The sequence below is a fragment of the Aquarana catesbeiana genome, linkage group LG05, assembly GCF_042186555.1.
Source record: "Aquarana catesbeiana isolate 2022-GZ linkage group LG05, ASM4218655v1, whole genome shotgun sequence".
Lineage (NCBI taxonomy): Eukaryota > Metazoa > Chordata > Amphibia > Anura > Ranidae > Aquarana > Aquarana catesbeiana.
The window spans coordinates 581,667,540-581,739,628 of record NC_133328.1 but is presented as its reverse complement, the minus strand read 5'-3'; the positions used below and the strand labels follow the sequence as shown (position 1 = coordinate 581,739,628).

The 72,089-nt window shown below is 43.9% G+C and overlaps 1 long non-coding RNA gene across 1 annotated transcript; it reads left to right on the top strand.

The window, feature by feature from the left end:
* The first annotated feature begins 28,978 nt into the window (after positions 1-28,978).
* On the top strand, positions 28,979-54,700 carry LOC141146157 (uncharacterized). Its single transcript, XR_012244738.1, has 4 exons — positions 28,979-29,490; positions 38,563-38,703; positions 40,427-40,552; positions 54,441-54,700. It is a non-coding gene; the product is annotated as an uncharacterized lncRNA (long non-coding RNA).
* Positions 54,701-72,089: the final 17,389 nt, after the last annotated feature.

Sequence of the window (72,089 nt, the reverse complement as noted above, 5' to 3'; positions counted from 1 at the left end):
TGAGTCTGGAGTCAACGAGGATGGCAAACGTGATCAACCTCTCCAGCTCAGTGGGTATATCTCAGGCTGCTATCTTATCCTTAATGGAATCCGAGAGACCATGAGAAAAAGCAGCCACGAGGGCCTCATTGTTCCAAGCAACCTCTGCTACCAGTGTACGGAATTCAATGGCGTAGTCGGCAACAGTTCTCGTACCAGACATACCTCTTATAGAGGTAATACTCGAGGCGGGTGCCTGCACAGAGACTGGCGCAGCAGCAGGAACGGCCTGCAACTCAGGTTGTACCAGAGCAGCCACAGTGGGAGACTCCATGTGAGCCGTGCGACTCAGGAGCATTTGTAACGCTATGACAAACTGATCCATGCAGAGATCTTGCTCATCCAATCTGGAAAAAATATTACCAACAAGTGGATTGACTGAATTCATGGCCTTCGCCTACTATCAGGGACCATGAATCAAACCGAGACAGAAGTATAGTAAAATCACACTAATAATAATAAAAATAAGATAAACAGAGTAAGTGTAGTCAAAACAAGCCAGAGTTCAGTAGCTGGATCAGATAGTCAGCCAAGCAAATGTCAGAAAGCCAGAGATAAACGTAGTAGTACAGCAAGCAGGATCAGGAGCCTTTAACAGGAACACAGGAGAAAGTCTCTGTGATGTTGACAAAGGCGAAGGCAGAGATCAAGTGAGCTGGACGACTTTAAGTAGCCAGGACTGACGAGTAGAATCAACAACAGCTGGGTAACTGTGGAGAGAGATGGGAGCTGGCAATTAGCCAGCAGCTGAGCGTCCAGCTCAGAGAAGGAACAGCTGAGCCCAGCCCTGACAGGAGGCCAGAAACAGGGCAAAAGGGGCCCCCACAAGGGTACATAACAACCCTTCTTCCCTTGCTTCCCTTGCTAAAGCTGTCGTTTTTTGATGTATGTAACACAACCTACACGCATCGCTCAGAGAAGGTCACATCCTTCGACAGGACGCTTCCCGCCGAGGACGTGGATTTGGAAACCAATTCGCCTATGCGAAAAGCACCAAAGAATGCCCAAGAGAAGGCCACTTGAAAAAGTAGGGTCTCGAACGTAGAGGAGCACACGGACGGCAACATGGAAAGGATACCGGAAAGGATATGAAGGGAAACGGGGCGCCGGGAATCGGGAGAATGGGTAGTGCATCTCCAACCCCGCAGGACCCGTCGGACAGGAAATGCTTTCGTGATGTTTCCCACCCAAGGAGCTGAAACCAAAAGGACAATGCAGACATAGACGACGAAACCGCGCAACCCGAAGAACCTTTCTGAAGTAAAATAAAGGAGGTAAGAAAACAAAGCCATGTGTCTGTCATGTTGAAACGAGATTAAAAACTCACCGCCCGACACTTCCCCCATTCGTCCCATACTTGACAGTACGATGCCCACATGCGCGGGGACAGCGATGCCCGGAGAAGGTCTAGTAAACAACGGAAACGAGGTTCCACAAGTAGGCCGGATAGGGGAGGCCCTCCAGGGAAGCCAGGAAGCAAAAGCGATCGAGCTGTAAACGAGAGAGAGCATCAGAGATATCGCTAGCAGTCCCAAGAACATGCCTAGCTCTAAAACATATGTTAAACTGCAGGCATTTTAGAACTAAAAAACACAGTAGCGATACGAGGGGATCTAGCAGACTGTTGGTTAACCACCTGCACCACCCTCATGTTATCGGACCAGAAAACCACCTGGCGATTGCGCAACCGCTCGCCCCACAGCTCAATGGCGACAATGATTACAAAGAGCTCCAGCAGGGTGAGATTGCGCAACAAATCCATGCGGGCCCATGAGGCCGGCCAACACTCGGCAGACCACCCTTTAAAAAAGGCCCGGAACCACAGGAGCCTGCCGCATCAGTTTCTTGCTCCAGCTGTGAGTTCGGTACCTCCTCCAGCAGCCAACATGACTGGACATAGTAGAATTGGAGAAAGGATAGCCATATCCCCAAGTCATCGTGCATGGGCTTGGTGATACGGACAAAATGGTGGGGGGCAGCCATCCCCTTCATGGCCCACGCCAAGCTTCTACAGAAAGTTCCCCCCATGCGGATGTCTCTACAGGCAAAGACCAAATGACCCACCAAGGACTGAAGCTGTTTTAACTGCAGTTTTTTGGCCCCTTTTGCCAAACGGACCAGGGAGAGGAGCCTGGCCAACTTGTCACTGGGCAGCCGAAAAACCATAGCCACTGTGTCTATTTCTATGCCCAAAAAGGCTAAAACTGTCACGGGGCCCTCGGTCTTGTCAGCTGACAGTGGAATGGCGAACCGCTCGCAGGTGTCCTGAAAAACAGAAAGGAGCCACTGATACTGAACGCTGTCAGCTGGGCCTATGAAGAGGAAGTCATCTATGTAATACGGAATGGAAACCAGTCGCCTGGACCACTACCCATTCAAGGAAGCTACTGAAGAGCTCAAAGAAATAGCACGAAATTGCACAGCCCATGGGAAGGCACAGGTCAAAAAAGTAGCTTCCTTGAAAGTAGCAGCCCAGGAGATGGAAACATTCCGGTTGGACCGGGAGGAGGCAGAAGGCGGACTCAATGTCTGCCTTAGCCAGCAAAGCTGACTGACCAGCAGTCCTGAGCAAGTGAAGCGCCTTGTCAAAAGAGGCTTAGTGGATCCTGGATTCCTCCTTATCGATGCCATCATTAACCAAGGAGCCAGAAGGATAGGACAGATGGTGGATAAGGTGGAATTTTCCCTCTGCCTTTTTTGGGACCACACCAAGGGGGGACACCCTCAAGTTGTGGAAAGGGGGAAGATCAAACAGGCCTGCCATACACCCCAAATCCAGCTCCTTCTGACGCTTCTCGGCCACGATGGACTCAAATTGAACAGAGGATTTTAAATCAGATGCCATGGTAGGCACGTCGAAAGGAGTGAAGGGTATCCAAAAACCACAGACCAAACCGTCCCTCAAGATCAAGGCCTCCCTATAAAGGGAGTATCGGTTGAGCCAGGGAAGACGTTCACTGGCGTCTGGTTTAGAAAGGTCAGGCTTAGTTCCCAGCCTGGAAAGTGGTTGTTTTCCCTTCCGGAAATACCGGCTGGCAGGGTGAGCACCCCCACAAAGTGAGCATTCATGTTTAAAAGGGCACTTGGTGTACCAATTGCAGTGGCTCTCGTTGAACAGCCAGCATAGACCTATTTTGGGGGCACCAGATCTTGTCGTTGACCTCCTCCAACAGGTGCGTGCCAGTCAGCAAAACTGCCCACAAAGTGCCACCTGCAAAGACGCTCGAACTAACCGCTGGACCTGATACCCCCATGCGGAACAGGACCGATTTTACAACCGTAACTATGCATTTATCTGGCGGGCCCGATACGGCAGCGTCACTGGACCTACCCCAAGTTAAATCACAGTCATACTCACTGATGTGCGGAGGCAGAGCTGAAGAAGGGCGAACAGCAGCAGATCCAGGCTGAACATCCGGTGCAGGATCGTCCATGGGAGGGGCTGGCAGAGGCCCGTGACGTCCATCTCCGAGAGGAATGGTAGCGCCTGGCGAGGCAGGATGGTGATGACGGAACGAGGGGTCCAGGGGCGGAGGTCTGACCACTGACCTTGATGAGCCCGGGTGGCCGAGGGCAGCAGCCAAGCAGCAACGAGAGCAACTGTAGCTTCCAGACAGTTGACATCCTGGAAATGGAGTGGGAATCTCCCGCCCTGCCGGGCACAGGGAGACGAGGCCGTGCAGCAGAGGCTGGGCTGTGGTGGATCATGAATCTCCAGCCCAGCCGGGCGCAGGGAGATGCTGGTAGGCAGGAGTCAGCTGGAAGGGGTGGGCGGCAGGTGTGGAGTGGCCATCTCCTGTCCAGCGGAGCGCAAGGAGACCCGGGCAGTCAGGAGACAGAGGCAAGGGGTGTGCAACATGTGAGGCTTGGTGATCTCCTACCCTGCCTGGTGCAGGGAGATGCAGAGAAGACAGCACAGGTGATGCAGAGTGCACTGGCACATTCAAATCTCCCACCCTGCTGGGTGCATGGAGAGAAGGACTCGCCAGGGACAGCAGTGCAGGTGCAGAGAGAGCAGAGGAATCTCCTGCAGGGAATTGTGAACGAGCGTCCAGAGGGGACCCTGTATAGATTCCTGGTCAGAGTGCTAGGGGACGGGTAGGCATGGATGAGGGCGCTCGGCAGAATCTTCGTGGGACCCCCCCGCACGCCGGGGAGCAGGGGCGGACCCAGGCACAGCAGCGCTCGGCACCCGCGAGCATGGGACAGAGGTGGGAAGCGCTGCAGCTCCTGCCCAGCCGGGCACAGGGAGACACACAGGAGAAGAGGCAGCAGGAGGAGCCCTAGCGGACCATCTCATGGCTCTAGGGCCCTGGGAGCGGGCATGGCATGCAGAAACCCAGACCACGATGTTCACTGGCGGGGGGGAAGCCTGCTGGGTGGAACCCTGGCGGCGTCCGGCAAGCACTCTGGGCTTTCTAGGGGGGGTGGAGAGCTGGCACCCGGCTCACCAGTGGCTCCGGGAGAGCAGGGAGGGCATGCTAGAGTGTAAGTGGCCCTAGAAGGACTGGGGCTAAAATGGGACAGAGGGCAGGCCCGCCTCCGGGCCCTGGGTGTGGGGGACCCCGCAGCAGAGTCCACAGGTGGCTGGGGGGGAGAGGAAGCCACCTCAGGGGAGAAGAGGGCAAACAGCCAGTCTGCCTGACCATGCAGTGCTAGTTTGTGGACCCTGGCCAACAGGAGCTCGGTGTTCATGGTAGAAGGACAGGGTCGTCAGTTCTTCCCAGCTCTTCCAGTCACGTTCCTCAAAAGACCCCAGAATTCCCTGGGGCAATACTTTCTGAGCTCAAGCCCAGCCCATCTCCCATAGTTCCACCAATCCTTGGTGACCACACAACTACCTTGTCTGGCACCTGGCAATGCCCCCATCAGTCAAGGCTCTCTTTCCCTATAGGGGCTCAAGAGGCTTTCATTTTGCAGCTACTCCTGTGCAATGCACTCCTCCCTATAGGTTAGTGAGGCTATCTGCATTGTATTTTGGGATTTGATAAAGGGTCTAGTTGCTCACTGACTTTCAAGTTGAAAACAGCCATTTGGAGAGTCTTAAGCCTTGTACACATGGGCTGAATGTTGGGCGACATCGGCCGACATTCGGCCTGTGTTTATGGCAGCCGGTCTGCTGACCGGCTCCCAATCACCTGGAGCGTTCTGGCGGGGCACCCCCTGTCAGAACACAATATCTCAGCAGGGGAAATTGCTGTATTAACATTGGATTATTAGTACAGCGGCCCACGACCTGAGCTGTGAGTTTACAGTAGTAGTGTGTACTGGGCTTTAAGGTACCCAGAATTATATGAATTTACATAAATGCACTTTTTTTTTTTACTTTTTATGTCAGCTTGAATAGTTTTGGTAGATATACCGTAACTATGAAATTTGGTTCCATCCTTGCTTTATCCTAGGTTCACACTGAATGCGGGTTAGAAATCGTGCAACTTCAGCTGAACTCGCACGATTTCAAACCGGCAATGCAGTCCGTTTTCAGGGGACGATGTGACAGACATCTGTGCGGGTTCATGCACAGGTGTCTATTCAAATCGCCCCTGAAGTTGGCAAAAGTAGTACAGGAACTACTTTTGGGAATCGGTGCAGAGGCCGCACCGATTCGGGCGGTGCCATTGCCGACAATAGCTGCCAATTTGGCATGCGATTTGACATGTCAAATCGCATGCCAAATCAGCCCAATGTGAACATGGGCTAAAGATCACTTGAAGTTTTACTCCTTTTTAAACTCTTAATTGTCCTGTATTATGTATGGTATGATTTATAACTGCTTTTCATTTGGAAATGCCTTAAACCACAATTCATCCAGGAATTACAGAAAACGACCATTGCAGTGCCCCCTCCAGCATTGCAAGGGTTAAATGCTCATTAATTCCAGGGAGTGAGACATAAGATGCAATACTTACCTCGCTCTTTTGCTCTCCTCCATTCCGACTTGTGAGTGGTCCCTTGTGGTCCTTACATACAATGCAGGGCTATTGGCACTATATTGTGCTTGATTAGGTCATTGTGCAACTGTGGCAACTGATATGAGAGCTTCAGGGGACCAGTTGCACGGATTGAGAGAGTTTTCCAGAGCGAGGGGTAAGGTTTGTAGTACACCTTATTTCTCATCCCCTAGAGTTGTTTTTACAGTTTTTGGCCCATGGTGCCCACAACCTTTGACTTCCACAAAGCAGAGATGCCACTGTCACCGCCACCCACCCCTGACATGCATGTGCACAAGTGAACAATGTAAAGTGCATCTGGGCATATACCCAAGACTTGGAAACTTTCATGTTTAATTTCAGTGTGGCTTCCATAAAACAGTGGAGAAAAATGAGGTAGTCAGCAGCAGCTAATCAGATCATTACTTCCATTTTCTATTTTACACTAGATAAATGACAACTAAAATCTGTTTGTTTGTTCATGGTGACACGCCCCCTCTCCACAAGCCTCAGTATAATCTCTACGCAGTTGTTTTATTGAAGACTTCTCTCATGTTCGTCTTAAGTGTGCATCTGCTTACTTATAGTATTGAAAAGTCACCTGCAGGCAGTTCAGTTGGCTGGATGCCTTATTGCACGCCATTTTACATCAGTACTTCCATCTCCTTATGTAACAAAGGTCTTACATAATAAAATAAGCCTTTTAATCCTGTATTGTCATAATCTTCCTAAAATAATACACACTATTAAAGATTATGTATGTAGCCAACAAAAAAGATTATGTAACAAGAAGACAAAAATAACTAGAAACATTTTAGGACTCATTGTGAAAGGTGATTGCATGTTAGCCGCCGACCAGGGTAAAAATATATGTAGAGTGGGGACAGAAAGTATTCAGACCCCCTTAAATTTTTCACTCTTTGTTATATTGCAGCCATTTGCTAAAATCATTTAAGTTCATTTTTTTCCTCATTAATGTACATACAGCACCCCATATTGACAGAAAAAACACAGAATTGTTGACATTTTTGCAGATTTATTCAAAAAGAAAAACTGAAATATCACATGGTCCTAAGTATTCAGACCCTTTGCTGTGACACTCATATATTTAACTCAGGTGCTGTCCATTTCTTCTGATCATCCTTGAGATGGTTCTACACCTTCATTTGAGTCCAGCTGTGTTTGGTTATAATGATTGGACTTGATTAGGAAAGCCACGCACCTGTCTATATAAGACCTTACAGCTCACAGTGCATGTCAGAGCAAATGAGAATCATGAGGTCAAAGGAACTGCCTGAAGAACTCAGAGACAGAATTGTGGCAAGGCACAGATCTGGCCAAGGTTACAAAAAAATTTCTGCTGCATTTAAGGTTCCTAATTGCACAGTGGCCTCCATAATCCTTAAATGGAAGACGTTTGGGACGACCAGAACCCTTCCTAGAGCTGGCCTTGTGGCCAAACTAAGCTATCGGGGGAGAAGAGCCTTGGTGAGAGAGGTAGAGAAGAACCCAAAGATCACTGTGGCTGAGCTCCAGAGATGCAGTCGGGAGATGGGAGAAAGTTGTAGAAAGTCAACCATCACTGCAGCCCTCCACCAGTCAAGGCTTTATGGCAGAGTGGCCCGACGGAAGCCTCTCCTAAGTGTAAGACACATGAAAGCCCGCATGGAGTTTGCTAAAAAAACACCTGAAGGACTCCAAGATGGTGAGATATAAGATTCTGATGAGACCAAGATAGAACTTTTTGGCCTTAATTCTAAGAAAACCAGGCACTGCTCATCAAATTTTCTTCTCCTGCTCATCACCTGTCCAATACAGTCCCAACAGTGAAGCATCGTGGTGGCAGCATCATGCTGTGGGGGTGTTTTTCAGCTGCAGGGACAGGATGACTGGTTGCAATCGAGGGAAAGATGAATGCGGCCAAGTACAGGGATATCCTGGACGAAAACCTTCTCCAGAGTGCTCAGGACCTCAGACTGGGCCGAAGGTTTACCTTCCAACAAGACAATGACCCTAAGCACACAGCTAAAATAACAAAGGAGTGGCTTCACAACAACTCCGTGACTATTCTTGAATGGCCCAGCCAGAGCCCTGACTTAAACCCAATTGAGCATCTCTGGAGAGACCTAAAAATGGCTGTCCACCAACGTTTATCATCCAACCTGACAGAACTGGAGAGGTTCTGCAAGGAGGAATGGCAGAGGATCCCCAAATCCAGGTGTGAAAAACTTGTCGCATCTTTACCAAAAAGACTCATAGCTGTATTAGATCAAAAGGGGCTTCTACTAAATACTGAGCAAAGGGTCTTAATACTTAGGACCATGTGATATTTCAGTTTTTCTTTTGTAATAAATCTGCAAAAATGTCAACAATTCTGTGTTTTTCTGTCAATATGGGGTGCTGTGTGTACATTAATGAGGAAAAAAATGAACTTAAATGATTTTAGCAAATGGCTGCAATATAGCAAAGAGTGAAAAATTTAAGGGGGTCTGAATACTTTCCGTCCCCACCGTATATATACTATATATAATATACACTATACAGTAGGTAACGGGGAATAAAAAAAAAACTCCTGTCTAATTGAAAAGCAAGGTATCGTATAAATTAGATGCTGTTAACATCACTCAACACAAAGAGCAAATATAATATATTTGAAGTTGCAGAGTTCACAATATACACCACCTCCTTTAAACAAATTCAAAAATTACCAAAACACAATTGGAGTTTAAAGGTACAAACAATCAATAGAAATTGATGTTACAAAAATAAATAAATTGTATTCAACAATTTGAGAGAAAACATTTTATATACCGTATTTATTGGCGTATAACACGCACCGGCGTATAACACGCACCCCAATTTAGGAGGGAATTTTAAGGAAAAAAAAACTTTTAGGAGGGAAGTTGAAGGGAAAAAAACTTACATTTAAATGCCCATCATCGCAGCCTTCTCAGTGCAGCCTTGCCCCAGTGCAGCCTTGTCAGTGCAGCCTTGTCAGTGCAGCCTTCCCCAGTGCAGCCTTGTCAGTGCAGCCATGTCAGTGCAGCCTTCTCAGTGCAGCCATGTCAGTGCAGCCTTGTCAGTGCAGCCTTGTCAGTGCAGCCTTCCCCAGTGCAGCCTTCCCCAGTGCAGCCTTAGATCCCTTGTCCCTGCCATCCTGGGCTTCAAAATCGCCGACCGCGATTTGAAAATGGCGCCGCCGGTGCCGAAATACACAGAGCCGGTCCTCGGCTCTTTCCGGCGGCTCTCGTTCACTTTCGGCTCCACTCGTAGTCCCGAACTGAGCTATCCGAACCTAGCCGAGTAGGTTCGGATAGCTCCGCTCGGGACTACGAGTGGAGCCGAAAGTGAACGAGAGCCGCCGGAAAGAGCCGAGGACCGGCTCTGTGTATTTCGGCGCCGGCGGCGCCATTTTCAAATCGCGGTCGGCGATTTTGAAGTTGTGACAGCTCGGGATCGCAGGGGATCGGCGTATAACACGCACCTGCGACTTTTCCCTGATTTTAAGGGGAAAAAAGTGCGTGTCATACGCCGATAAATACGGTATATATAAAAGAGCATAATACAGCTCAGTGGTCACAATGTAAAAGAATGGTTGCCTCTACATGTTTCACCACTATTGTGGCTTCTTCTGGAGCTTTTGTAGGACCTTAATACATTATCACCCTTTAAAAAACCATGGTTCCAAGGGATCCTCAGGGCACATCAAGAGCTCCAATGAGGTGTCTGTGTGCCGAAAGTGAAGGGGGAATAATAACCCTGTAGTAACACCCTGTTATAATATGAGGTTGGTAAATTGATGGACTGATACTAATATCTTCCCAAAGACGCAAACTTCATATACTAGCAGCAAACTTCAAAGGAACTGTGCCATCTAGGCAATTCCTTCTTTGAGAACAATGCCCTGTACACACGATCGCACATTCCGACAACAAAATCCATGTTTTTTTTTGACGGATGTTGGCTCTTGCATACACACAAAGTTGGTCGGAAAGTCCGAACGTCAAGAATGCGGTGACGTACAACATGTACGACGAGCTGAGAAAAATTAAGTTCAATAGCCAGTGCGGCTCTTCTGCTTGTTTCCGAGCATGCGTGGAACTTTGTGCGTCGGAATTGTGTACACACGATCTGAATTTCCGACAACGGATTTTGTTGTCGGAAAATTTGAGATCCAGATCTCAAATTTTGTGTGACGGAAATTCCTATGGAAAATGTGTGATGGAGCCTACACACGGTCGGAATTTTCCACAATAAAGTCCCATCGAACATTTTCCGTAGGAAAATTCGACCGTGTGTACGGGGCATAACAATGTTTATTAATTTGGTTAACTATGATACCTTTAAACCCAGGGAGATCAAAAACAATTGATATTTTTTTACCGCAATTTTTTACCGCGACTTGAAGAAATGCCTGTGTATTCTTGAGGTCCATAGACCTCAAGTCGCATCAAAGTGGGACCAAAGTAGTGCAGGGACTACTTTGAAGTCGCAGCAACTTGAAGTCGCACAGATATGAATGGTAATCATTGGAAATCATGGGGTACGACTTGTCATGCAACTTTTCAGTCCCAAATAGCATGAAGAGTCGCACTAGTGGAAACCTAGCCTAAGAGCTATAATTGCAGCTCTCTGCCCCCTCCTCTCTGCTCCTGACAGATGCAGAAGAATTTTAAATCTGCACTTTTGAAGGGTTGTAGACAAGAGAAAAACTGCAGATAAACAAGTAAAATGTATGTACAGTCGGTGGATTTGTTTAATCCCTTTGTATTATCTGAGGCTATTCACTCCACTGGGTATATGTAAGGGTTTATAAGCACTTTAAGTTTGTTTAGTTTTTTTTCTTTACTGCTGTTCTCGGTGTAGCTGAAATTAGTAAAATACCACTCCATTTGCTATGTAGGCCTTGTCTTGTAGCAGAAGCCCTGCCCCATAGCTATAAACCACTCCCATAGCTCCTTGAGAGGCTCCAACAAGTATACCATGCCAGTGGGTTAATAGGTTTATGTGCAAACTGGAGAACGTGAAGGCCCCAGTAGCACACTTGTAGGTGGCGTGCAGCGTGGTGTGGCAGCATTAACACACACAGTCCCAGTGTTATGAAATAACTATTGAAATAATGCAAAGACAGTTCATAAACACCTGGTGGGAAGCCAGCCTAGCAGGTTTCAGCCCGAACTGACAGCGTCACTGACCCAGAAGAAGAATTGATCAGGCCTCACTGAAGTTGAAGACAGCCATGCCACTAGAATTGTCAGCTGGAGATCAGCAATGACAGACCTCTATTTCTTCCATGACTCTCCCTGAAAGGTTACTAAAAAATTGCTACGTGGCCTATGTGATTGGAAATGCCCTGCCATTGGTGGTCAGTGGGAGAAATAAATACCCTAGTGTCAGTCAATGAAAAAATGCCCCAGCATTGGTGGTCAGTTGAAGTTTAAAATACCCCAGTGTCAGTGCTGAGAAAAACTCACCGGGTAGGTGGGGAGAGAAATGTGTCAGTTAAAGGAAAGATATACTCCAGTGACAGTGCTTGGAAAAGTGCCCCAGTGTTGATGGTCAAAAAAATGCCCAGGTGTTTGTACCATTTGGGAGGAAAAATTCCCTTCTGTCCATGGATTGTGGAATAAATGCACCCATGTCTGTGGGAGGCCATGCAACTGCAAGAACCACCAGACAACTTGGTCATTCACTGCTAAGGTGGGTAGCCCATGCATTTCTATGTTCTGGAGATGTGGGACCATGGGATTCTGTTAAGATATGGTATCGGCCAAGAGCTGGTAACAAGTGTGATGCAAACAGACTGTTTGCTTTTAGAAAATCAACCCCAATGAATAGTAAGCAATCAAAGTACTTAGACTATTCACAGTACAGCAGTAAATGATTCAGCAGTAGCTGTGGAGAGCAGAGCTGAGTGCACCAACAGCTGGGTGCAAGTGGTGAGTATGAAATTCCTATGTAACATTTCATATTCGCCTGTTGAAAGAGAATCCAAATATGTTTTTAGCCGAACAAATGTAAAAATTATATTGAAAAAACATTATACTTCTATTTAACAGAGGGAGCAGAATGGCAAAGATAGACCTTGTGAAAATAAGCATATTCATAGCCTTTTATTGCTGCTGTCAATGAAGCAGCCATGTAACAAAGTTCACTATAATTTTTCTGCAGAAAAAACTATTGCAGCACTCCTGAGGTCTCCATAATTCCCTGTTATTGTATATATGAAGCTATTATGGCATTGCCATAACCCACTAAACTGGAATTTTAGAGCAAGCCACCCCTTCTTTGGGCCCATTGGTTTCCTAGGGTAATAATGGCCTTCTCTTAAGTTTCCATAATTAGACAATTCTCTGAAAGGACCACCTTCCTTGTTTTCCTTGTCACCACCTAGAACTTGATTATTTGTAATTTGTGTTATCTACTGTCACCCAACAAATAGATAATGTCCAGACAGTGCAATGGGTGACCCTTGACCATAGAGTTTCCTTTAGCTACACAAAGGTCACTCTGTATAATGAAAAATGGGTGTAGAATCCCATAAATTCACCAAAGCTGTTCTCTAGATAATCGGTAATCAGTACACATATACGTAAGCTGAACATTATTCAGAAGTTAAAGGAAAGGTCCCACCTAGAGATTACTAGGGCAAAGACAACTGGCGTCACTGAGCACAGCAGACTTTTATAGAATGGCGTTGGCCTGAAACTGACAGAAGGTTATCATTTGTTCTAAGGTTATTATTCTGAGGCTTAGCAGAAAATATTGTTTCCTAAAAGTGAAACCTTACCCCAGAAAATGAAAGAAAAAAAACACAGATCCTTCTTATTTCCACATACATTTTATTAAGATGTGCAGCTTTTTTCAAATTACTTTTTACCGTTTACATTCTTAAAGCGGTATTAAATCCAAAAGCAAACATTTATTATTTTGTAGCTTACCGATTCTTGAATGTAATGGCTGTATTTGTTTCATTTCTTAAGCGCTCTTTCTTTTTTTTTTCATCTGGTGATCCAGGCAGCAAGTCTGTTGTTTTTCAAAAGCACAAGCTGTCCAGTAGATATGATCAATTTACATGGATGAGATAAACCACTTAACACTGACAGGATGATTAAAATGACCAGCTTTAATTTATTCGTGCAAAACCTTTATTCCAAAAGAAAAAAATCTTTGATGTAACTGATTATAAAGTGTGAGCTGGAGTGTGGCTTCAATTTTCTAGTGGTCCTAAATCGGTCTGTTGTGCCTCCTGTGCTCATTCATCCAGAGCTGCATCTCACTATTACAGGAGGTGTGTTATTGGGCAGATCACCAAGAGAAACAGAGGGAAAAAAATCGAAAGAAAAGAAAACTGATGTAGCCACCACATCTAATGATTGGTAAGCTGCAATATACCGTAATATATTTTTGGTTCTGGGTTTAATACCACTTTAATATTTTTGATATTGCTATCAGGATATAAACAAAGACCAATGCTCAGATTTCATTGGGCTGATGTGATCAGCAGTATACATGACTAGGAGCAGTGACCATTAGGAGAGGAGAAGGAAATAATGATAATTGAACATTCTAAAGAATACAAAATGTAGGGACCCTGTGATAGGCAGGAGTGTCTCTAGCCTAAACCTCATACTGATAAGTTGTAGTCAGTATAAGCCTGAACTGATAGTTCTGCTTTCTGTAAGTTTTACCATAAGTTCCAGTTATTTTTGATATATCTAAAAAAAGGAAAATATCTGCGCTCAGTGCAAAACTAAATACGTAAATCAGTGGACAGCTGCACTCACGATATTGTACACACCAATATTAAACAGTTAAAAAGAAAAGGAAAAGCGATGCGCTGTCAATAATCATATCATAAAGTGCATATACTGTAGTGAAAAATTCGACCATGCCACATAATAGATCAACAAACAATTAATATACCAATTCATATCAACAGTGCCTTCATGAATGGAAAAAATAAAGTGCAAAAAATAAAAAAATTAAAAAGACAAAAAACAGTCCTAGTCTTTAGGGTGATATTCAAAGCGTGCACTTTAAACTCTTTAATGCTGCAAGTGATCACTGCTAAGTGCTCCCCTTTGAGACAAGCATAATCAGCTTGTCTTGTACGCTCAACGCACGTTTCGTCGTAACAGGCGTCATCAATGGGACAATGGGCCATTGATGACGTCTGTTACGACGAAATGTGCGTCGGGCAGAGGAAAGAGCGTAGACGTCAACACGCCCACTGGGGTGCAGGATGAGTGTATATACTGAATGCCTCTATATTTCCTTGAATTTGTAAGTAGAATTTAAAAAAAATAAGTTTTTAACATTGAGAGGACATTGCGCAATGAGCATTTTCTTCTTTCTTTTGCTATGCTTCATAGCATCCTGTCCGAGCATCCATAATGAAGAGTGTGAATAATTACTTCTAATTAATATCATCTGATGGTCGGCTGTGAACGATAGCGCTATATACCCAGAGTGAGGGGTGAGCTCACGAAAATGATCACAGGCCTGGATAAGGTCTGGTCATCTGGTAAGAAGCTGATTAAGCTTGTCTCGGAGGGGAGCAGTTAGTGGTAATCACTTGCAGCATTAAAGGGTTTGAAGTGTACACTCTGAATATCACCCTAAAGAATATACACTGGGACTGTTTTTCGTCTTTTTTTTTTGCACTTTATTTTTTCCATGCATGATGGCACTGATGATATGAATTGTTTGATATAGCCTGCTGTTGGGGAGTGTACATGGTAATAGTATAATAAGATCCAATAGCCTGAATTATAAATATTTATACCTCCCTCTCTAATCACTAGGAGATTCAATGCTGGTGTTGCATGCTGAGGAATGCTATAAATATATGGGGGAAACTTATGAAAACTCTCTTGTCTCCCAGGCTTTAACTGGTAAGAACTGTGTGTAGCTGTTCTCTGACCCTCCAGGCTTGCTTCCTCAGAAGGACATGTGTTTGAAGATGGAATGCCTTAGTTTTAGGCCTGAAAGCTTACACCTGGCTGGAGGATTTACCTCGGAGGAGTGAAGCTAGATAGGAGCAGCAGGGGTGAACATCATGGAGAAAGAGTGTCCAGAGAAGATGGGTACAAGCTTGGACATCTCAGGAAGTCTGGTGGCTTATCCAAGGAGTTCATGTGCTTCTACTGGGTACCCTGCTGCTATAAGATTTTTTGCTTTCTCTTGATCAACTGTGGGTTTAGGGTTCTGTTTATGAAGGTTTCCTATTATCATTTGAACTGGTGGACTTGTGTCTTTTTTCAGCCTGATTAACTATGTTACTGTTAAATGCTAATGCTTTACAGTCAGAAGAATACAGAGTATCAGACTGGCTTGAAGGTCCTTTTTCTTTTACTTTCAATCTGTTTTCTTAGGAAGTTTGAACTTTCAAACCAACATGCAATACAGTAGCCAGATCACTGGCGAATCAAGATAAAAATGCGCAACAGAAATATCATAACAATGGAAAGCTAGATGTAATCAAGGTTCCACAACAGCAGAGGCCAACCCAATGCAGGACTAAATATGAATCCAGCTCTATAAATGGCTCTAAAGAGTCGCCAGTGTTATCTGCAGAAATAATATAACAACATCAAAGTATAGCTCCAATTGTCACACAGGGTGCGAGTTATAGGGCAATGCCCAAAAAGTGAAACAGAGATTAAAGTAGAACAAGGCCAGTAAAAAGGAGGAAGAGGGCAAGAAGCAGAAAAAATAAAGAGAAAGAAAGAATGGGGCAAACAATCAAACTTTGAGGGTCGTAGCTCGGCAACCTGGGGTCACAGAGACCCCAAATTTGGGGGGGGGGGTAGGTAGCTGAAGTCCTACCCCACCGCTGGCATAGCTCCCAACTGTCCCTGATTTCGAGGGACTGTCCCTGATTTGGAACAAAGTCCCTCTGTCCCTGATTTTGGTCTGATGTATATACCTTTATAGAAAATTCACTATTATTTTATCAAAAAGTGTTTTTATCATGTTGAACCTTTCATCCAGTTTCTAGATTGTTGCATTTCTACATTTAACAAGCCAATATAAAAGAACTGAAGTGGTAAAAAAAAAGCACTAATGAGTTTAACTGATTTCTTTTTTTGTGTAATTCTTCTTTAAGGGGGTGTGGCAGGGGGCGTGTCCTATGCCTACATACTTTTGCTAATAGGTGTCCCTCATTCCCATCTCAAGAAGTTGGGAGACATGCCACTGGTCAAAAATGGGGCTCCTACGATCTATGGTTCCCGGAGATATGGGACTCCTTGTGCAGCCAGTCAGAAGCTACATACAGAGCGGCCAGTTTAACCACCTCAATACTGGGCACTTATACCCCCTTCCTGCCCAGGCCATTTTTAAGCTTTCAGTGCTGTCACACTTTGAATGACAATCATGCTACACTATAACCATGTGAAATTGTTATCATTTTCTTTACACAAATAGAGCTTTCTTTTGGTGGTATTTAATCACTCCTGGGTTTTTTATTTTTTCCCTAAAGAAAAAAAAAATAAGACCAAAAATTTTGAAAAAAAAAAGGTTGTCTTCTCTTGCTCCTGACAATTGCAGCAATATCACATATGTGTATGTATGTATGTGTATGTGTTGTTGTTTGTACCCGTAGTACCCGTAGTACAGCCCAGAATCAACAGTGCACATTTTACTTGTTTGTTTTATCCTACCGAAAACACACCAATACTGACACCAACTGACACTGATACTGAATTAGAAAAAAAAAAATACTGTCCAAAAATGACTGACCTTTGACCCTGACCTTGACCGAGATACTAAATCTGATCTAGGTATTTAAAAAAAATTTTTTTTTACTTTTTACATTTTTGTTTTTTTTCTACACACTGCAAGGACAGAGAAAGATACAATGTACCATTCACAGAGACAGAAAACAGGGGGCGGGCTTCACATTGACTGATCAGGAGGCTATCACAGCAATCAGATGACCCAGAATCAGATGTTCTGGGTGCCGATCTTTAGAATGGGGCCCGGGGCTCTCAGTGGGACTCCGGCCTCTGTGCTGGGAGATACGCAAATATGCGGCCCCGCGAAAGAAAGCCCACTTCCTCGAGGCTGCATATTTGTGTTACGTTGGCGCCAAGGGGTTAAACCATTTTGCTGCTCGGTCACCAACTATACACTTCAGGTTGCCAGATGGCTTTTGCTAAGTTTTTTACTCCCTTCCCATATATTTTCTCAAAGAGTAAGACCTATAGAATTTAAAGATGGTATTTAGCATTTTATAAGTTATACAATGGCTGTACAAATGTTTATCATTTTATGCGTTCAATAAAAATATACTAAAATATACTTTTTTCAAGCACACGAATACAATATAATGTCCAAAACTTCTACTATATAATGCATCTGCTTACTAAAATGATATGGCATTCTAAGTTTGTGGGAGTGTGTGTCATGAGGGTGGGGGTATGTTGTATCTGTGTACCCATCATACCCCAGCATCCAGCCCCCACACTGAGAATGAACATGGAAGTGCTCAGGACTGAGCACTTCTAGGTTCATTCATATTTGACAGGAGATCAGGGAACATGTGTCCTAAGCAGAGAAGAGGGCAGTGAGTGGTGCTCAGTCTGTGTTCTCATAGCATTGGCTAATAATAAAGGGTGCCATTATCATGTATGGCATTCTTTCTTGGCAATTGAGGTGTAAAGGGGCATGACTGGACAAATAATGCCTGCCAGAATCAAACAATGAAAGAAAAAAGCTGACATTCCTTGAAGGTAAAGTAGCTCTTTAGTTATTGGCACTGCATAAGGATGCTTTGCCACTAGCTTAAAAGATTTGTAAAGGCAGAAGGTTTTTTTTTATCTTAATGCATTCTATGCATTGAGATAAAAAGCCTTCTGTGTGCAGCAGCCTCCCTAACACTTACCCGAGGTCCCTTTCTGTACAGCGATGTGTCTTAGCCTTCCGAGATTCTTCCTCCCTGATTGGCTGAGACACAGCAGTGACCCCTTTGGCTCCTGCTGCTGTCAATCAAAGTCAGCTAGCCTATCAGGGAAGAGAGGGGGCGGGGCTGGGACAGGGCTATGTGTCTGAATGGACATTATGGGGAGCTGTGACTCGGCTTGGGTGCCCCCATAACAAGCTGCTTGCTGTGGGGGCACTGTGGGGGCACTGAACAGAAGGGAGGGGCCAGGATCACAGAAGAGGGACCCGAGAGGAGGAGAATTCAGGCTGCTCTGTGCAAATCCCATGCAACAGAGCAAGTAAGTATAACAAGAGCTACTGCACCTGACAAATGTCAACATCATAATTTCCATAGTTTTTCTATTGAGTCCAAATCTGTACAGCTTTTAAGCCCCGATGAATCGGGGACAAAAGAGCAGCTGAAATGCATTGGCAGCTTTACTTTACCCTAGCCTAGCCGTTTTTAGGGCTAATGGGCAAATATTGGTATACAAGGATTAGGGAGCTTGCCACTGCCATAGGGGACATGTATCAATACTACAATGAAAAAAACAAATATCAGTGAACTTCTCTTATTTACTATCTTTTGGTATGTTAACAACACCATGAGTGCAGAGAAGAATAAAAAAACATTTGATCTCACCAGAAATCCAGTGCTGTCCTGTACAATCTGCAGCATTATGTCAAGCCATGTTATTAGCCCTGCCCAGTTCTCCTTTGTGAACTACAGAACACCCCTCATGTTATAGAGAAGAGGATAGGGGGAAAGCGGGAGTCCACCTAAAAAAAAAATATATTAAAAGCCAGCAACTACAAATACTGCAGCTGCTGACTTTTAATAAATGGACACTTACCTGTCCCGGGTTCCAGCAATGTCGGCAGTCGAAGCCGATCAATCGCATGGGTCTCGGCAGCTGCCGCCGCCATCCTCGGTGAGGGAATCAGGAAGTGAAGTGTTGCGGCTTCACTTCCCGGTTCCCTACTGCGCATACGCGAGTCGTGTTGCGCATCCTAACTGGTCCCCTCTATCTCCTGTGACCTGTGTGTTTCCCAGGAGAAAGCGGGGGGGGGGGATGTGCGGGAAGGGGCGTGACACGGCAGTCTATTCCTGGAAGTGGGTGCAGATACCTGTATTAGACAGGTATCTGCACCCCCCTCCTCCCTGAAAGGTGCCAATTGTGGCATCGGTGGTGGGAGGGGGGAATCGGATGAGCGGAAGTTCCACTTTTGGGTGGAACTCCGCTTTAACACTTCCTTTGCGAGCGTGACAAGGTTGTTCTTTGATACAGTATAGTGAGTAAACGTTGTCACCCCAGGAAGTGTGTTTTTAGCAGGATCACCAAGTGAAAATAAATGAAAAACAGCCTGAAAAGAAAACTAAAGCAGCAACTACTGTATATCTGAGGACTGGTAAGCTGCAATATATTACATTTGGGTTTAGGAATAAAAAGGGTACAGCAATTTTAAGTTGTCCAGCGGCAGAACAGTTTAAATCAAGGCAAATGGGCCTAATCAGTGTACGCCTAACTTTTAATCTTACTATAGGATAGTGGGGTATAGTGAATGTGATGTAATTTGAGATGTCACTCCCACACATGGCAGCGGGAGCCCTTGTTTACGGTACAAGCTCTAAAAGTCCGGTACGGTATGCCAGACCTCAGAGTGCATGCGCCGCTGACGTCACTGGCTGCATGCAGTGTGAATATCTCCTAAACATGGCAAGTTTAGGAGATATTCACTGTACATACAGGTAAGCCTTATTATAGGCTTTCCTGAAGGTGCAAGTCAAAAAACGAAGTTTACTACCACTTTAACTGACCCTAATCTCTCCCTATGCAGGTAGTTAGCTTTCCATATCCTTTCCCTACAGCAGCTTCCAATGCTCTGTTCTGTACCCCCTCCTTTTATTGTGAGGGGGCTGGCTTATCCAAAAGCCTCCTTATTGGACATTCCCAGGCAGCTGGCCATAGTTCAAAGGCCATGCCGTTCACTATGGTTTAAAAATAGCTGCCTTGGCAAATTCAGACATAGATTTGAGCCACAAATCTGGAACTGACAGGATTTACTGCCAACCCCTTCCTACCCCTTAATAATAATATGTTTTTAAAAAAGGTATTGGAATTCTGTAATGAAATTGCTGCAAAACAACAGCAATGGAAACTCATAAATATAGTGCATTGCTCTATGGACACATCATGTGTTTCATGAAAAATAAATTTCTGAAGCCTAACATGCAATGGAATGTAACATACATTATAATACAGGGCAAACACAATGATTCATTCCATATAAACTGAAACCCCATGCTGTTTGCGCAATAATGTATTGATATAAACAGTAAATGGTGTTTCAATGCCATCTCAAAAAGACAAAAGGTAGGCATTATCTAGAACAAATAAAGGAAGGAAAATATAGTAGCAAACAATCACATCGTGATCAATGAGTAGGAGTTGTGCCTTGGCAGGAAATGTCTAGGTGGTGACCTGGAGCCGGTTGACCTCTCCCTCACTCTTGAAGTCTTGGTGTCAGCAATGTTCTCTATTCTTGTCTCATATCTACATCTCATGTTTCATTTTTGGACAGAAAGCACACTGTACAAATTTCAGTCACCTAGATGATAAAAACGCATTACAGTTCTGCAGTATATATACTCAGTGGCCACTTTATTTGATACACCCAATCAAATAGCCAAACAGTAAATATTGTGGCTGAAACTCAATTCATAAAAGCTTGGTCAAGCAGTTCAGCTCCATTTTTCACATCTTTAGCTGCACAAATACATACCTCCCAACTTTTTGAGATGGGAATAAGGGACACCTATCAGCAAAAGTATGTAGGCATAGGACACACCCCTTGCCACGCCCCTTAAAGAAGAATTGTACAAAAAAACAAAATTGGTTAAACCCACAAGTACTTTTTTTTACCACTACTATTCTTTTATATTGGCTTTTGGAATTTTACAAATGCAGCCATTTAGAAATCAGATCAAAGGTTTAGCACTGGGAAACACTTTTTGATAGATAAAAAGTGCATTTTATATACAGCTTTATATATCAGACCAAAATAAGGGACAAATGAGGAGGAATGAGGGACAGAGGGACATTGCTCCAAATCAGGGACAGTCTCTTGAAATCAGGGACAGTTGGAAGCTATGCAAATAGAAGGATGAACACTTATGAAGCCTTCCTGACACCAAGGATGGGATTATGTAACTAGAACAGGGTGGTTCCACAACTTGCACACCACCCATCCTGTTCTTGGACAGTTGCATTTGCCTTTCCATGGTAATTGGATCAAGGTGTCAAGTGCTCCCTGTGTGAATATAAACGCTCGGGTATTTTCCGAAAACACATTAAAACTGAAGAAGTGACTTGGATAAGCTACAAAACTTCTTCAAAATTACAGAACAAGTCTGGTTTAATGTGACTGAACTTACTAGATATTTAAGATTTAACCACTTGACCTCCAGAAGATTTACCCCCTTTCATGATCAGGTCCTTTTTTTTTACATACAGCACTGTGTTACTTTAACTGACAATTGTGTGGTTATACAACGCTGTACACAAATACAATTTTTGTCCTTTATTTCCCACAAATATAGCTTTTTTTGTTGGAATGTGATCATCTTTTTTACTTTCTGTTATAAAACATATCCAATAAAAAAAATATAATAAATCAAATTTCTTCATTAATTTATGTATTCTGCTACATATTTTTGGTAAAAAATTCCAACAAGAGTATATTGATTGGTTTATGTTATAGCGTCTACAAACTATGGGATATTTTAATTTTTTAATTTTTTTACTAGTAATGGTGGCGATCAACGACTTATAGCAGGACTACAATATTGTCGCGGACATTCTGACACTAACTGACACTTTTTGGGAACCAGTGACACTAATACAGTGATCAGTGCTAAAATGATGCAGTGTCACTGTACTAATGACACTGGCTGGGAAGGGGTTTACATCAGGATTGATCAAAGGGTTAACTGTGTGCCTAGCCAGTGTGTTACTATACTATGTGAGGCGATTTTACTAGGGGAAGAGATGGAATTAATTCCCTGTCAGAACAGCAATCCGTCTTGTTTACATAGGCAGATCGCAGTTCTGTCTCTATGCCCGATGATAGGCAGGTGCCAGAGGACATTGAGTACCCTGCACCAGCCAATCAGCTTCTGCTGTAATCACAGCGGAAGCGAGCCGCCTGCAGCATGCATGTGGACCCCCTTACCTGGAAGGGTCAGATAATGTATATACAGGCATGTACTGTCCTTTGGGACTACTGGGAGTTTCCCGGTGGGCCGATGGCTCAGTGGGCCGGTTTGAGTTACAGCCTGTCAATGTAATGGCTGCGCTTCTCGCGCAGCCATTCATTTGAGCACCGCAGTACTGCCCAGGGGCAGACTGACCATTTGGGCACTCGGGCGCTGCCCGAGGGGCCCGTGGCCAGTAGGGGGCCCCATGAGATGCTCCTGGCAGAGAGAAGACCGGGCTGGCTGTCAAGACTGGGATCTGAGTCGGGCAGACAGCGCAGCCCCCTCTCACTTTCTAAACAAATGAAAGAGGAAGGAGGATGAATCTGCTCCACCCCCCGCCCATATCCCTCTGTGTCCGCTCACGCTGCAACCCACGGCATGCAGCCAGTGCGTGTGAAGAGGATTGTGAAACCAATAGCAGCAATCCTTGTGCAGCCTTGTGAGTGAGAACTCTCAGAACAGCAGCCTTGTTAGAACTGTGACTGGGTGTGAGCTGTGAATGCCGCTGAGTTTGGGACCACCTTCTGTCTATAGAAAAGGTATCAGGGGCATAGAGGGGTCACAGTGAGGGGGATATGGGTGGGGGGAATATTGGGTGATGTCAGGGCTGGGCTCAACCCTTCCTTCTCAAAGCTGACGGCTCAGCTGTCTGCTAATTGCCAGCTCCTTTCTCTCCACAGTGACTCACCTGTTGATGATATCCTGCTCGTCAGTCCTGACTACTTAAGCTGTCCAGCCCAGATTATCCCTGCTTCTCCTTGGTCACATATCTAGAGATGCTCTCCTGTGTTCCTGTTAAAGACTTGCTTGGCTGACATTCCTTCTGGCTCCAGAGCCTCCATGCTGTTCTACTACGCTCATCTCTGGCTCCCTGACGTTTTGGCTTGTCTGACTATCCGTTCCGGTTCCTGAACTCTGGCTATGTTTTGACTACGTTTACTCTGTTTACCTTTTTATTATTATTAAACAAGTGTGATTCAACTGTACTTCTGTGTCAGGTCACCTGGGACCAGGTGACAGATGCACTCTGTAGGAGACAGAAGTGCACCGCTAAGGTAGTGGACCCTAGGACTGACTGCTGCGGATTGAACCCTGGAAGGTTCAGGAAGCTGGTTTACAGGATAACTAACATGGATCCCAGTGGGAGCTAGAGCATAGATTCCCCAGGGCGCGGAGTCTAAGAGCCAGCGGGTGTTCACCAGAGCCTCTAGTGGTGAGGATGGACTGCTCTGCAGTCTTGCTCCAGGTCGCGGCCCCCAGGGTCTCACAGCTCACGCTCACCGTAGACTACAGGAGAAGAGGAAGGAGGCAGCAGGCTGGAACAACAAGGAAAGTAAGGGACAAGCCAAGGTCGTGGCCACAAGCAGACAAGGACAACAGAGTTCACGCCAAGGTTCAGGGTCACAGGCAAACAGGGATGGTCGGGGACACGCCAAAGGTCAGGGTCACGAGCTGACAGGAACAGTTAAGAACAGGCCAAAGTCAGTAACTGGAATCAGACGTAGGAAACACAGCAAGTACACACGGATGCTAACACACAATGGTTGATCAGCACTGCTGGCTTGCAGTGCACAGGTTAATATAGGGTTCCCTGATAGGGCCTGGGGTGGGGCCATGCTTAGAGGAGAGGTTATAAAACCAGTCAGGTGAGAGGCAGCTGGTCTTTAGAGATCACAGAGAACACATGGAGACAGGTAAGCTGACAGAGAAACTCTATTGCATAACCATGATATTCTGTCTCAGTCTGATTCATGGTTTCTGACAGTAGGCGAAAGCCATGAATTCAGAACATGCAGTTAATCCACTTGTTGGTAATATTTTTTCCAGATTGGATGAGCAGGATCACCGCATGGATCAGTTTGCCATGGCGTTACAAACGCTCCTGAGTCGCACGGCTCACCTGGAACCTCCCACTGTGTTGCAGGCCTTCCCTGCTGCTGCTCTAGTCTCTTTGCAGGCACCTGCCTCGAGTATTACCTCTATAAGAGGTATGTCTGGTTCCGCTTCCCCAGCCATTTGGGGGCGATCCAGTCCAATGCAGAGGGTTTCTCAACCAGGTTGAGATATACTTTGAGATGCTGCCCCAGGCGTTTCCCACGGACAGAAGTAAAGTAGGTTTTGTGATATCTTTGCTTTCTGAGAGAGCCTTGGCCTGGGCAAACCCTCTATGGGAGATGCAAAAACCTGTTGTCTTGAGTTACCCAGAGTTTGTGGCTTTTTTAAAAGGGTATTTGACATTCCCGCACGCTCCGCTTCTGCTGCCAAGTGCCTCATGTCCATCAAACAGAGTAAGAGGACTGTTGCTGATTACGCCCTTGAATTCCGTACTCTGGCAGCAGAGGTTGCTTGGAACAATGAGCCCTTGTGGCTGCTTTTTCTCATGGTCTCTCTGATACCATCAAGGATGAGATAGCAGCCCGAGATATACCCACTGAGCTGGAGAGCTTGATCACGTTTGCCATCCTCATTAACTCCAGACTCAGAGAAAGACTTCCTTTTAAGGAGCGCTTGCAGAAGCCTCCTGTACATTTGTCTCCGAACTTTGCAGTCCCACCCTTGCCTCCCTCACCTCCCATGCCTCCTGGTACCAAGTCGGTCTGTGAAGATGAACCCATGCACTCGGGCTTTACTCGTCTTTCTGCGGATGAGAGAACCCTTAGGAGGAGGGAGAGATTGTGCCTTTATTGTTGCCAGGCAGGTCACTTTTTGAAGTCTTGTCCTACCCATTCAGGGAACGCCCGAACCTTGAGGTCCTGTCACGAACAGACCTTAGGTGGCGTTGTTTCGTCCCCAGTTATCCAGAAGGATAAGCCCCTGGTTTTGGTTACCCTTTCTTGGGCTGAGTCATCTCTCAAGATACAGGCTCTAATCGACTCTGAGGCTGCAGGCCTGTTCATTGATTCTGCCTTTGTATCGAAGCACTCGATTCCACTGCAGCTGCGTGACACTCCACTTGCCATTGAGGCTCTTGACGGGAGACCTCTACAGCCTGCCCATGTGACTCATCAGACTGTTCCGTTGTCCATGGCTCTTCACCATGAGATATTCTAATTCAAATTTATTTCCTCACCTAAGTTTCCGCTGGTTATTGGTTATCCTTGGTTACAGAGGCACAACCCCTCTTTTGATTGGCTCCATGCTGAGGTTTTCTCCTGGTCACCACAATGCAGTAAGTCATGCTTCCAGAAGGTAGCCAAGGTCCTTTCACAAAGCTTGATTTGAGAGGGGCATACAATCTCGTGGGGATTAAGGAGGGCAACGAGTGGAAAACTGCATTTAAAGCGGAGTTCCACACAAAAATGGAACTTCCACTTTTCGGAACCCTCCCCCCTCCAGTGTCACATTTGGCACCTTTCAGGGGGGTGCAGATACCTGTCTAAGACAGGTATTTGCACCCACTTCCGGCATAGACTCCCATTGGAGTCTATGCCTCTTCCTGTCCCTCCGCGCTGTCTCCTGGGAAACACACAGCTCCCAGGAGATAGCGGGGACCAGTTACGATGCGCAGCGCGACTCGCGCATGCGCAGTAGGGAACCGGGAAGTGAAGCCGCAACGCTTCACTTCCTGATTCCCTCACCTAGGATGGCGGCGGCAGCTGCCGAGAACCGAGCGGGTTCTCGGCGTCACCTGCCGACATCGCTGGACCCTGGGACAGGTAAGTGGCCATGTATTAAAAGTCAGCAGCTGTAGTATTTGTAGCTGCTGGCTTTTAATATTTTTTTTTTTTTTTTGCGGTTTAGGTGGACCCCCGCTTTAATACCAGAACAGGCTATTATGAGTACCTTGTAATGCCTTTTGGACTTTGTAACGCCTCGGCAGTTTTCCAGGAATTTATTAACGATGTTCTCCGAGATTTGTTGCAGTTATGTTTGGTGGTTTATCTCAACGGTATCCTCATATTTTCCAAGTCCCTGGAGCGCCACCACACAGATGTCTGTCGTGTGCTTCAGAAACGAAGAGAGAACAATCTCCATTGTAAATTGGAGAAGTGCAAATTCCATCGTGAACAGGTTAAATTCCTGGGCTGACATTCCTTCTGGCTCCAGATCCTGATTGCTGTTCTACTACGCTCATCTCTGGCTCCATGACGTTTTGGCTTGTCTGACTATCCATCCTGGTTCCTGAACTCTGGCTATGTTTTGACTACATTTACTCTGTTTATCTTTTTATTATTATTATTATTATTATTATTATTATTATTAATAAACAAGTGTGATTTAAATGTACTTCTGTCTCAGTCTGATTCATGGTTGTGGGGGATATGGGTGGGGGGGGATATTGGGTGGAGGGGTCACATGGTGGGGGGGATATTGGGTGGAGGGGTCATATGTTGGGGGGGGTTTTGGGTGGCGGGGTCACATTGTGGGGGGTATGGGTGGGGGGGAATAATGGGTGGAAGGGTCACATTGTGGGGGTTATGGGTGGGGGGGGATATTGGGTGGAGGGGTCACATTGCTGGGGATATCCTTGAGGTAGAGAGGTGATAGTGCAGGGGGTATCGGGGGGAGAATGGGACGAGGGGTCACATTGCGTAGGAGTATCTTTGGGGGTTGGGGATAAAGGGTAGAGGGGGTCACAGTGCTGGGGATGTCTGAGGTAGAGAGGTGACAGTGCAGAGGGTATCTGGGGTGTAGAGGGGTCACATTTTTTTGCGCAACTGCGTATAGTTTATATACTGTTTTTGTGCGTGTTTGCAAAATTAAAGTGAGCCAGTCTGGATGAAGTCCAGGGCCAAATTTTTGTCCCAGTCCAGCCCTGTGTATACAGTATCTCACAAAAGTGAGTACATCCATCACATTTTTGTAAATATTTTATTACAGTGGAACCTCGGATTACGAGCATAATCCGTTCCAGGAGTATGCTTGTAATCCAAAGTACTCGCATATCAAAGCGAGTTTTCCCATTGAAGTCAATGGAAACTAAAATAATTTGTTCCACATTGACTTCAATACCGCATGCGGCCAGAGGCGGGGGGGCGCTGGAGAGCCTCGGAAACAGCCGAAAAGGCCCGAGGACACTTCGGCTGACCTTGGCAAACCTCGGAAAGACTTCCTACCCAAGATTTGCCGAGGTCAGCCGTGCTGTACTTGGGCCTTTCCGTGCATTTCCGAACGTGACGTTTGGCTCTGCTCAGCTCCGGCGCCCCCCCTACCTCAGGCCAAAAGTGGTACTGCACACTGCTTCGGCCTGAATCGTGCTCATTTTGCGAGACAACACTCAGAAAAACGAGTTACGATTTTTAAAAATACAGTACTCGTATTGCGAAACGCTCGTTAACCGCGTTACTCGCAAGGTTCCACTGTATATCATTTCATGTGACAACACTGAAGAAATGACACTTTGCTACAATGTAAAGTAGTGAGTGTACAGCTTGTAAAATAGTGTAAATTTGCTGTCCCCTCAAAATAACTCAACACACAGCCATTAATGTCTAAACCGCTGGCAACAAAAGTGAGTATACCCCTAAGCGAAAATGTCCAAATTGGGCCCAATGAGCCATTTCCCCTCCCCGGTGCCATGTGACTTGTTAGGGTTACAAGGTCTCAGGTGTGAATGGGGAGCAGGTGTGTTAAATTTGGTGTTATTGCTCTCACTCTCTCATACTGGTCACTGGAAGTTCAACATGGCACCTCATGGCAAAGAACTTTCTGAGGATCTGAAAAAAATAATTATTGCTCTACATAAAGATGGCCTAGGCTATCATAAGATTTCTAAGACCCTGAAACTGAGCTGCAGCACAGTGGCCAAGACCATACAGCGGTTTAACAGGACAGGTTCAGTTTACTCAGGTTCACTCAGAACAGGTCTTGCCATGGTCAACCAAAGAAGTTGAGTGCACGTGCTCAGTGTCATATCCAGAGGTTGTCTTTGGGAAATAGATGTATGAGTGCTGCCAGCATTGCTGCAGAGGTTGAAGGGGTGGGGGGTCAGCCTGTCAGTGCTCAGACCTTACGCATCACATTGGTCTGCATGGCTGTCATCCCAGAAGGAAGCCTCTTCTAAAGATGATGCACAAGAAAGCCCTCAAACAGTTTGCTGAAGACAAGCAAACTAAGGGCATGGATTACTGGAACCATATCCTGTGGTCTGATGAGACCAAGATAAACTTTTTTGGTTCAGATGGTGTCAAGCATGTGTGGCGGCAACCAGGTGAGGAGTGTGCCTTGCCTACAGTCAAGCATGGTGGTGTTATGGTCTGGGACTGCATGAGTGCTGCCAGCACTGGGGAGTTACAGTTTATTGATGGAACCATGAATGACAACATGCACTGTGATATATTGAAGCAGAGCATGAACCCCTCCCTTCGGAGACTGGGCCGCAGGGCAGTATTCCAACATGATAACGACCCCAAACACACTTTCAAGACAACCACTGCCTTGCTAAAGAAGCTCAAGGTAAAGGTGATGGACTGGCCAAGAATGTCTCTCGACCTAAACCCTATTGAGCATCTGTGGGGCATCCTCAAATGCAAGGTGGAGGAGCACAAGGTCTCTAACATCCACTAGCTCTGTGATGTCATTATGGAGGAGCGGAAGAGGACTCCCGTGGCAACCTGTGAAGCTCTGGTGAACTCCATGCTCAAGAGGCTTAAGGCAGTGCTGGAAAACAATGGTGGCCACACAAAATATTGACACTTTGGGCCCAATTTGGACATTTTCACTTAGGGGTGTACTCACTTTTGTTGCTAGCGGTTTAGACATTAATGGCTGTGTGTTGAGTTATTTTGAAGGTAAAGCAAATTTACACTGTTATACAAGCTGTACACTCACTACTTTACATTGTAACAAAGTGTCATTTCTTCAGTGTGGTCACATTAAAAGATATAATAAAATATTTACAAAAATGTGGGGGTGTACTCACTTTTGTGAGATACTGTATATATGCGATCCGGTAGACAGGTGCCACCCTGTAGCAGTAAAACTGCTATAGGGTGGATCTAAAGTGGTTAAACAAAGGTTCTATGGCTGATGCTGGGTCCATGCTGACAATGTCTCAAACATAGAAGAATCCTCCTTCTTATTTTCAAAAAATAGGAGTTTTTCCTGTTCTTCAGTCCCCATAGCAAGTGTGTGCACACAGCTCTGAAGGCTGATATGAAATCATCTTACATTTTTACATCTTTTGTTTTTGCTTTCAGTTACTGTTTTTCCAATTCCTGGTTGAGCGAGGCACTGGTGATGTAACCTTGGACTCACAGCTGCATCCTGGGATGTTCCTGTCACATTTTCCAGGAAGCAGATCCTGAATTTAAGGTAGAGCTCCAAGAAGGCAGATGCATTCACTTTCCTTAGTGAAAATGGCCACCATGAGAGGAATGGAAAAGAAAAAAGAAGGTATGCAACAAATAAAAAGCCTTCAATTATCTATTATTATACAGGATTTTTGAGTAATATTTCTGGCAATTTTTATGGTAAAGGTGAAATTCCTCTTTAAAATATCATTAAGTGCAATTAATTGCAGGTGGTTTTCATTAACTTCATGAATTCCCTGGGATTACTGAAATCAGAAGATATAAAGTACTGTGCGTCAGTTTTTCTAAAATTATAATTGGGGTTACACCGATACCAATTTTTTAAGACCAAGTACAAGTACAGACACTTTTACAGATACTTTTTTTTAATGTCATGTGACAGTGCCACTAATATGCAGCACTGATAGGTGGCACTGATGAGGCGTAGACTGTGTCAGTAGTTTTTTATTTTTAATTTACAATTTTATTTTAAATATATATATATATATATATATATATATATATATATTTTTTTTTTTTTTTACAATGCCTTCTTTTTTTGAGGGGGGAGTGGTCAGTGTCAGTGTTTTTTTTTATTATTATTTTTACAATTTAACTTTTAAATATTTATTTATCACAATGTTTCCTTTTTTAAATTTTTTTTTTTAATCAACCCTTTTGGAGGGGAGGGGGGCGGCTTTGGTGAGATGTCAGGGGTCTAAACAGACCCCTGACATCTCCCCTTTGAGACAGCGAAAGGGACTGAGGGCAGAGATTCCCAAGTCCCTTTCTCAGCAGCCTCAGCTGCACTTAAGATGAATGTACAGGAGACAGCAGCTCCTCTCCATTCATAAACTGAAGAATGTCAGTGACTCTGTCCATCCAGAAAAGGAAGGAGTCTTCCTCTGCTCTCCATTCAGAAAGATCTGGGACGAGGGGGCTGAGGAGCACAGAGGGGGACCTGAGGAGGACACGGAGGAGCACATAGATGGGCACACAGATGAGGACATAGAGGGGGACCAGAGGAGGACACAGAGGAGGACCATAGGGGGACGGAAGAAGGACACAGGGGGACCAGAGGAGCACACAGAAGACACAGAGGAGGACACAGTGGGGGACCAGAGGGGGACCGGAGGAGGACACAGGGGACAGTCAGGAACGATTGGTGTGGCGGTGGTGGGGATTTACAATCACCGATCTCCCTGCGTGGCTTTCAATAAAGCAGCTGAAAGTCATGGGGGGACTGGAGGAGAAGCGGCTGTCAGATGCTTTATTGAAAGCCACACAGGGAGATCGGTGATTGTAACTCCCACCACCGTTGCACCGATTTTCCCTGACTGTCCAGGTATCAGGTCAAGCATCAGATTATTTGCACGAGTACAAGTACTCGTGCAAATGCTCGGTATCGGCACCGATACTAGTATTGGTGCAACCCTAATTATAATCCTTAATACCACTGTGCAGTCACATGACCTCCCTCTCAGCTGACCTCAGAGGGGAACCTCAGCCCCTCTCACTGCTCTCCTTAGATCGGGAAAGGAGAGCGGAGGGAAGTGACGTGACCACACAGCAGAGCTGTGCAAAAAGATATTTAGGATTATAATTTTAGAAGAACTGACACACAGTACTTTATATCTTCATACAACAGAGGAGACGCCAGTTATTTGTAAATCTGATTTTACAACCCCTTTAACCACTTGCTGACCACCACGCGCCGATTTACGTAGGCAGAATGGCACAAGCAGGCAAACGGGCGTACCCGTACATCCCTTTTGAATTTGCTGCCTAGCGGGCACACGCGTGCCGCAGGATCGTGCCCGCAGGTCCAGCTATTGCGGCGAGGAGAGGCAGAAGGGGGAGATGCCTATGTAAACAAGGCATTTCCCTGTTCTGCCTAGCAACATGACAGGGATCTACTGCTCCCTGTCATCGGGAGCAGTGATCTCTGTCATGTTGTAGTGAGCCCATCCCCCCTACAGTTAGAACACATCCAAGGAACACACTTAACCCCTTGATCGCCCCCTAGTGTCTAATCCCTTACCTGCCAATGTCATTTATACAGTAATCAGTGGCTATTTGTAGCTCTGATCGCTGTATAAATGTCAATGGTTCCAAAATAGTATCAAAAGTGTCCGATCTGTCCACCATAATATTGCAGTCCCGATAAATATCGCAGATCGCCGCCATTACTAGTAAAAAAAATAAATAAATAAAAATGCCATAAATCTATCCCCTATTTTGTAGACACTATAACTTTTGTGCAAACCAATCAATATACAGTTATTGCGATTTTTACCAAAAATACGTAAATACGTAAAAGAATACATATCGGCCTAAACTGTGGAAGCAATGATTTTTTTTTATATATTTTTTGGGGATATTTATTATAGCAATTAGTAAAAAATATTGCTTTTTTTTTCAAAATTGTCGGTCTTTTTTTGTTTATAGCGCAAAAAATAAACACCGCAGAGGTGATCACATACCACCAAAAGAAAGCTCTATTTGTGGGAAAAAAAGGATGTCAATTTTGTTTGGGTACAACGTCGCACGACCGCGCAATTGTCAGCTAAAGCAATGCATTGCTGAAAATCTGGTCAAGAAGGGGGTAAATCCTTCCGGGGCTGAAGTGGTTAAAGGCTAAAAACAAGCTCCAAACTTACAGCCACATGTCCTGTCCATACTACTAACACGAGATGAGAAGAGACGATTAGACTTAGAAGAGACTAATAATAACTAACTATTAAATTATAGGTATGCCGCATCTAAACGAATCGAACGTAACAAATTAATAATAATAAATAATGATAATAATACAAAGTTTTTTATTATTATTTATTACTATTAATTTGTTACATTCCATTCGTTTAGATGAAGATTCGTTATTTCGGATAATTCGTAACTTCGGATAAATTGGTATTCGTTACGTTCACTAATAGCCAAATTTGAAAGGAAATTCCAATACCTATAATTTAATAGTTAGCAAAAGTTATTATTATTAGATAGTTAGTTATTATTTCGGATTTTTGAATTTTCGGTTTTAGAATTTTTGGATTTTCATTCTTATTTTTCGATTTTCAAATTTTCGGATTTTTAGTTTGTTGTAATCACACAAACGAGGTGGATGGAGAAATTCCCCATTATCCTAATGTGCATGGACACATAGAATAACATTGAGCTGCTTCTACAGTCAAAACATAAAACTCCTTTAGAAGCAGCGATTTTTTTAAGCCAGTGTGCATGGAACCTATGCATTTTTAAATATCACCTGCGATTCCTTGTACATTATCATTTAGGCTAGCTGAACTATTTTTTTTGATGACTTAGAAAGTTCAGACATTTGCATTTAATTGTATGACTATACTTATAATTTAAATTTGTGTTTTTAGCAGATAATTGTTGCCTAGGTTATGTGTAAATGTGCATACACCTCAATCATTGTAGTAGTATATACATATTCACATCTAGATCTGAGAGATCTTACAAAAAGGAGGTAGTTCCATCCGCAATATACATTATTATTTAAGGTACTTATATAGCGCCGTCAATTTACGCATTACATTGTACATTAACACCAGCTCCTACCCTCAAGGAGCTTACAATCTAAGGTTTCCAACTCACATTCATATACTAGGGCCAATTTTAGCCAATTAACCTACTAACATGTCTTTTGAGTGTGGGAGGAAACCCACGCAGGCACAGGGAGAACATGCAAACTCCAGGCAGGTAGTCTTCGTGGTTGGGATTCAAACCAGCGACCCTTTAAACTGCTAGGCAAGAGTGCTATCCACTACACCACTGTGCTTGATAGGGTAACGTAATATATACAAATTACACACTAGACAGTATTCACAACACAATGTACAGTATAAGTCCCCTGACTTATATGATATTTATAAATTACCCACAGCAACCATATTTACAATACAATGTACAAGTATGGAGTTAGTTTACCTTTCCACTTCAGGTTGGGGCATGGTAACTGCTGTGTGTCCTCACACAAAAAGACTCATAGCTTGGTGCCAAAGCATTATATCCCCCCTCCTTTCTGTATTGTGGCTAATATAATTCTCCCTAATTGGTCACTGTACTTAGCAAATGTATATTGGGCACAGCCTGATTGGATGATTCAAAGAAGGCTGCTGTTTACGACCCATGTGAGGTGTGATCAGGGTAAACAAAAGGCCCATCAAATCATAAAAACCAGGCAGGGGATCAATGGCAGTGAGTGCTGTTTCAACAGTTAATGCACCGATTTACCTAATAATAGAGGTGGGTCCTATACCAGTATTGAATCAGTTAAAGTAAAAACAAACCGATGGTCAGGAGCGACCACTCTAAGAAAATGTATCAAAGAACCATCTGCTGTATTGTGAAGATACAAAAAACTTTATTAATTGAATATAATGCACAACAATATTGATGGTCTGCGGACCATTGACCAGCAACCCTCCAGAGTTCCAGCATAAAATGGCACAATGTTGTCACAAATGAAAATACACTCAGCTGAGCTCAGAGCCGCATCACACTCATCAGCATATATGCACACAGCAAGAGTAAAGATCAACAGGTACGTCCAGGTACGCCCAAGTCAAAATAATGTTATCACTTCAGTGAGCATATCACGCTATCCCATTCCATGGATGAGTTTCTATCCACTTTACTTGCGTGTTCGCTAAAACATAAAGAGAGGAGCTTGATACACTTGTTGACCTCCCCCAAGATGATCGTGGTGGAAACAATAATAGTCATGTGTTGAATAGGAATTTCTACTGAGTTCCCATAACCAGTGGATTGGCAATTGGTAGAGATAAGACAGTTTTCCTGTTAGATCAGGGTGCGAACCTTGAGACCGGAGCTGTCTGTCAGAAACAGAGCAGTGGAGTATGGAGACAGTTTCAAACTACGGGCTGAGTTGAACAGTCCCACAATGATCCATTATTTGACAAGCCACCATGAATGACATTAGTAATATATGAAAACTGCCCGAAGGCTCTCACCACTCCTTTATGCTATTATCCACTGTGCTCCGCTAGTCCGATACTGATGTAGTCAGCACTGATGTTGGTGTCTTTGGATCTCAGCCACAGAACTCACTGGGGAGTCATCATGTGTTACATCCCACCTCGGTCGACCTGGGTCTTCCTGAACTTTCCTCTTAACCACCTCTTTTTTACACTTGTTGTTTACAAGTTAAAATTATTTTTTTTTGCTAGAAAATTACTTAGAACCCCCAAACATTATATATTTTTTTCTAACACTCTAGAGAATAAAATGGAGGTCGTTGCAATACTTTCTGTCACACCGTATTTGCGCAGAGGTCTTACAAGCGCAATTTTTTTGGAAAAAACGCTTTTTTGAAAATAAAAAATAAGACAACAGTAAAGTTAGCCCATTTTTTTTTTATGTTGTGAAAGATGTTACGCCGAGTAAATTGATATCCAACATGTCACGCTTCAAAATTGCGCCCGCTAGTGGAATGGCGACAAACATTTACCCTTAAAAATCTCCATAGGCGATGTTTAAAAATTTCAACCGGTTACCAGTTTCAAGTTACAGAAGAGGTCTAGGGCTAGAATTATTGCTCTCGCTCTAACGATTGCGGCGATACCTCACATGTGTGCTTTGAACACTGTTTTCATATGCAGGCGTTACCCACGTATGTGTTCACTTCTGCCGCAAGCTCGTTGTGACAGGGCGCTTTAAAAAAATTTATTTTTTTCTTATTTATTTTACTTTTAGTATTTTATTTTGACACAGTTTTAAAAAAAATTGGGTCACTTTTATTCCTATTACAAGGAATGTAAACATCCCTTGTAATAGAAAAAAAGTATGACAGGGCCTCTTAACTATGAGATCTGGGGTCAAAAAGACCCCAGATCTCATATTTACACTAAAATGCAATAATAAAAAAAAATAATAATTGAAAAAAATAAATAAATAAAAATCTCCTTTAAGAGCTATGAGCGGAAGTGACGTTTGAGGTCGCTTCCGCCCTCCCATCTCATGGAGCCGAGCAGGGGCCATCTTGCCCTGAGTCGGCAGCCAGGCATCCACGGGAGAGGACGTGATCCCCTCCGCCACTAGCGGCGGGTCTGGTAAGCAGTGGAGACGACCAGAGCGCGGCGGGAGGGGGGTGGGCACCTCTCCTGCCGCCGATAAAAGTGATCTTGCGGCGAATCTGGTGCGGAGGCCACTTTTATCCTAAAGAAAAATGCACGGCATTACTGAAAATACCGGGGTTGTGGCAGCTAGCTGCTGCCATAATCCTGGTATTTAGCGTCAAAATACCGATGGGAGCCAAAGCGAAGGACATCGGAAATCCCTGAGGGAGGGCAAACATAAATGGGAGCACAAAAGTCTCTCAAATGACAAGATGGGGCAGTCCCACTCAGTCCAACAGACCACAGGGTGCAAACCGTCTTCTCAAGAGGTAGGTAAAGGTTGTTGGGAGGGGTCCTGATAACTACGCTGAATCTCAACTCATGTGGATGATTCCAACCAGGAGAAGGGAAAAAGCAAAAGGATGCCCTTACCAGATCAGGTGGACTCACAGGCCGTGGCGGTGAGTCAAACGAGCATGTACCGTCAGACGGTATGGAGTGAAGATTTGTGGGAAGACTTGTGGAACATCTTGTCAGCAGTCCTCAATTGAAGAACCAACTTGGAGTCTGGGGTCCCCAGGGTACGGTTTCGATCGCCGAATGACCGTTTCCTCAGAGGTCCGTCAAATGTGCAAATAAGCAAGAAAAAAAGAAAAAAACTTCCACATAGTGTGAATCCGTGATTTGTAAAAAAGCATAAGAGCACTTTATTTGAGGAGTGTACTCCCAAAAAAAATATTTTTACAAACGGGGGGCAGTAAAAACTAGGCTCAATATAAAAACCGGCATAGAGAAGTATAAAAATAGCGCAGTGGGTAGTGGTGGGGTATAATCATATGAACCCGACGCGTTTCGCCTCCAAAGGCTTCTGCTGGGGTATGAAGCCTTTGGAGGCGAAACGCGTCGGGTTCATATGATTATACCCCACCACTACCCACTGCGCTATTTTTATACTTCTCTATGCCGGTTTTTATATTGAGCCTAGTTTTTACTGCCCCCCGTTTGTAAAAATATTTTTTTTGGGAGTACACTCCTCAAATAAAGTGCTCTTATGCTTTTTTACAAATCACGGATTCACACTATGTGGAAGTTTTTTTCTTTTTTTCTTGCTTATTTGCACATTTGACGGACCTCTGAGGAAACGGTCATTCGGCGATCGAAACCGTACCCTGGGGACCCCAGACTCCAAGTTGGTTCTTCAATTGAGGACTGCTGACAAGATGTTCCACAAGTCTTCCCACAAATCTTCACTCCATACCGTCTGACGGTACATGCTCGTTTGACTCACCGCCACGGCCTGTGAGTCCACCTGATCTGGTAAGGGCATCCTTTTGCTTTTTCCCTTCTCCTGGTTGGAATCATCCACATGAGTTGAGATTCAGCGTAGTTATCAGGACCCCTCCCAACAACCTTTACCTACCTCTTGAGAAGACGGTTTGCACCCTGTGGTCTGTTGGACTGAGTGGGACTGCCCCATCTTGTCATTTGAGAGACTTTTGTGCTCCCATTTATGTTTGCCCTCCCTCAGGGATTTCCGATGTCCTTCGCTTTGGCTCCCATTTCTATTGTATTTCAGTTTTGTTAAACAACACACTCAGTCCATCGAGATACCTTGCATTGATATGTACTTGCTTTGTTTTTCCTTTGGAATATGGTTTCATATGCAGAATTGTTTCCTATTCAACCTATAGGTTATCACTGAGTACCCTATTTCTCTACACATATAAATAGCTTTGGATGTTTCACAAAACAACTTTTCTTCACTTCACCTATTTACACTGAAAGTGTTTTTCATTCCTCCTCAAATAACTATATCTACCTGTTTAGCAACAGGAGCCTCATTTTGCACTAGCGCCACACTTTTTTATTTTTAATTCTCATTTGCAACGGTCATATTGCTGTGTTGGCTGCTTTCTTCACATTTAGGAGTTGGCGCAATTTCTACACCTTTCTTTCAAAATACCGATGTACGGGTATGGCGATTAGCGTGAAGTGGTTAATGCTGTGTGCCGTCTCCTATATCCCACATGGGCATCATGGAGATGGTGCATGGCGTATCACCGTAGCTGATGGTGTCAGCGGACACTGAGCTCACTGGTGCGTCTTACATCGCACGTCATCGCATGCTTCGTCAGGACACGGCAAAGTTTTAAGTTCTATTCAACACATGACTATTATTGTTTCCACCACGATCATCTTGGGGGAGGTCAACAAGTGTATCAAGCTCCTGTCTTTATGTTATAGCGAACATGAAATGGGATAGTGTGATATGCTTACTGAAGTGATAACATTATTTTGACTTGGGTGTACCTGTTGATTTTTGCTCTTGCTGAGTGCATGTATGCTGATAAGTGTGATCTCAGCTCGGCTGTGTGTATTTTAATTTGTGACAACATTGTCCCATTGTATCCTGGTGCTCTGGAGGGTTGCTGGCCAATGGTCGGTAGACCAGCAATATTGTTGTGCATTATATTCAATTAATAAAGGTTTTTGTATTTTCACAATACCGCAGCTGTTTTTTTGATACCTTCTATTCGAGTGATCGCTCCTGACCCTCGGTTTGTTTTTACTTTAACTAAACAAAAAGCCCACCTTTGAAGTGGAACCAATTACAGCATCACTAACACAACACTCAATACTTTAAACACACTTTCCTCCAATTGAAATACACTTCTAATTTAAATATATTCATAATTACAATATTTTACAGCTGTTAATGGAGATTTCACATAAACTCATAAGGCAACATAAGTCTATACATTTAAGAACATTTAATGTACTGATTTGAATTTGTGAAAGATTACTAGTTTGGCTGCTTTTTATTATTGTAAATAAGGGGAATTAAACCAAGGCTAAGGCAAGAGCGTTGTATTTGACACAACTTTACGCATTTAAAAGAGCTTGCGCCAGACCATAAAATTTAACAAGACTATTCTTAAGATTATATGTGCATGTAAAGGCTAAGTTGCCACTTGAAGAAAATAGGAGCCAAGGGATAGATAGATATAGATAGATATTAAAAAAACTGTGCAAATTTTGAAAAATGTTTATTAATTTTATTGTCATACCTGTAGGTCATTTGGGCTCCCTGAGAAGCCTTGCCAGAAAACTCCCAGTTAGAAACCTCCACATTCTTGTTGCTTAGAAGGGAAAAACGGTTGGATGCTCACTGCCAACATTACCGGAGCCTCTGAGAGAGCACAAATAGCCCACAGGTACGACAATAAAATGAATGAACATTTTATAAACATCTACTAGGGCCCCTTAACAAATAAACTACAGTGGAACCTTGAATTGCGAGTAACGCGGTTAACGAGCGTTTCGCAAACCAAGCACTGTATTTCTAAAATTCCTAACTCGGTTTGCGAGTGTTGTCTCGCAAAACAAGCAGGATTCAGGCCAAAAGTGGTGTGCAGTACCGCTTTTGGCCTGAGGTGGGGGGCGCCGGAGCTGAGCAGAGCCGAAAGTCGCGAACGGTGTCGTTCGGAAATGCACGGTGAGGCCGGAGGACAGCTCAGCTGACCTCGGCAAACCTTGGAAAGACTTGTGAATGGAGTCTTTCCAAGGTTTGCTGAGGTCCGCCGAGGTGTCCCTCGGGCCTGTTCGGCCATTTCCGAGGCTCTCCGGCGCCCCCCGCCTCTGGCCGCATGCGGTATTGCATCCCACTGAAGTCAATGCGGAACTAATTATTTTCGTTTCCATTGACTTCAATGGGAAAACTCGCTTTGATATGCGAGTACATTGGATTACGAGCATAGTCCTGGAACGGATTATGCTCGTAATCCGAGGTTCCACTGTATTTTCAAGAAAAGGTGAACTAGCCTTTCACATATGTTTTATGCAAGTTATTAACCTGTAAAGCCTCCCTTGTATAGACTGACAAAAGTCCAGCTGTTGGACACCACCATCTTGGATGTGATGTCAGCAGACTCAGAGATGTCACTCAAGTGACAGTCTAGTTTTCACCCTTGCTCCTCTTCTGGAAGTTTCAGAGAAGGTTATGTAGGGAGATGAGGGGTGGAGGATCTAGCCCAGCATAGACAGCCATTAGACACTCCCAGAAGAAGAGTGGATTATGGCGTGCTATGAAGGAGGAAGCTGTGCTAAGGAATTGACCCTTCATGGAGTAGTAATACTTTCTAGCAAGTTTAAAGGCAAATTGCAAGTGGATGGGAAATAGTTTATGAAATTAATAACACTGCAGGTAAGCATGTAAAATATTAGACTTTTCTGTGTGTTTATCTGCGATTTTTTTAAGTTGGTGACAGGTTCCCTTTGTTATTTGGGTTTTTAGAATGTAATCTCTAAATTAGAAAAAAAAATGCAACTAATTCAATATTCATGTGAAAGTTTGATGGTTTGTATGCTTTTTTTTTGTTATAAATAGAGGAAATATGACCATGGCTATGGAAAGAACACATTTTTTTTGTTCTTTAAGGTGTTCCAAATTTCTCAACTCAGAACAAGGTGTATGCATTAAGCAACCATATGTGCATACCTTCCATTATTTTGAGATGGGAATGAGGGACACCTACTAGCAAATGTATATAGGCATAGGACATGCCCCCTGCCACACCCCTTTAAAGGAGAATTAACCAAAAAAAAAAAGGTTAATTAAACCCGCAAGGGCTTTTTTTACCACTACTATTCCTTTATATTGACTTTTAAAATTTACAAATGCAACAATTTAGAATATAGATGAAAGGTTTAGCACCGTAAAACACCTTTTGAAAGATATAAAGTGCATTCTATATACAGCTTTATAGATCAAACCAAAATGAGGAACAAATGAGGGGGAAAGAGGGACTTGGCGATCAGAATTCCTCCGTTTTATGCACTCATTCATTGAAACAGAGTTGTTAAATTAACAATGCCAAGTGTCAAGGACAATTCATACAAATGTGTCAGGTTAAGTTTCTGCATTGTTGACTCTTCCAGTGGGATCTTTGGTGCTTGTCCTTGAAGTTGTCGATGGTGCCAACTGCCGTGAATTATATTGTAGAGTTGTGTAGCTGACCGCAGTGGTTATAATAGATTGGAACAAGAGTAAACAAACTGATCTGAGTGAGTATTTAAAGACCTTGCTAAAATTTCCAGACACACTGCCAGCTTTAATACCATGTAAGTACCAGTATAATTTACTGGTTCTGCTTATTGTCATCTCCCGGCAAAGCGTTCCATTTAGATTCCCTTTGTTACTATTTTTGCAAAAGAGATATTTTCTGTATACACACAATGCTCTCAGAAGCAGTAGTTGTCTAAATCTGAACTCCAGGATGACATAAACATCTCATTTAGTCTAGTTAGGTATTTACTATAATTGTGTTTTTAAAAGAACTGATATAAGTACCTCATCATATCTTAAAAGATAGGTTCTCCCTTAGGAGCATGTTACAAATTACACCTTTATGGTGTAACATATACAGTATCTCACAAAAGTACACCCCTCACATTTTTGTAAATATTTTATTATATCTTTTCATGTGACAACACTGTAGAAATGACACTTTGCTACAATGTAAAGTAGTTGAGTGTACAGCTTGTATAACAGTGTAAATTTGCTGTCCCCTCAAAATAACTCAACACACGGTCATTAATGTCTAAACCGCTTGCAACAAAAGTGAGTAAACCCTTAAGTGAAAATGTCCAAATTGGGCCCAATTAGCCATTTTTCCTCCCTGGTGTCATGTGACTTGTTAGTGTTACAAGGTCTCAGGTGTTAATGGGTTAAATTTGGTATTATCGTTCTCACGCTCTCATACTGGTCACTGGAAGATCAACATGGCACCTCATGGCAAAGAATGCTCTGAGGATCTGAAAAAAAGAATTGTTGCTCTACATAAAGATGGCCCAGGCTATAAGAAGATTGCCAAGACCCTGAAACTGAGCTGCAGCACGGTGGCTAAGACCATACATCGGTTTAACAGGACAGGTTCCACTCAGAACAGGCCTCGCCATGGTCGACCAAAGAAGATGAGTGCACGTGCTCAATGTTATATACAGAGGGTGTTTTTAGTAAATAGATGTATGAGTGCTGCCAGCATTGCTGCAGAGGTTGAAGAGGTGGGGCGGTCAGCCTGTCAGTGCTCAGACCATATGCCGCACATTGCTACAAATTGGTCTACATGGCTGCCATCCCAGAAGGAAGCTTCTCCTAAAGATGATGCACAAGAAAGTCTGCAAACAGTTTGCTGAAGACAAACAGACTAAGGACATGGATTACTGGAACCGTGTCCTGTGGTCTGATGAGACCAAGATAAACTTATTTGGTTCAGATGGTGTCAAGAGTGTGTGGCGGCAACCAGATGAGAAGTACAAAGACAAAAGTGTCTTGACTACAGTCAAGCATGGTGGTGGGAGTGCCATGGTCTGAGGCTGCACCAGTGCTGCCGGCACTGGGGAACTACAGTTCATTGAGGGAATCATGAATGCCAACATGTACTGTGACATACTAAGGCAAAGCATGATCCCCTCTCTTCGGAGACTGGCCCGCAGGGCAGTATTCCAACATGGTAACGACCCCAAATGCACCTCCAAGATGACCACTGCCTTGCTAAAGAAGCTGAGGGTAAAGGTGATGGACTGGCCAAGCATGTCTCCAGACCTAAACCCTATTGAGCATCTGTGGGGCATCCTCAAATGGAAGGTGGAGGAGTGCAAGGTCTCTAACATCCACCAGCTCAGTGATGTTGTCATGGAGGAGTGGAAGAGGACTCCAGTGGCAACCTGTGAAGCTCTGGTGAACTCCATGTCCAAGAGGGCATGCTGGAAAAATAATGGTGGCCGCACAAAATATTGACCTTTGGGCCCAATTTGGACATTTTCACTTAGGGGTGTACTCCCTTTTGTTGCCAGAGGTTTAGACATTAATGGCTGTGTGTTGAGTTATTTTGAGGGGACAGCAAATTTACACTGTTATACAAGCTGTACACTCACTACTTTACATTGTAGCAAAGTATAATTTCTTCAGTGTCGTCACATTGAAAGATATAATAAAATATTTACAAAAATGTGAGGGGTGTACTCACTTTTGTGAGATACTTTAGCATGCGCCTTTTCACATGGTTCCTGCTGCCAGAGCCCCCCTTCCTGTGCGTTCCTCTTCCCGCACCCACTGTCACACTTCAAAATTGGCACGGCTGTCCATACGGCTGCATCATTCATTCAGAGGAATCTCTGAATGAGAAAACTACAAGTCCCGTCTGGCACTTCAGAAGATGACATGTAGTTTTCAATGAACTGCGAGAGCTGTTATGAGCACCCTGATTGTTCTTTCACAAGCCGTGCAGCTTTCAAACTGACAGCCATACAGAGATACGAGCAGAAAGCTGTAGGGCTTGTCTACAGAAGTGTCAATGCACAATGTGATCCAACGATCACAGGTGTAATGCACTGCAGGCTCCTGTGAAAAAAATAATAAATGGACTTTTTTTTCTGCAAAAATATTTGCATTTATTATTTTTTTCACAAAGTGAACTTATCCTTTAATATCAGTTTCCAGTAACCCACCACATGGCAGCAGTATAGGAGGGGCAGAATTGTAATTCAAAAGTCTCTATTGCTTTGCATAGTCCTGTCAGTCTAGCACTCAATACACTCTTATAGGATGGAAGAGCATGAAGAAGAATTATATTATCCCATGCTACCTGTTCTGGGTTGTGTGGTATAAATCAAGAGTTAGTGGATGGCTGCAAGCAACCAAATTATGTTCTCACAATGTTAATCACTAAAAAAACTAATAAATGTTGCTGCGCCTATTCACTTGTTTATGCATAGTAATACATCAATTATATCAAATCATTCCATGTATAAACTTTCATAATATTCCAATAGCTGTACTAGTGATAATGATGTCAAAATTGAAAACATATGCGATCAAAACTTTTCTTAATGTCCCATTAGATATACTGTGCACTATATACACTGTATGATGATCCGTTTGACACATCCAAAATAAAATTGTGTGGAAAATTAAAGTGAAATAAATTTAAAACAAAATAAAGGTGCAGTTCTTCAAGCGTCCTTCAACAATCCAAAAATGTGATACAGTTCATAGTGGACCAAGGTAATCCACACTATTGTGCCAATGCTTCAGTGACTCCTAAAACCATTCAAATAATGCGCTCACCTCCACATTTGACCTGTCATACCAGGTCAAGTTGTGCTTTCCTCTACTCTGGGGCCCAAAAAATAGGTTCCTCTGCACTCCTCCTCCTCCTCCAATGCACTCTCTGATGTCCTGGGTCGTTTCCCACAATTAGGTGTATGGTCCTTTAAATTTGCGATCCCGCCACTGTGTGCAAACCCATACGACAAAAAGCATCCTCATGGTGTAGTAAGTTAAATAAAGTGTTTATTAAAGTATTAAGCACTTACATTCAACTTTAAAAGCATCAATTTCTAAATGACAGCACTTTTGACATTATTATCACTAGTACACCTATTAGAATACTATGAAAGTTTATAGATGGAATGCTTTGATATAATTTATGTATTACTATGCACAAACAAGGGAACAACATTTATTTGTTTTTTTTAGGATGGAAGAGCACTGAGCAAACCCTATATATGGAGATAAAAGTGTGTATAAGGGCGCTCTGAATAACAGAACAAGCAGATATCAGTCTATGTAGAAATAGAAGAGGGTTTCCATGCACTTCCGGCAGGACTTGAAGAGAGATGCAAACTCTGGAAGTAAAATGAAAAGAAAAAAAGGCGCCTCTAAGTGCAGAAATAAAACTTTATGTTTCCCAAAAGGGTTAAAAACACTTACAAAAGGATGGATGGGTAGGAACACATCATATTAGTAATATGGCAGGTGGTCCGGCATTCAGAACAAGTGTCACTCCTACACCCTGCAGTTTGCCAGCCCTCCAGCAGAAACCGTCCTCCGGTAAAACAGGCTAAGCCTGATACTCTGCCTCTCTGCACTACCTTGCCATCACTGAGAATTCTATCACTGCAGCACTGTGCCATTACTGAGTGTTGTATTACAATTGTATCAACACTCAACAGTATATTCCTTGAATACCAGTGCAGCATCTGCAAATACATCTGTTCACCTTATTACAACATACAGTACAAGATAATATACTGCAGTTGGACTCCATATGTTCTCTCTCAGATTGGGTACCTAAGCCCCAGGCCCGCTTACAAACAGCAGAAATGGTTCTGCTTCTGGTTGGCCAATGTGGCCGTCAGAAGTTGGCAGAGAGAGAAACACATGCTCTTACAGGAAAGATTTTATGGTTGGCTGGTAATCTAGCAACATGCATAAGGATGTTTGCACCTAGAGTTGGCATTAGCCCTGGACCAGATAATGTATAAGTTGCCTGGTGTACACTATAGAAGTGAAGCTCAGACTTGGTAAAGGAAGAAGTGAGGGAACTAAGGAGACCTCTGTGGCTTTTCTTTGGTGTCCAATGGGGACACTCACATAGGGAATAATTGATGGCTAACCGGCAAATCATGCATGTAAAATGAATCAAAGAATGCAATGCATATCCGTCCCAGGATTCAAGGCGATAGCCTCGTGGGGTTGGCGGGTGTGGTAACGTCGCGAGCATGGACTTCACCCAACGCGTTTCGTGAAAGATCATGTCATCAGGGGCATTGAATCCCGGGGCGAAAATTCATTGCATATATGCTAATTTTTAACTGCCTCTATGTATCTTTTATCTTTAATACATTTGATACTGTTTCAAACTATGGGAGTTTCTTTGATTCATCTTACATGCATGATTTGCCGGGGAACCATCAATTATTTCCTATGTGAGTGTTCCCATTGGGCACCAAAGAAAAGCCACAGAGGTCTCCTGTTTCGCTGCAAAGGAAAGAGGGTTGATGATTCTATTATACTGCGCACGTGATTTTTATAATATAATATAATATAAAGTCCATTTCCTCTGGTGAGCGGCCATCTTATTTTATATGGTGGAAGCGCACATGGGTGTTTCACCTTTTTATATGATATTCACTATCACGGTGTTTTTTTTTCATATATGTTGAACACTTAATCCATCACATATTCTTTGGAGTGATCTACTCGTTTCATGATTGGATTATATCGCTTCTATTTGGACTGTAATATTTATTACTTTATTTCTTTGTCATTTTAGCGTGGTAATTTTCTGTACTGTATATGAAGATGTGACAGATGTATTATATTTGGGGAGCCCAACTGGGTGTAATTGTTGGTCCTAGGAGCAGGTTATTTTTTATGTCTTTAGATTCAGCTGTCATTTTTACGGACTTTGTTCACTTACTGGAAAATTTCCTGTGCAAGTCCATATTTGTTTCCACATCACAAAATTAAACAATCTATTCCCCATGCTAAGAAAATAAATGAGGATCTCTGTTCAGTTCGTTCATCTTCCTCCTTCTTCTTCTTCTCTAATTCCTTCTCGTATTCTTCCTGATTAAAAATAGCACTCCAGGGATGCTATGCCCTTGTTGATGTGCTTCTAGAAATATTTTCATCTGACTATTGCTTTGGCAACACAGTCTGCTTAGAATACTGGAGCAGATTGACAACGAAGACTTTTAAACCTGATTAATGCCGTGTACAGTCTGGCGCACAGCACCAACACATTCCACTCTGTTTACATTAAACCATCAGATCATAGTTTAAGATTATGAATGCAAGTGGAGGTGTAAGCATATATGATGGGATCTCACAGCAAAGCAATTTCATTCCCATAGAGTTCAGTCCTACTAACAAGACCTGAGCTGGCCTAAACCAACCACAAGAGGTGCCCATAAATGTGCTTTGTGCTGAGTAGGTCATTTTTAGAACTCTGTTGATAATTACCATATGAATGGGCCACTGATAAATTTTCTACTCAACAGCTTTGTGCCCGGATATTGTTTGAGAGTAACAGACAAGGTCATTGAAACTTGAAATTGGTGGTTAGAACCAGCCTGAATAGCCCATACTTTCAGAAGTAATTTCCCATTGTTGTGGAGGAGTTGAACATTTCATACCAATTACCATACCATACCATAGCAACCTGACTAGTTTAGCGCTACCGCAGAAGGAGTCGCTGTTGTTCAGGGCCCCCTATTTCCAGTGCCAAAGACCCTTTAGACAGCAGCACACACTCTGACACACCAAGGCTGAAAGAAAGGATGTTTTTTTTTTTATTTTTTAATTCTCTTTATTGATTATTTCAATATACATATAAAACGAATACAGTATCTCACAAAAGTGACTTTTCATGTAACAACACTGAAGAAATGACACTTTGCTACAATGTAAAGCAGTGAGTGTACAGCTTATATAACAGTGTAAATGTGCTGTCCCCTCAAAAAAATTCAACACACAGCCATTAATGTCTAAACCGCTGGCAATAAAAGTGAATACACTCCTAAGTGAAAATGTCCAAATTGGGCCCAAAGTGTCAATATTTTGTGCGGCCACCATTATTTTTCCAGCATGCCCTCTTGGGCATGGAGTTCACCATAGCTTCACAGGTTGCCACTGGAGTCCTCTTCCACTCCTCCATGACAACATCACGGAGCTGGTGGATGTTAGAGACCTTGCGCTCCTCCACCTTCCATTTGAGGATGCCCCACAGATGCTCAATAGGGTTTAGGTCTGGAGACATGCTTGACCAGTCCATCACCTTTACCCTCAGCTTCTTCAGCAAGGCAGTGATCATCTTGGAGGTGTGTTTGGGGACGTTATCATATTGGAATAGTGCCCTGTGGCCCAGTCTCTGAAAGGAGAGGACCATGCTTTGCTTCAGTATGTCACAGTACATGTTGGCATTCATGGTTCCCTCAAAGAACTGTAGCTCCCCAGTGCTGGAAGCACTCATGCAGCCCCAGACCATGACACTCCAACCACCATGCTTGACTGTAGGCAAGACACTTGTCTTTGTACTCCTCACCTGGTTGCTGCCACACACGCTTGACACCATCTGAACCAAATAAGTTTATCTTGGTCTCATCAGACCACAGGACATGGTTCCAGTAATCCAAGTCCTTAGTCTGCCTGTCTTCAGCAAACTGTTTGCGGGCTTTCTTGTGCATCATCTTTAGAAGAGGCTTCCTTCTAGGACAACAGCCATGCAGACCAATTTGATGCAGCGTATGGTCTGAGCACTGACAGGCTGACCCCCCCACCCCTTCAACCTCTGCAACAATGCTGGCAGCACTCATATGTCTATTTCCTAAAGACAACCTCTGGATATGACGCTAAACACATGCAATCAACTTCTTTGGACCACCATGGAGAGGCCTGTTCTGAGTGGAACCTGTCCTGTTAAACCGCTGTATGGTCTTGGCCACCATGCTGCAGCTCAGTTTCAGGGTCTTAGCAATCCTCAGAGAGTTTTTTGACATGAGGTGCCATGTTGAACTTCCAGTGACAAGTATGAGAGAGTGAGAGTGATAACACCAAATTTAACACACCTGCTCCCCATTTACACCTGAGACCTTGTAACACAAACAAGTCACATGTCACTGGGGAGGGAAAATGGCGAATTGGGCCCAGGTTGGACATTTTCACTTAGGGGTGTATTCACTTTTGTTTCCCAGTGGTTTAGACATTAATGTCTGTGTGTTGAGTTATTTTGAGGGGACAGCAAATTTACACTGTTATACAAGCTGTACACTCATTACTTTACATTGTAGCAAAGTGTCATTTCTTCAGTGTTGTCACATGAAAAGGTATAATAAAATATTTACAAAAATGTGAGGGGTGTACTCACTTTTGTGAGATACTGTACATTCAGACTCTATTTTGAGATCATGCAGGAGCTACTATATATTCTTTAATATATATTACATACATTGTCATAACAAATGCATTATTCAAAATCTCAATGTGCAAAAAAATTGAAAAAAATGTGTAAAAAAAAGTATGTTAAATTGAAAAAGTTCAAGTCCATAAGAGAATACATACACTCAATAAAGGGTGTGACAAATGCAAAAGGTACAGGGGGTCCCCGACTTACGAACATCCGACTTACGAACGACCCCTACTTACGAACGGGGCCCGAATGACGTCACTGCTGGCCGAATCTTCCTCTCCTGAGCCTTTCCTCCGTTCCTGGCTTGGCTGCGGGTCCCCTTCGTCCTCCTGCCTGCCCATCCACAAGCCTGGTATGGTCCGGTGGCTTGCCAGGCTGCTGAAACTGCCCGTCGTGGCCGAGGCCTTGTGCGGCCTATGAAGCCTCCACGATCCCCGGTCTTTCCTACGCCGCTGCCCCGCGATGGTGCACCGCGGCCGGCCGCCCGGCCGGCCAGCCTGCCTGGCCTCTGATGGCTGCTTTCACCATCCATCTCCCTGCTGTGCCATACAGTGTACCTCTCTGCTGTACACAATAGTGAGAGGGGAGAGCTGTGCTCAGCTGCGATCCTGGACTCCTGTTTTGGAAGTGACAGGGTCAATAAAGAGAACCTGTCACCTCCAATTGCTATCACACAGGGAATTGTTTCCTCCTGTGTGATAGCAATAAAGTTAAGTGAAAAAAAAATTGATAAAAAAAATAAAAATAAGAAATACAGTAATAATTAAATTAATAAAATAAAATAAATAATTAAAAAATGTAAAGAATAAGAAAAATAATATTAAAAATAAGAAAATTATACAAAAATAAAAAAAAAGTAAACGACAAGCTACAAATAAATACAAATAAAAGAAAGTGTTTAAAAAGTAAAAAAATAAAAGAAACAAAACATATTTGAACTAACCATGCCGCCCCTGCCATCCGGTTGCCTTTCTCTGTTGATTTGGGTTTACATCCTGTCTCTGAGACTAGATTTGCACTTAAAAAAGGTACTGTTCCGACTTACAAACAAATTCGACTTAAGAACAAACCTACAGTCCCTATCCTGTTCGTAACCCGGGGACCCCCTGTATTCAACTCTGTAGCTATCAGTGTTCAAGAAAATGGCAAAGTGTTACAACCACAAGAAAGAGAGTGGCCTCTTACCAGATCTGATGGATCCCTATTACAGAGATCAAGAATGATCACAGGTGTGGAGATTTCAAACAGCGTGTCTTGATACACTTGCAGGGATGAGCTCCATGTGTTCAAAGATCATATATGAAAAGGGAGAAGCCTTACATAAAGGTTAAAAAATCTGAGCATGAATGATATCTCTAGTGGCGATGTCAGTCTGCCAACTAGATAGAATAGAGTCTCCATTTCCCAGTAGATGACAGTTGTGTGGAAACGCATCAGTTCGGAGAGTACTTGCAATGCTATTCTATCTAGTTGGCAGACTGACATCGCCACTAGAGATATCATTCATGCTGGAATTTTTTAACCTTTATGTAAGTTCATCTATATATTTTTAAAATACTCCACTAATGGCATTCATTTCAATTATCTCAATTAGTATGGGCAAATAGCGACCAGCAGTTAAAATGGCGGCACTGCTCTATATAAAGTCAATACACGTGATGACACGTCACTCCGGCCTATCCCCAGATGACGTTCTTTTGTGACAAAACACGTAGGGTGGGCCTACGACGGTGATGTCATCACGTAATTCACACCCCTGATTAGTTGATGTGCGAGTAAGCCTGGAGAGAAGCCCGTAGGGACGCCGCAATAACTTTTGATCATTTGGATTCTATAACATGCCGATTTTATCTGGATTCTTGTAAGTGCAATCATTCATTTTATCATTAAATTGGTTTTTACATACTGCACTATGGAAGCGTTTTTTGTTTTTATCTGAGTTCCGTTGGAGCTGTGTGAGTAGAGAGGGCCATATATGGTTTCAGGGAGACCTTATTTCCTCGTGCCCTGTTTGACCACCTGTAGTTCAGTGGTCCTTTACATCTGGTAAGCAGTTTGTATAACTCACGTTGGGTGTGGCGCAGGATCTTCTTTGATTCCCTATTTGGTTCAATTACTTCTATCTTCCCTTCACTTGCTGTATCTGTTACACGGAATACAGAGGAGGGCTTTTTCTATTCATCAGCTCCTATGGACATTCATTTACAGTTCATATATTTTTTATTGCACGATTTTGTACTTATCGCTCTGACATTGCGATTTATGTTCATTTACTTTTTAATTTTTGTTTGTGATTATCAATGGGATCAGATGGTTGAGGTTTTTTAAATCACTAATTGATCTGATATTCTTCCTTTAGTGCTGCACTGTTGCATATAATTATAATGGTTAGGCAGAGGGCAGGGAGCCCTCCGCTCCTTAAAGGCACAGGGCGCACTGGACACCAAGCACATAGCACTATGGCAGCAAAGGTGTCCAGTACGTTCCCTCACCAATATATCAACAATACAAACAAATGCTCACTGCCCCCACCTATAACTGGCCTTTGCAGCAAGGAGCACATGGAAAGGTAATGCATGCAAAACAAAACTAGAGAAATTACCTGCTCAACCTACTGACCGCAAGCTGTAAATTGAGTGGGAAATTTCTCTGGTTATCTCTACTTAAGAGCTGCCGTGTCCCGGAACTCCTTCGCCATCAGCTGACATCTTCGGCTGATCTTCTTCTGGGTTCTAATCTTCAGCCTTATCGATCAGCTGGGCCAAGATGTCACTCCCGCGCATGTGTTCATTCATCTCGGCAGATGCCGAAAATGTACACTGAGCTGTGCATGTGCTCAGTGTACATTGTGGACAGGTGGGTAAGAAACTTTATTGCAGAAGAGACATGGGTATGTCTCTTCTGTATTGAAATACCTGCCTATTCACAATTTTTTTAAAATCAAAGTTTCACTTCCCGTAAAAAAGGAATCCAAAGATTCTTCACCCTTTCAGATTTATCTAAAATACTGTGATCTTGCTTCCTCAATAACATACGTGCTTAATATTTTATAAATGACTTGACTGCTGTTACTCAGGTTATCATAAAGTGACATACGGTAAGTGTCCGTGGACACACGCGCATGTAAACTAAAATGGAGACGGTCCCATTTACATATATGCTGTGTTTACCATTTTCCACTGTCAGGGAAAGACATTGTTCATCCTTTGCTGTTTCCATGGTGATGAATCTCATGTGATGTAAGGTAATTTTTTTACCCACTCTAATGCACGGCGTCCATAGAACTGTCAGTGTACCGGGTGTTGAATGAACTTTTTAGCTTAGTTCGCACACCGTTCTCGGAATTGCACCTTTTTTCTACAAACTGTTGACTTAAGACGTGTCAGGAAGTGGAGTGGATTTTATATCTGCTTCCCCATGGTGTAAATATAACAGCAATTTCATATGAGAGAAAAAGATCAGGAAAAATACTATTCGGGAGGAAAACATTGTACACTGTATTGCAGACAACCCATAACTCCCAAAATTGTATAATAAAAACTGGTACAGTTAAGGAAGTCCTGTCTAGTGGAAAATAATGACTTTAAGGAAGAACTCCAGGCATACAGCTAAACCCATGGATGAAATACATATATGGGAGATGTCAAAGAATATGTATTTCTGAGCACCAAATTCTGAAATTTACAAAGCTTTACTCCACAACACATACCAGTCTGGCAGGGGGAAAGGGGGAGACATCATTTTACTTAAAGTTAAATAGCACTTATAGGTTTTGTCCCTCCCCCAGCCAGTAATTGAACAACAAAAGAGAAGCAGTACACCAATAAAGACATCCCCCTTGTCACTGGTCTCCCTGCCTATCAGCATGCATCTTGTCAGCACATTTTGCAGGCAACACACCTGCTTGGCTCTCAGCTACGGTTGAGCCATCCTCCAGCCTATAGGTTACTGGTCCCAACTGGCTGTGGATTTGTGACGGATTAGCTAGACTGGGGTTAAACTTGGACTTGGCTGATAGCTTCATTAGCCTCACTCATTGTCCGGGAATGAGTGTAGCTGCCTTGTTTCTTTTTACATCACTGTAAGTTTTTGCTTTGACCCAGTGCCTATCCACTCTAGCTCACCAATTTAGGGCTTCTGCTACTTTATTTGTTGGCTTCAAACTTGTTAGTCAGGTTTGAAGGTCGCAACCTATCAACATTTTTGCAGGTGATTGCCCAGCGGCACTATGATTAGCTGACTACTTGGACTTAGTGTTGTAGTTATAGTGTTGTAGAACAATAGTTATAACTTTGCCGAATAGGAGTCCCTCGTGTCTTTAGACCAGTTTTAAAGTCTAGTTAAGATTTTTCAGACCTCCACTGGCCTGTGGAACGTACTGTTGTGTTCAGATGTGCTTTATTTGCTTTGATTTAAGAAAAGTTCCAAACTCTTTTGAAATAAATTGTGGACCATTGTAGGCATTGATATCCAGTGGTAGTCCCCACTTTGTGAACAATCCCTCCAGGACCGTAATGATAACTTTAGTGGTCAAGACTTCTGCTGTAGCCATCTCTGGCCATTTTAAGTACAAATAAGTTACCAAACAGTATCTTTGATGTTTTGGTGCTACTGTAATTTTTCCACATACATTTATATGGACTTTATTCCATTGGCCTTTTGGGAAATATCTCACAATTTTGTAGGCAGGGGCAGTCTACTTTCTCCACTGCAGGCGGCACTCCTTTGCAGCAGCACTGCAGTCGAAGAGGAAGTCAGGAGGAACACAGTTCCTCTATGGTTTTCTGGGTCACTTGGGAACAACTCAATTGAATGCTGCCATGCCATGCTACTCTGGCAGCCATCTTGGGTTGGGCAGAGTCTATTTAAGGTGCTTTATGCAACTTGATTGTGTAGGGAAAGGTACCCCACCTGTTAGGGACAGTACTAGCGGTTAGAAAAGATTCCTCAGGAGTAGGAAAAGTGTAGGGTCGCAACTCCTCTGGAGTTCATCCCGTTTGGGCACAAGACCATCAGGCCGCATTCTCTCTTAACAGACGCTGTCAGGCTGATACCTGCTCTATTCACCTTACGTGAAACCGTTAGTGTACCCGGCTGGGCAGGCATCTTACTGAGTTTGTGGACTGTTGCTGGATTACTTCAATACAAGTATTTCATTGCACCTGACTGTGTGAATTATTGCTGCCGCACTACTCTGTAACTCTACCTACAATTGCAAACTTATATTTCGATTTGGTTGTCTATACCAGGCCACCACAATGCTTCTCTGCAAAGTTGTTTTGTCTGTACCACACCTAGATGACCGATTAGAACCGATTGTCTCAAAGCAGTTGGAATTACTGCTCTGTGTCCTCTTAAAAGGCAAACATTTTTTCAAGGTGACATCTCAGTTCTTACTTGGTAGTATGATTGAAAATGTTGTAGCAAGCAAATTGCTGCTCTTCTTCTTGGTCTCTTCTATCCCTCTTCTGGATTGAGGACAACACAGGACAAATAATCTGCGACTTAATTTAACAAATTGAGTATATTATTTAGGTAGGCCCTTACAGAGTGCAACATCATATTCTAATTACCCAGCATAAAAAGGAACATTGATCAGATCCTTTTGCTATGAGCACCAACACGTTTTGTGCATTGTTTTTAACATATGTCATCTTTTATTACATCATATTCCATAATAATCAAATAATACAGCACATCTGGACTATAAATATTCAGAGGCTTTCCCAGAGGAGCATTTAAAACAATAGGGTACTAAATTCCCAGATTATGCTTGTTAATCATGTAACACCTGGGTATACTCTGAAGAGTTCTGATCTACTTCACTGATGCTCAGGAGGAATCAGAGGGTAATGCAATGGAGAGCTGCACGCCGGTAACTGCTACAGAATAAAATATTTTATACTCTCTATAAACCGGTGTAAGGAGGGGGACTGTACAGGGCAAAGTGCATCTTTTTTTCTGAAATCAATGAAAACTGTACTGAATACACCAATAATATTCAGCCTTTGAATTTATTAGAAATTAGTAATATGACATGCTTTATGTCTCCATGATATCCCTAGCACTTAGTGAATTTGTTTGTGAGGGGCATTCAAGTCAAACCAGGACTTTTAATTTTACAGGTATAAAAAGGGATGCTAGCGTGGTGGTGCTATATGCAGAAGTAAGTGACAAGTGTTTTCTATTACTCATAGGCGGCGCACATGTCGTGGGCCATTCCAGAGACCGTTAATCAAGATGGCAGATAACAGTGTTAGTGCAGTGGAAGTGTAAGACAGCGGAAGCAAGCAAGCTCACTACCACCCAAAAACTTTTGAACAATTGCGTCTGCAGGTAAAGTGATGGCAATTGTTTTCTGGGACAAATGTGGCGTTATTCATGTTGATTTTCAACCCCCGTGATGCCACTATCAGCAGTGAATATTATTAATGTTCTGAGTGATGTACATACGTGTCTGTGGAAAAAACGGCCTGGTTTGAACACTAATGCCCCGTACACATGACAGGATTTTCTGACGGAAAATGTTCTATGGGAGCTTGTTGTCAGAAATTCCGACCGTGTGTAGGCTCCATCGGATATTTTCCATCGGAATTTCTGTCAGACAAAATTTGAGAGCTGGTTCTCAAATTTTCCGACGGCAAAATCCGTTGTTGTAAATTTCAATGGTGTACACAATTCCGATGCGCAAAGTTCTACACATGCTTGGAATCAAGCAGAAGAGCCGCACTGGCTATTGAAATTCATTTTTCTCGGCTCGTCGTACGTGTTGTACGTCACCGCGGTCTTGACGTTCGGAATTTCTGACCAACTTTGTGTGACCGTGTGTATGCAAGACAAGTTTGAGCCAACATCCGTTGGAAAAAAAACATGGATTTTGTTGTCGGAAAATCCTATCGTGTGTACAGGGCATTAGGGTGTCCTGTTTCTCCAGCACAAAGCTCATACTACTCACCCCACTACGTGCACATTACAGCATATCAGATGGAAGCTATTGCCACATCCCCCTTATAGCCCGGACCTCGCTCCGCCTTCGGGCAATTTCTATCTGTTTGGACCCCTAAAAGAGTTCCTCTGAGGTCAGCATTTCAGCACTGATAACGAAGTGAACCAGGCTGTCCTAGGATGGTTCAGGTGTACTGACAAATCTTTCTATGCCGCAGCTTTCCAAGCATTTGTTAAACGCTGGGATACGTGTATAAATGTAGCCCTCCAGTTGTTCAGGAACTTCAATTCCCATCATGCCTAGTCATGTCTGTGAATGTCAGAGTTTTACAATGCCTCATGGGAAGTGTAGTTCTGCAACAGCTGGAGGGCCATAGTTTGAGGATCCCTGCTGTAGTGTTTGTGCTACAAACGCGTTTTACTTGCTATCCCATTGTTTTCAATAGGCTGGGTTTATATATATATGTTGCATTGTGGTACATCATGCAAAATAGTTTAAATATACTTTTTCATCCATCAATGTGTATCAAGGGGTTCATATAAGTCAATGGGAGCACATACAAATGCATGATACATGTGTTTTAATGCACTGCCAATTTATGGTTATTGAGACCCTCCCCTGAAAAGAGGCATTGTTGTCTTAACCTGGCTACATTTGGAAAATGGCAGACCGTTCTCAAACCTCCCTAGATGCTGGTTATTAAATTCAAGCAAACACACAGTGGAACGTGCCTAAACTTATAAAAAGGCGTGTTGAAAACTGTCTGGAAAAACACATGAAAATGGAAGTTCATAGGAGTGAAATTTTTTTGTGTTCCCTGAAGTGTAGTCTTAATACAGGTCATTGCTCAAGCACAGGCCGATCGTGTGTACGCGGCTTAAAGTGGAGTTCCACCCAAAAATGGAACTTCCACTTTTTGGATTCCTCCCGCCCTCCGGTGTCACATTTGGCACCTTTCAGGGGGGAGGAGGGAGCAGATACCTGTCTAATACAGGTATTTGCTCCCACTTCCTAGCATAGATCACCGCGGAGCGTGCGGTGACCTACGCCACTTCCGCCGCCTATGCTCTCCTCCACCGCTGTGTTCTGCGAGACACAGAATACAGCAGGGACATGTGAGGACGTGCAGCGCAGCTCGCGCATGCACAGTAGGGAACCAGGAAGTGAAGCCGCACGGCTTCACTTCCTTATTCCCTTACCGAGGATGGCGGCAGCAGCCGAGAGCCGAAGGACGGATCGGCTTCGGCTGCCGACACCGCGGGCTCCCTGGACAGGTAAAGTGTCCATATATTAAAAGTCAGCAGCTGCAGTATTTGTAGCTACTGGCTTTTAATATTTTTTTTTCAGCAAACCTCCGCTTTAAGACAGTTTTAAGGCAGTTTTCAGGTGTTTTAGCGCTAGAAATAGAGTCTGTAATGCGCCTGAAAACTGCCATCCATCCTGCCTGAATGTGAAAGCCTGAGTGCCCTGCCCATTAAAATGAATAGGCAGTGCTTCCGAATCGCCTGAAAAGTGTTTCGGAAGCACCTCAACACGGGCACTTTTGAACCTTTCTTCGGCCGCTAGCGGGGGTTAAAAGCACCCCGACAGCGGCCGAAAAAGCAGCCCCAGTGTGAAAGTAGCCTAAACACTCTGTTTTGACACTTTCACGCACAAGCACCCGGGGCATTGTTTTTATTGCTTTAGTAGTATACAGATTCTAAATGACTTTCCTGTAGCTTTTGTTTTATAGCATTTGTAAGACATTTAATGAAAATCACAACCTTTTATCAAAATTATGTTGTCCAATTCTTTGTGAAGTATTCCCCAGATAAATGTAGGAAGCCATAGTAAAAGGTGTAGTTACAGTGAAACTATGCTGTATTTGAGCACTACATACTGAAAACATTATGTACCCCTAGAGGGCCACTGGATTTTTGGGTTCCTCTACCCAGGCACAGCCAGGCAACATATTTTTCAACTCTTATTCAGAGACATGGAATCAGTCCATGAGCTTGTTTTTGTTATTTTATTGGGGAAAATAACTTGTATAGGGTATAGGCATTATTGGGATGCCCAACTTGACTTAAAGAACAAGGGTGAGGACAAATTCCTTCTCTATGCTCACCACAAAAGCAAACAAATCCTTTACTGCATTCCCTCTGGAACAGCAACAGTCTTTCTGGATTTGCCAAAGGAAATCTCCCTTCTAGGAGCTCTGTATCCCCTGGTTGGAATTTTAGCAAAGTAACAACTTGCAGGAGCTCTATGTCCCCTCTCTGGAAAATACCAGCCCACCTGGCTGCTTGGTGAAATGTCCCAGGACAAGGGACTGCTTGGTGAAATGTCCCAGGACAAGGGATTAGGTAGTATCTTGTGGGCACAGTCCCAGAAAAGCTTGCTGATATTTCATCTGGCAGCTTTAACCCTATTTGGCCCTGGGGATATAGAGGTACTCACACTCTCCCTGGAAATCCTGCTGCTTCAAAAGAGACTACTGTTCAGGCCTTGCATGCTAGCCAGGGGTCTCATAGAAGAGACTGTAGGGTAGTGGAGATCCCTCTGTCCTTCTTCCTTTCTTATCTCCCAGCTTGGAGGCAGAACCCCCTTAGCCTCGGGGTCCCCTCCTAGGCTACACGACACAGCTAGCTTACTCCATCTTCCACCCCACTACCCTGCTGGCCAGGCTCCACAATATTTATGGGCTGATCTAGCCACCCTGCCAGGCCTCCTGCCTGGGGATTGGCCAGATTCCTATAAATGTGTAAATCAGGACCTCCTGGCCTCCACCCACTAACTTATTAAAACTTCTCTAAGCCTCTAGAACCAGGGGGAAATACCAGAGACCTGTAGAGCCACTCAGCCTGACCTACAGTAACCCCCCATCAATTACCAGACTTACACAACTACCACGAGTCAGAAGTACACTTTCCCACCCTAGACTGAGCACTAGAGGGTGCTACAGTTATTTAATTATTTTGTTGAAGTTCAAAGCACACTCACACATCCATCCATATCTCCATGCTTTATTTTGTTAGGAAAATCACTTTAAAAAATCACCCACCTAGCATTTCTAGCCACCGCCATCTTGAGTAAGGGCCGATGATTCATATATCATTTACATCCTGGAATTCATCTGCCCTTAGAAAACTTGCCAGCTGTCCCGAATTTCCCGGGACATTCCCGGGATTTAGACCCTTTTCCCGATTTTATTGTGTCCCGGGAAATCAATTTTTTCCTGATTTTTTCCCCGCCGCCACTAGAGGTCCGCAACCGACGGAGACCATGTCCCCGCAGCCGGCGGAGACAATGTCTCCACCGGCTGCCATTTTTAAGAAGACCAGAAGAATAACAAGGGTGGCTTCAATAGAAATTAAGCTGCGGCAGCGCCACCCACCACCCCGCTCCGCTGCCGGTCCGTCTGTGACCTGTTATAAAAAGGGGCGGGGTGGGTGGTGCCACAGCTTAATTTCTATTGTAGCCATGCGTCCGGCTCCGCCTCTATTTTGTTCCCCCTTGGGGAACGGGGAAACCATAATGGCGGCGGAGACACCGCTATACCTGATGTAAGGGGGCTCCAATGGAGGGAGAACTGATGTAAGGGGGTCTCCTATGGGGGGACACCTGATGTAAGGGGGGCTCCAATGTGGGGACACCTGATGTAAGAGGGGCTCCAATGGGGGGACACCTGATGTAAGGGGGGCTACAATGGGGGACAACTGATGTAAGTGGGGCTCCAATGGGGGGCGACTGATGTAAGAAGGGCTCCAATGGGGGGAAGCCTGATGTAAGGGGGGCTCCAATAGGGGGGCATCTGATTAAGGGGGGGCAACAATAGGGGGATGCCTGATTAAGGGTGCTCCAATGGGGGGACACCTGATGTAAGGGGGCTCCAATGGGGGGATGCCTGATGTAAGGGGGGCAACAATAGGGGGATGTCTGATTAAGGGGGGCTCCAATGGGGGTACACGTGATGTAAGGGGGGATATCTGATGTAAGAGGGACCCCACTGGGGACGCCTGATGTAAGGAGGGACTCCGCTGGGGACGCCTGATGTAAGGAGGGACTCCGCTGGGGATGCCTGATGTAAGGAGGGACTCCGCTGGGAATGCCTGATGTAAGGAAGGACTCCGCTGGGGTCACCTGATGTAAGCAGGGACTCCGCTGGGAATGCCTGATGAAAGGAGGGACTCTGCTGGGGGCACCTGATGTAAGGACAGACTCTGCTGGGGGCACCCGATGCAAGGACAGACCCTGCTGGGGGCACCTGATGCAAGGACGGACTCTGCTGGGGACACCTGATGCAAGGACGGACTCTGCTAGGGGCACCTGATGGCATCTGGTGGCAGGTGACACACTCAGGGGTCCCACTGATTCAGCATTATGGTGAGTTGAATGATTTCCTTTTATATTACAATGTAATAATAGAAATAAAGTGCTTCAATTATCCTGACACCATAACAACCATGGTGCCGGGATGATTGAATCGCTAACACCAGGTGTTTGGAGTATCTTTATCTGCTGATTTGTTAAACTCTGGAATACACATTTCTATTGTGGTGTAGGATTTGGGCCTGTTGTCCCTCCACTCCTCTTTTCTTCCTTCTCTCTCCTTCCCTCCCTCTATCTTTCTTTCCTTCCTTCTCTCTCATTCCCTCCTTTCTTTCTTTCTTTCTTTCTTTCTTTCTTTCTTTCTTTCTTTCTTTCTCTCTCTTTCCCCCTTTCTTTCTCCCTCCATCCCTCATTCATCTCAGACTCTAACCACATCCCATTTGAGCCATGCCCATTTAAGCCACGCCCACTATTCGCGTAAACCACGCCTATTTTTCGCCGCGGCATGCCACATTTTTATTTTTGTCTATGTCACGCCTACAAACGCATGCCCTGCCCTTAATTGTAATAAGACGCCTACAGCCAAAAAAGTGTCCCTATAATTTTTTTTTACAATGTTGGCAACTATGCCTTAGGTCTGGCATGCAGGCAGTAGGGGGTGCTTAGCCGGGAAAGCCCTTCCTCCCCTCCTCCTGATTAAAGAAAAATGCCTATGAAGACTCCTAAAATGTATGACATACTGTAATTTTGGCCTAGCCAAGAAACCAGGAAGCAACAGAAGAAATGTAAAAAAAAAAACAGTTTAAAAAAGTTAAAGTGGACCTTCAGTCTCTCAGTCAACATCGAATATTTGTAATCTAGGTAAGTATATCATATTTACTTGTTTAAAACCTTTTTTCACATTTCTTCAGTTACTTCCTGGTTTTCATGCCTAGGCAAATTATGTCATATATCCCAGGAGTCTTCAGGAGGGAAGGAGGGGTTTGCTGAGCTAAGCACATCCTTCTGCCTGTATGCCTGAGCTAACGGCAGAAGGATTCCTGGAAATAAATGCAACATAATCATCTGCCCTTACTGAAGTTGGCCGCAGCCAGAAATGCTAGGAGGGTGTTCCTCAAAATGATTTCTTAGTAAAATAAATCTAGGAGACATGGATGGATGGCTGAGTTTGCTTTGAATAAGAAAAATGAATTAAATAGCGTTTTTGGTTTGTGTTGCTCAGATACAGTGTAGTTCCGCTTTAATATAATATACCTTCCTACCTATTTACTATGGCTAGCAGCATAAGGATTGCAAATAGTTAATTTTTAGTGCTTTCAGGACCTAGACATGCATGATCTTAGCTAAAGCCTCTAGTGGTGAGTAGGGATGAGCTTCGAGTTCGAGTCGAACTCATGTTCGACTCGAACATCGGCTGTTCGCCAGATCGCCGAACAGCGAACAATTTGGGGTGTTCGCAGCAAATTCGAAAGTCACGGAACACCCTTTAAAAGTCTATGGGAGAAATCAAAAGTGCTAATTTTAAAGGCTTATATGCATGGTATTGTCATAAAAAGTGTTTGGGGACCTGGGTCCTGCCCCAGGGGACATGTATCAATACAAAAAAAGTTTTAAAAAGGACGTTTTTTCGGGAGCAGTGATTTTAATAATTCTTAAAGTGAAACAATAAAAGTGTAATATTCCTTTAAATTTTGTAGCTGGGGGGTGTCTATAGTATGCCTGTAAAGGGGCGCATGTTTCCCGTGTTTAGAACAGTCTGACAGAAAAATGACATTTCAAAGGAAAAAAAGTCATTTAAAACTACTCGCGGCTACTAATGAATTGCCGGTCCGACAATACACATAAAAGTTCATTGATAAAAACGGCATGGGAATTCCCCACAGGGGAACCCCGAACCAAAATTAAAAAAAAAATTATGTGGGGGTTCCCCTAAATTCCATACCAGGCCCTTCAGGTTTGGTATGGATATTAAGGGGAGCCCCGCGGCAACATTTTTTAAAAAATGGCGCGGGGTCCCCCCAAAAATCCATACCAGACCCATATCCGAGCACGCAACCTGGCAGGCCGCAGGAAAAGAGGGGGGACGAGAGAACGCCCCCCCCTCCTGAACAGTACTAGGCCACATGCCCTCAACATTGGGAGGGTGCTTTGGGGTAGCCCCCCAAAACACCTTGTCCCCATGTTGATAGGGACAAGGGCCTCATCCCCACAACCCTTGCCCGGTAGTTGTGGGGGTCTGCGGGCAGGGGGCTGATCGGAATCTGGAAGCCCCCTTTAACAAGGGGACCCCCAGATCCCGGCCCTCCCCCCTGTGTGAAATGATAAGGGAGTACAAAAGTACCTCTACCATTTCACAAAAAAAGTGTCAAAAATGTTAAAAATGACAAGAGACAGTTTTTGACAATTCCTTTCTTCTTCCCTTCTTCTCGGGCGGCTCCGCATCCACCATGATGGGAGGCTCCCGCTGTGTGACGCTTCTCGCCTTCTGACGGTTCTTAAATAACGGAGGGCGGGGCCACCCGGTGACCCCGCACCCCTCTGATGCACGGGGACTTGACGGGGACTTCCCTGTGGCATTCCCTGTGATGTCGGGGGGGGCAGGGTCACCCGTTACGTAACAGGCGACCCCGTCCCCCTCTGACGCATGGGGACTTCCCTGTGGCATTCTCTGTGACGTCAGAGGGGAGCGGGGTCACCCGTTACGTAACAGGGGGGTGTTCGGCTCATCCCTAGTGGTGAGGATGAAATTGAGCTGAGACATGCACTGACAGGGAAGAGAGGCTTTACCAGGAAAGACTGGATAAAGAAGTTAAAGGGCAGCAGAGCAAGGAGAGCAGAGGCAGAGATCACTCTGGGTACAATTAGCAAATCAATAAGCCACAATGATAAAAACACAACAGAAACAAAAGATATGAGGCTACAAGATCCAAGGTAACAAGGTATTGATATATGAGGATGAGATAATAAACTCAAGATTGATTTAAACTGAGCTGCAGTAGGCAGCCAAGATCATACAGCGGTTTAACAGGACATGTTCCACTCAGAACAGGCCTCGCCATGGTTGACCAAAGAAGTTGAGTGCACGTGCTTAGCGTCATATCCAGAGGTTGTCTTTGAGAAACAGATGTATGAGTGCTGCCAGCATTGCTGCAGAGGTTGAAGGGATGGGGGGTCAGCCTGTCAATGCACAGACCATACACCACACACTGCATCAAATTGGTTTGCATGGCTGTTGTCCCAGAAAGGAGCCTCTTCTAAAGATGCACAAGAAAGCCTGCAAACAGTTTGTTGAAGAAAAGCAGACTAAGGACATGGATTACCGGAACCATGTCCTGTGGTCTGATGAGACCAAGACAAACTTATTTGGTTCAGATGGTGTTAAACGTATGTGGCAGCAACCAGGTGAGGAGTACAAAGACAAGTGTGCCTTGCCTACAGTCAAGTATGGTGGTGGGAGTGTCATGGTCTGGGGCTGCATGGGTGCTGCCGGCACTGGGGAGCTACAGTTCATTGAGGGAACCATGAATGCCAAAATGTACTGTGACATACTGAAGCAGAGCATGATCCCCTCCCTTCAGAGACTGGGCCGCAGGGTAGTATTCCAACATGATAACGACCCCAAACACACCTTCAAGACGACCACTGCCGCCTTGCTAAATTAGCTGAGGGTAAAGGTGATGGACTGGCCATCTTCAAACAGAAAGTGGAGGAGTGCAAGGTCTCTATCATCCACCAGCTCTGTGATGTCGTCATGGAGGAGTGGAAGGGGACTCCAGTGGCAACCTGTGAAGCTCTGGTGAACTCCATGCCCAAGAGGGTTAAAGGGGTTGTAAAGGTAAACGTTTTTTCACCTTAATACATTCTATGCATTAAGGTGAAAAAACATCTGACAATACTGCCCCCCCAGCCCCCCCCCGTTTTACTTACCTGACCCCGAAAGTCCTGCGCTCGCTCCCGACATCCTCTTCGCCGCTCAGCCTGGCCGTTGATTGGCTAGAGTGGATGCCATTGGCTTGCGCTGCTATCATTCACATCCAGTGACGCGGCGCGCCGGGGGGGGGGGCGGGGCCGAGTGATAAAGTGAGCTGCTCTGGCCGCCGGCTGTATCACAGGACCGCGCCTGCAAGCACTCAACACCATGCGAGGGAGCTTGCATGAAAATGTTGAGTCCTTGCGGGGGGGGGGAGCCGAGACAGCCACCGATGGACCCCAAAAGACCAGGTTCGGGGCCACTCTGTGTAAAACGAGCTGCACAGTGGAGGTAAGTATAACATGTTTGTTATTTAAAAAAAAAATAGCTTTAGTGATGCTTTAAGGCAGTGCTGTAAAATAATGGTGGCCACACAAAAAATGGACACTTTTGGCTCAATTTGGACATTTTCACTTACTCACTTTTGTTGCCAGCGGTTTAGACATTAATGGCTGTGTGTTGAGTTATTTTGAGGGGACAGCAAATTTACACTGTTATACAAGCTGTACACTCACTACTTTACATTGTAGAAAAGTGTCATTTCTTCAGTGTTGTCACATGAAAAGATATAATAAAATATTTACAAAAATGTGAGGGGTGTACTCAGTTTTGTGAGATACTGTATATACCGGTGACAGAAGTATATCTGTCCACTTGTTGTTATCTCACATGCGCTATACCAAATAGAGTCTGTGAGATACAGTGTGAGATACAGTGAGATACAGTGTGCATATGTAGTGGTAACCTTGCTGTATGTTAGTAGAGAAACCTGTTTATTGCAATAGAGTTTATATACAGCTCCTGCTTATTTTTTTTAACAGTGTCACTTCTGGTATGGGATTCTATAGCTAATTTAAAAAGAGAGCAAGTGGTGGGACTTTACATGAGGCACTTGGAAGCAAATGAGTAAATTGGTTAAAAGCTCTTATCTAATATTGCACAGTACTATACATTCCAGCAAGGAAATATTTAAAAATACATAGAAAATTTGATACATATAATACACATATAGTATTAAGTGCCTATACAGAGTTAGTGACCCACTGAAGTGTCACTTGATGGGGATAATGAAAAAGAAAAAGAAATTAGGTCTAGATTGAAGATCCATACACCGTTGATAATTGTATATACACATCGGTAGTTGTAAGCTCTACGCGTTTCGGGACCATATAGCCACTCATGAGGAGCAAAACCGTAGTGATTACCTATGAATAGGGAAGACATATATATTACCTATGAATAGGGAAGACATATTTTAAATAGTCTAAACAAAAAAAGGGGGCAAATGTGAAAGACCCGTTTTTGGGGATTTGGTTTGGCGCCCCTTGCTGGGTGGCTTAGGTGGCTTGGCCGCTAGCATGTTAGCACCCTCCTTGCCGCCTATTCGCTGCTAGGGCGTGATGTTGGGGGATGGGCTGTGGCGGTGCTCCCTACATGAGCCTCTCCCGTTGTTCGGTCTCACACATAGATTTGCTCACATCACTCAATATCGTGGATCAACATGCTCCCTGGCTTTTTTGTCCCACTCAGCCTGCGTTAGGTAATCATTTTCTTCACCATTCTTAACCAACTTGTCCTTCACTATCTTTTGCCTCCCCCCTTCTCTCTTGTCTTTTCTTTCACTCTTGTCTTTGTTTCTCTGTTTTTTCAATTCTCCCCTTTCTTCCTTACACTCCACCTTTCCACGCTGTTCAACAAACATTCTCCACATACACATTTTTTAGTTCACTTACATGATTGTTTTTTCACATTTTTTACAGAGATCCCCCAACCGGGGCTACCCTTTTTAGCCCACACTTGTGTAACTTGATATAAATTGACCCACTCAGGGTGTTGTTCGTGTTGGCTGTGTTCGTCTTGGTGCGCCCCCTCAGCTCCGGGATGTGGCATCTTTAGCTGGTCTGTGACTCTCATGGCTGCACCACCATTGCACAGATGTATACGTAAGTTTGTGGGCCAAATGTGTATATGTGTGGGTCTTTCATATTCCACATTTGCCCACTTGTTTCTTTAGACTATTTAAAATATGGCTGTCTTCCCTATTCATAGGTAATCACTACGGTTTTGCTCCTGATGAGTGGCTATAAGGTCCTGAAACGCGTATAGCTTACAACTACCGATGTGTATATACAATTATCAACGGTGTATGGATGTTCCATCTACTGTAGACCTAATTTCTTTTTCTTTTTCATTATCTCCATCAAGTGACACTTCAGTGGGTCACTAACTCTGTATAGGCACTTAATACTATATGTGTATTATATGTATCAAATTTTCTATGTATTTGTAAATATTTTTTTGTTGAAATGTATACTACTGTGCAATATTAGGTTCTAATGAAATATACAATATTGATATATAGCAAAATGCATTAACATTAAATATGTAAATATATCACCATTTGAATCTATTAAAGATCTTTTACCCAATTTACTCATTTGCTTCCGTGTGCCTCATGTAAAGTCCCGCCTCTTGCTCTCTTTTTAAATTTCATATATTGAACCAGGATGGAGGAGGGGACTTGAACGGCCCCTATTACCTCATTTAAAGTCCCAAAAATTCTTCTTCTTTTTCCTGATTCTCTAGCTAGTTTTAGCTCTGTGCTCAATAACCAGCATAGGCTAGAGCCAGGTTAGGCATCTCATAGCCACTTGGTAGATAGCGGTCCAGTTGCATGACAGATTAAAGCCTCGTACACACGATCGGACTTTAAACAAACTTTTCCGTGGATTTCTGTCCAAAGGGCGTTGGCCGTGAACTTGTATTGCATACACACGGCAGGACTTTTTAGGCAACAAACACGAACGTAGTGATGTTTCAACGTACTGACGACATTTCACAAGAGGACGTTCAATTCTCCGACGCCACCCTTTGGTCAACTTCTGTATTGTTGTCTGATCTTTTGCATTGGTTCTGAGCATGCGTGTTTGTACTTTGTACTAAAGTCCAATGGTTTTGTGTACACAGGTCGGACTTGCCGACGTAGGACTTTTGTTGCCGCCAAGTTTGTCTGTTCGCACAGCCAACATTTGTCCGATGAAAACCGAAAAAGTTTGTCCGATGGAGCGTACACACGGTCGGATTTTGCCTTAGAACAGCTCATTTGCATTTTTGTTGTCAAAAAGTCAGATCGTGTGTATGGGCCTATAGTCAGCCTTTCTACTCTGTCTCTTAGTAACCCTTAAGGCCCATACACATGACCGGACTTTTTGACAACAAACATGCAAAACGGTAAAAAAAGTCCTGCTAGCAGCATCTTTGGAGCGGTGAAGGAGCGGTGTGTATACCGCTCCTGCCCATTGAAATCAATGGGAGACCGCGGCAATACCGCCGGCAAAGCGCCCCTGCAGAGGCGCTTTGCGGTGGTTTTTAACCTTTTCTCGGCTGCTAGCGGGGGGTAAAACCGCCCCACTAGCGGCCGAATACTGACGGTAAAGCACCTCTAACAATAGCGGCGTTTTACCGCCGACGCCGCTCCCGCCCCAGTGTGAAAGGGGCCTTATGGAAACACAGACAGCAATAAAAACTTACAAGTGTTCTAATCCCTCTGCACTCTATCTAAAACAAAAAAAAAGTTTTGCCTTTAGTTATATGTTAAACACAAAAGTAAACATTTATTATGGGAGGTTGGATTTTTTTTATTAGTACATAGGTACACATTAAAAAGAAAATAATTATTGGCATGCGCAGTGGCGGCTGGTGGGTCAGTAGGTGGGTCAGTCGGGTCACCTTTTACCCCCCCCGGTCAGTTGGTCGGTCGGTCGTTCACCATCCCCAAACTTACCCCATCTAGGTCACGGGCAGGTCTTCTTCTGGGCGGCAGGCGGCGGCTTTCCCTGTGTCTCCTCCCCTCCTCCTCCTCCTCGGCGGCCAATAGGATCGCTTCTCCTCTCGGCCAATCGGGTGACGGGTCTCAGGACCGCTGATTGGCCGGGAGGAGAATCGGGAAGACAATAATGAATATTAATTCGCTATTGTCACACAACTGGGTGGGCTCAGGGCGTAGTCCTCTGCGTCCTGAGCCCACCCTTTTTTGAAGCCAATTATAGCCTCAGGCTCTAATCATGTGCTTCTAAAAAAAAAAACATTGTAATCCATGAAGCCGGCGCCCTGCATGTAGATTAGGGGCCGGGCACATGGATTAGGGGGACGTCACCCCTGCGCCCTGTATGGACGGGCCGCCACTGGGCATGCGCCTTTTCAAGTTTGTACAGTTTATAACAAATATATTTTGTTTAAAGTAATTTTTATAATCTGGTACCTTGTAGCCCCATGTTTTGTTCAATATGGTTATGATATATCATACATATATCACAACATATTCCAGTTAAACTTGCTACCTACATTCTTATTATTCTTCACATCACTTGTAATATTTGCAATTCTATGACAGTAATGTTTAAGAAGTAACTGTCAATGTCACCACCTAGTGGCATCTTGAAGTAAACCTGATGTAAATCCTTGTCAGTGCATCAGGTTTCAACTGAAAATATGTTATCCATACTGTATATCCATTGATATAAAATGTATTGATTTAAATCATTGACATAAATTGGATAATCTTTGAGAATATAAGAAGTAATATTGCAGCAGGTGTTCTGACAAGCAGGAAAGCAGGAGCTAAACTGGATTTGAGAAGGCTGCATGTAAATGTAAGAGAGAATAGAATCCACATATGGCTCACATCTGTGTTGTGGTTCTCTTACTAGGGCTATGGGGGGCATTAAAAATGTGTGTTGCGGTTGCATGGTGTGGTGCGTTGTGGTATCCCCGACGCAATATTGCAGTAGCATGCAAAGAAACCACAATGCAGCACAATACAACGCACATGCCTTGTGTTGTGTTGCACTGCCTAAAAAAAAAATGATCTGGGTTGTTTTTTTAGGTAAATTGCGCTGCCAGCCCATTTGTTTTTAATTACCGTATTTATTGGCGTATAACACGCACAGGCGCATAACAATTTTAAGAGGGAAGTTTCAGGAAAAAAACTTTCCACAGCCCCCCTGCACATTATGAAGCCCCCTTTACATTACACAGCCCCCTGCAGAGTACAAAGACTCCTGCACATTATGAAGCACCCTTTACATTACACAACCCCCTTTCACTGCACAGTACACAGACCCCCCTGCACTCCCAGGAGACCCCCAGTCTCCTAGGACAGCACTGCCAGCATACTCAAAAGTTAAGAAAAAATAACTGCCAGACCCTTCTCATACACTGCTCCTCTTGTGTCACTCTCATTGTAAATCAAAGTCGCTCTCCTCCTCCAGCTCCTCCCCCTGACATGACAGTGATAACGGTAAAATTAAGCTCACCCCCCCCCCCCCCTTCCCATACCACCCACTGCTTTGTTTATGCCAGCAATGGAACTGGCATACTTTTGTTGGTCTCCTCTATTTATTATGCCAGAGAGATGGGGGAACATGTTAACCCATCTCCTAGCAACTTTATATGATCACAGAAGTGTTCAGTCCTGACAAATTGCAGGTTCGTGATCAGTATAGTTCCAGTATAGTTCCAGATCTGGTGGAAGAAGGAGGTTGGAGACACTGAGGTCAATTTACTATGGAGAGTGCAAAATCTGCTGCAGCTGTGCATGGTAGCCATTCAGCTTTTTACTCCAGCTTGTTAAATTAAGCTTTGACAATAAGACTGGAAGCTGATTGGTCTCTATGCAGAGCTGCACCAGATTTTGCACTCTCCTGTTTTAATAAATCAACCAAGGAACATCAGTACTGTAAGGCATGAGGGATAACTACTAAGCCACACGGGTGGTGTGTAAAGAAAAAGCCTTTGATGTCCAAAAAAGAACATTAAAGCAAGACTACACTTTGTCATTGAACATGTGTGTGTGTGCATAATGCATTGCTTGTTTTGGGACTCACCAAACATTTCAATGAATGAAAAAAAAAAGCCAGAAGGAGAACCTGGTCTTGTGACCTGTCAAAGTCATGTAACCTGTCTCTCTTCTAGTCATAAAGTTCTTGCTGCAGAGGTACTCAGAACTTTATGGAACACACCAAGATGAAAGCACAGTCTGCATTTTATGAATGGCACAGAAAATACAGGCTGCTGTAAATTGGCCCCATTTTGTTTCAAAACCAAGTGATGATTACCAGTTGTTTTTTTTTTTGTTTTTTTTCACCACTGGAAGGTAAGCCCTTTGCTGCCTGTGCCCTGTATTCATTCATTGGCCACACTGGGGAGAAAGAACGAAGGTCACCAGGTAACCAGGAAGATTTCCTATGATGTTCTCATTCACAGATCTGCTGTCCCTTTGTGATCACCATTAAAGCACCTGATATTTTGTAATCTCGCCCCTTCCATCCCCTGCTGTGCTTCTGTCTGTAATCAGATTAATCATAGGAAGCATCAGTGGGATGGGAAGCCATGGTTTTCCTCTTCAGAGTCTGGACATCTCAGAGGAGCTAAAATCACAGCTGAAATTCAAGAGCAAGCTCATTCTTAGATGAAATTACAGCCTAGTATCTTTTATTTTCCCCATAAGCTGTCTTCTGCCTGCTATGAATATGTGATTAGGCACACTGAGTCACACCACTTAAATACCATTCTCAGCTGTGTCACCAAAGGGTTTATATACAAGTAGTCTTAATTATCATTTATGTACAGTGACATATTCAGTGTCTCCTATCTATGAAAAATAGGTATTATGCCTGCCAATGAAAACGAACATGTTTTGAAAGCTTGCACTTTTAGTCTATTGTCTGCCAATAAGTGGTATAACTTCAAACCTTCCGCATAAATTGATCCTTAGCACAGTACAACAGTTCTCTGCTAAAAAACAGGAACAGCTGAAGAAGCACATTCAGACTTATTTAATAATATAATTCAAAGGGGATATATATACTAGGGTTGTCCCGATACCCCTTTTTTAAGACCAAGTACAAGTACCGATACCTTTTTTCAAGTACTCGCCGATATCGATTACTGATACTTTTTTTTTTAATGTCACGTGACAGTGTTTTTTTTTTTCTTTTTTTCTTTTTTTTTTTTTTGGGGGGGGGGGGTGAACGGTGTCTGTGTGTTTTTTTTTTTATTTACATTTATTATTTTTTCAATAATATTTTTTTTTTATTCTTTATTGCAATATGTGTTTTTTTTTTAATCAGCCCTGTTGGGGGGCTTTGGTGAGATATCAGGGGTCTTAACAGACCCCTGATATCTCCCCCTTGAGACAGAGAAAGAGACTGAGGATAGAGATTCCCCAGTCCCTTTCTCTGCAGCCTCAGCTGCACTGAGAATGAATGGAGAGAAGACAGCGGCTCCACTCCATTTATAAAACCGAGACATCGTAATCACAGGAGGTTACAATGTTTCAGTTATGTGAATGGACAGAGTCAGCTGACTCTGTCCATTCACACAGCGGAGAGGGACAGCAGAACGGAGGGGGACAGAGGAAGAGAGAGGGACAGCGGAACGGAGGGGGACAGAGAAGGAGAGGGGGACAGCGGAACGGCGGAACGGAGGGGGACAGCGGAGGGGGACAGAGGAACGGAGGGGGACAGTGGAGGGGGACAGAGGAACGGAGGGGGCATGGAGGATGAGGTGACAGTCAGCGCTGATCGTGTGTGGGGGAGTTACAAGCACCGATCACCGCTGTATGTCACTAAGCAGCTGAAAGCCGCTGGGGGAGAAGCTTGTAACTCCCCCACGCGCCGATCACCGCTAACTGTACAGGTATCGGCGGAAGCATCGGGAGCATTTGCCCGAGTACAAGTACTTGGGCAAATGCTAGGTATCAGTGCCGATACCGATACTAGTATCGGTATCGGGACAACCCTAATATATACAGTTGCCTTTATTACCAAGCCTTCCTTGGTCTGACCTCTGTAGACTGGTGAAGGCTGCTTAAAGTGGGCTGCTACAGGTCGCTGCACGTGATTTCTTTTTGTATTAGGGGAAATGCTTGAGGTGATTGAAGCCATATTAGTGCACTTGAGACAGAAACAATTGAGTACTGTCCGTGATACTTGCACAGCTCATTGAATTCATTCTTACACACTACTTTGCCTTCAACAATGACATCTATCTTCAGTGTATGGGTACTGCTATGGGAAGTAAAATGGCACCCCGATATGCAAACTTATTTATGGCTGACCTGGAGGACAAATTCCTGAACAGCATACAACAAAAGCCATACAGATATTACCGCTATATCGATGATATTTTCATCATATGGACAGAAGGTGAAGAAAATCTAAAACAGTTTTACTCATTGATTAACATTTTTCAATGATCAATCAAACTAAAAATGGATTATTCAAATACACATGTCAACTTCCTAGACACCACAGTATACATCAGGGATGACAAGCTTCGAATTTTGATATACAGGAAACTGACTGACAGATGCAACTATCTCTATAGTTCCAGTTTTCACCCCAACACACTAAGGTGTCCGTTTATGAAACAGAAAAGCCGTGATCCTCAGGATCACGGCTTTTCTCTCGTATGTACTGGTTTATGTAGCTGAGATGAGGAAGAGAGAACATGTTCTCGGCCTCCCATCACAGCACACAACCGGTCTGTCCCAAATGGCCAGTTTATGAAATTAAGATCTGAAGATCTCACTGGCTGCTTAAATATCTCCATTTCATA